We start from the raw sequence: 72089 nt of genomic DNA, 5'->3' as shown, positions 1-72089 counted from the left end.
GGATAGAACTACAATCTGTCATACATAGTGAAGTAAGTCAGAAAGAGAAGGACAAATATTGTATGCTAACTCACATATACGGAATCTAAAAATGGTACTGATGAACTCAGTGACAAGAACAAGGATGCAGATACAGAGAATGGACTGGAGAACTCGAGGTATGGGAGGGGGCGGGGGGTGAAGGGGAAGCTGAGACGAAGCGAGAGAGTAGCACAGACATATATATACTACCAACTGTAAAATAGATAGTCAGTGGGAAGTTGTTGTATAACAAAGGGTGTCCAACTTGAGGATGGAAGATGCCTTAGAGGACTGGGGCGGGGAGGGTGGGGGGGACTCGAGGGGAGGGGAGTCAAGGAAGGGAGGGAATACGGGGATATGTGTATAAAAACAGATGATTGAACCTGGTGTACCCCCCCCAAAAAAATAATCAGGGATATGCAGATTGATACCACAAGGAGACACCACAATATACTCATTAAAATTAGCAAATATCAAAAAGTCTGAAGATACCCTATGTGTGTGTTTATGTGAATGCAAAATATCAGATATTCTTATTTACTGATGGTGGGAAGGTAAATGGGAATCACCACTTTAGAAAACACAGTGATGTTACCCAGTAAGTTGGAAGATATATACCCAGTTATTCCACGTCAGGTTTATCCTCTGGAGATATGTGTGTATATGTACAGGAGAATACGTATAGAAGTATGCTCATAGTAGCATAGTTTGTAATTTCCCCAAACTGGAAACAACCCAAATATCCACTAAGAGTAGAATGGACATATAATAATATATACAGTGAGATACTATACAACAATGAAAATCAATAAACCCAATGCTTACTCATTCTATTCAACATTTATTGAACTTCTTTATTCTAGGAACTGAGCCAAGAAGTCAAAATAAATTAAGACAAACCCTCCTTAGACTAACTCACAGGAAAAAAAACAACAGATAAACTAATACAGTAAACTAACACAGTTCAGTGTGACATTAGTGAAGCACTACACTCAAAAAGAATGCTTTATAGACATCTCACGGCATCTTTCCCTCCCTGTTTCAGCTAAAAAAAATTCTCTTCTCCCCACACTTCTCTTTGAAATTAAAACAGAACCAAGCTGAGGAGATATATAGTATACTGGAAAAAGAAAATGGTAAATTACAACACCAAGAGCAAATTTGAAAGCCTCAAATCTCATGGACTTTCAGAGTAATTTCTAGGTTGTCTCATGATTAGACATAGCCATGCCTCTCTGGAGCAATTGCTTGACGTTTAATCTTATGGGCTCTGTGAATCATGAAACTAATCAGGTCTCTTTTATGAATTGGCTTCTAGATGATTAGAATCAAATTTGTATCCATCCCAGGAGCATAGATGATGCATTTTTATGTCACATTCCTTGACCTCTGTTTTTGCCTTTTCCTTTTCATCTGCTTCTAATGTACCTTATTGTATTCCATTACCTATATTTTATATATAAAGGCAAGAATAAATCCTTTCTGCAACAAGCTAGGGGATGGATGAATGAGTAGTATGGGATAGGATAGGTTAGAGTAGGATAGAAAAGGATATTGTCTCAACCCTCTTCAGGAACAGCAAGCGTTTTGAGGGAGGAGACTATATTAATCACCTTTTCCCCCAAGCATAATGCCCAGCACAGAGTAGGTGTTTGAGTCAGCTTTCTTTAGACTATGTTGCAAGATACACAAGCTTAGAATCACAATCGTTTACAACAACAAATATTTATTTCTTGTTCACCTTATATGTGGTCTGCAGGTCAGGTGGGCTCTGCTAAGCTTGGTACCACCTATTTCTCATTCTGGAATCTAGGCTGAAGGAGAAACCATTACCTAAGACCTCATACTGGGGGCCGGCTTCAGCCATGCCATACGATGGCATTTAAGGCTTCTGTTCAGCCATAGCAAAAGTCATGCCTGCTCATTCCCTTGGCCAAAGCATGCCAGGAGAGGGGAATTGTGACCTGTGAATATTCAATAAACATTTGCTAGGTGAGTGTTGCAATCATTTACAGTGGTAGTTACATGGTGAGATTCCTGTGCCACGAACAATTGCTCTCAGGTAAAGAACACGCCTCCCACCCCCTAGATTTATGTCACAGAATATTAGCTGTGGAAGAGGGATGGTTCCGCACAACCAGAGCAAAGTACGTCCTCTCTCCTCTCATAGTTCAGTGAGCAGCGCCAATGGAACGTGAGACAGGAGGGCTCAGAGGCTGATTAATTCTTAATCTGTTAGAATAAACTTTACTGTGCATAAGCATCACCTAGGGAGCTTGTTAAAGAATACAGATTTCCACTGACATTGAATCTAGGAGACCAGGAGCTTTTGTTTATAAACTCTCCCTGTGTTTCTGAAGCATAGCCTGTTGTGGGAAGCTTGCTCTAGAGCCAGGGAAGCTCTGCCTGGGTTGGAGAAGACTTCTCAGGCCCCGGCACTCTTGAGACTCAGGAAGGAGAGCCTTACTTTTTCCTCTACCACAAGGAGATACGTGGGGAAGAGCCAGGTCCCAACTCCCCTGGCCTCGCCTCTCTTACCTCATAATTGCAGATACGTGATGCTCTGTGTCCATGTCTGTGAACAACCACTCGAATGTTGGGAACGCGTCTGGTTTGCCTTCACATCCCCAGTGCCAACCCAGGAGGTAAAGAGAATAAATGCCTATTGGATAAATTAATCAGTCTCATTACTGATCCTGACCCATCCCAGCAGTAGTTCTCAGACTTTAGCTTGCGCAGAATCAGCTGGGGGACTTTTAACAGATCACCAGCCTCACCCCCAGAGTTCCTGATTCACGAGATCTGGGGAGGGGCTGAAGGGCCGAACACCTGCAACTCTAACAAGCTCCAGGTTAGATAGCTGCTGGCATTGCCAGTGCCGGCCCATATCTGGAGAACCTCTGCACTAGAGTTCTGTTCTTCGGCTTTTTTGTCTACAAAATTAGAAAAACAGAACCTGCTCAAAAGCTTAACAATAGGCTTCAGATTTTCACATCACTTTGCCATGGCTCTAAGTGTCCAATCATACCAGTCCACAAACTTTGATGTGACAAAATCTATCTTTAGTGCCCTATTACTGGATTCATTTTAGTTCAAAAGAGCCCCGAGGGCAGGAATCTTTGGTTCTCGCTGTATCCCAAGAACAGTCTTGGCACATAGATGATTGCCTTAGAAATCTTTGCTGAGTGGATGAACTAGTGATCCTGGCAGCAGCCTCTGGTCTTCACACCTCACCTGGTCAGGTTATGCCCTGCTGCTCCTGCAGCCAGTGATGCTGGTGGGTGTGATTTATGGTATATGCTATATTTTTTTTTTGCCAAGAGGAGTCTCCTCAGCTTGGGGCAAGGTTTTTAGGAGGAAGAGGCTGGCTCTCTGCTCTCAAGAGTCTTGGTGGAAAAACTCTAATTCTCCAGGCTTCTCTTTTTGAAAAAAAAATTAATAAAGTCGCATCTGTTACAAATCAGAAGACTTTGGCTTTTAAATTTATTATTTTGGGGGACTTCCCTGGTGATCCAGTGGTTAACACTTTGCCTTCCAATGAAGGGGGTGTGGGTTTGATCCCTGGTCGGGGAGCTAGGATCCCACATGCCTCGCAGCCAAAAATCAAAACATAAAACAGAAGCAATATTGTAGTAAATTCAATAAAGACTTTAAAAATGGTCCACATCAAAAAAATAGTTTAAAAATTTTTTAAATAAAAATAAATAATTAAGTTTATTGTTTTGGCTTTGAATTTCATGCACCAAATTTGGAACTCAAAGCTGAAAATTTGACACATTTTTCACAATGGACATTTTTTTGTCCTTGCAGAGCAAGAAGCCTAGCATTAGTTTTATAAGTAAATGGCCTTAGACAGGCCTTTTATTTATAGCCTGTCTAAAGGGCTCTACCTAAAAGGAATGAAAGAAGACTGCATCAATTAGTATTTCAAAATAGTATCCATCCACACTTTATTTTGTTTATATCCTATAAACACGTAAGATATCATATGACTTGATCGTCATTTTACATGATTACATTATGTGATCGTATTATATCAGCGTCATAAGCAAACAAAATCCCATCGGACATGCTCCTTTACATACAGAACTCAAATGCCTTTTGAAGATGCGGTAGCATCATCTAGCAGCAGAGGGCATCCATCCATCCTTTGACAGTCTTTACTGGTGGACCCTGGGGGTCTCACAAACTCATTAACAGTGCAAATAGTTCATTTCTACTCAAGGAATTTCTCAGGAGAACATTCTGTCAAGAAGCGCCCCAATCGCAGCCTGCTGTGTGGCAGCTGTAACGTAAGTATTATAAGTAACATTGTTGGAAAGCTAGGTTTGCTTTGACATCAGGAAGAATGAAAACGGGTGACAACAGGACTTGCAAAGGATCATGCCTCAGGGTGCCATCACTCTCCTGCTATCAATTCAGCCGAAAGGAACTCAGTGCCCAGACCAAAAGAATGTGGAGGGAAGTGAGGGAATGAAGGTTTTCTGAAATATGGGCACCCTGGCTGGGTCCTGCTCATCCCCAGGGTGTCCCAACTGCAGGCCTTGGAAGTAGCGGGCAGCGCTGTAAACTGACTTAAGAGGCTGAAGGAAGGGACTATTTATTGCATGTCTGTCACCTACTGAGCACTCTGCAGGCATTATCTTATTTAATCATTAAAACAGTTCAAATGAAAAACCAACGATGCAGGGATTGTGCATTTTGCAGACGAGGAAACTGAAGTTTGCCACTTGCCCAAGATGACACAAAGCAAGATTTGAACCCCGGTTTGTAACTTCAGGCCTGTGCTCTTTCCATGACATCACAGATCTCTGCCTTCAACCATCAAAGAAAGAGAACAGAGCAGCTACGAGAGACGAGTGGCGATCAGGAAAGTGGGCCCTTGTCAGAGGGCACAGCGTGTGCCTGGCTTCTTGCACGATATCGTGCCTGGTTTTCCTTTCCTGAGATGCACGTCAGTGCAGGACCTGGAGTGGGACCCCGGGGTGGGGGGCAGTTGGAGGGAGAACCCGGATTTTGTCATGTGGTGAGCTTCTGCATCAGAGGTGTGAGGAAAAGGCAGATGGTTACGGAGACAGGCCACACAGACGGGGATGAGCCCGCAGAGAGGCTTTCCTTGATGCTTCTTTCAGGGAATTTCTGAGATTGGCTTTAGACCACCCTCCCCCACCAACTCGCCTCCCCAAGTATGTGGATCTTTAAATAAAGCTTAAAATTGTCCATTCTCCAGGAATGGGAATGAGAGGAGGGCAGGGCGTCCTGTTTATATCCAGTTGTAGAGGGGACTTTCCTTTGGCGCTGAAGAAAGCAAACCAAAACAAAATCCATCGGTTTATTTGGAGATCCTCATCCAAGTGAGCAGGGACAGTGTCAGGATAAACACTCTTTAGATTTCATTTGGAAAAACCTACTCTGTCAGTCTCTCCACACTGAGTCCTCTGGTGACCTCCCTCACTTGGCTGGTTTCACAAAGGACCTACCCTTTCATGGCAACAGCCTTGAAAGTGTGTCCAAGCTCGAAAGCAGCCTGTCTGAGAGCTTCCTGAACCTCCTTCCTTGATCTTCACTGTGCACCCCCAGGTCAACCTGGGCAAGGGTAGGAGGGCTCACCTTCGGGCAGGTAGAGAACAGCAGTCTCCAGCTCTGCTCCTGCAGCTCCTTCTTAGAGCTGCTCACTCTGGGAAACGCACCCCTTCTAACAGCAACCTCTGCTCCCACGTGTCTTTTCTATTCCGTTTGCTCCATTTTACATCAGCCTTGCCTGCATCTTTCCATGTTCCCACCTCATCAGTTCAGCTCTGTTTAATCTAGTCCAGAGAGATCTCCCTGTAGACACTGCTAGCATTCCTCCAATATTACCCCAAGCTCCTATTGCTTTTAGTTGTTCCTTTTTTTTTTTCCCTTCATGGGATACCCACCTCTCTTCTCAGGTTTCTTGATGATGAACCCTGCTATGCTTTAAACTATCTGATATAGTCAGTTTCCCTTGAAGTTCAATGTGATAAGGTTCATATTCCCTTTCGCAAGTTTTGGTAACGCAATATGGTAGAAACAGAACAGCTCTGGAATCAAATACATTTATAAATTGGATGAGTTTGAGGAAATTCCATACCTTCCTGAGGCTCCATTTCCTCAACAGCAAAATGAGTGTGTGAATGATTACTTCACATGGTTGTGGGAAAGATTAAAAGAGATAAAGCACCTATCACAGTGCCAGGTAGCCAGATATATAGGGGAAAACTTAAGTCCTTTTCACTTCCTCTTCAAAATATTATATCCACTCCAAAAATGTCCTGGTTCCGTCCCTGAAATCTGTCTTCACCACCCAACAACTCACACCACATTGCTATCGAGTGGGATTCGCAAAGCTAGTTTTTCAGAAGAACTCCCTGCAGGCTTTATGTTCAGGAAGCATAAATTCTTTGATTTATATCTCCCTGGGCCTCCATATCTGAGAATGACGAGGGGAAAATTTCAATGGTCTGTCAATAAAGCATTTTCTACAGAAGAATTCTATTTTAAAATAACAGTTATTGATTTTTAACATGGGTTTAATCAGTGGGATAAAACCGCAAACCACTTTCACATTTGCACTCTCAGATTTCCTCTGCTTGACCCTTAATAACAGCTTATGTAGAGCCCATAGCTGTCCTATCAATTCCAGCTACTTAAAAAAAGCCTTATTTAGTACTTATTTGACTTTTGGTTATTAAAAGGCTTGATCCCATCTAGTATCAAAACTTGATGCTCACAGCCAGTTCATAGCTTCTCCCTTCCACTCGCTACCAGCCCAGGGCTCACCCTTGGCTCAGAACCCTGCAGTGGGCAAGAGCCGATATAATGACTTTTGTCCTTTCTCTACCTAATCTTCCGGCTCCCTCAAATTAGGGAAAGGGAGCAGGATTAGCGGAAGGTGGGCAAAGGCTAAGGTCACTGGTGCTCTCTCTTGGCTAATGCTAGCTGCCTGTCACGCCCTCCCATCTGGCAGGCATACATACAAATGCTGGCTTTGTCATGGCATCTCTTAGGGTTCACTGGAGCCCTCCCCCTGCCCTCACTCCACACCCCCAGGATATTCTCATTTCCTGACATGGACATTGAACTCTTCAGCAGACTTTTAGAGACCTCTTTCTCACTTCAGCGCCAGCCCCAGGCCGTCCACCCCAACCCCTCTCAGGGCAGCAGTTACTCAGCCCAGGAGTCAGCACTTTGAGTAAGGTCCCATAAAGACAGCTCAAGCCTGGTAACCATCAGCAACTGCCATACTTTCTCGGTCCTCGAAGAAGTCTTGCGTCGTTCAACAACACATGGGGAAGGCCTAGCTGGAGTTGGGCTCGGCCATGTGGCTCTGCTGGTAAACTGTGCTTCGCCAGTCATTTACTGGTGAGCTTCCCCTCAAAATCTCCTTTTCCTAAAATGTCTATTCTTTAACCTTGCTTCTTCCAGATCACTGACAGGACAGACAGACAAAGAGGACACAGCCTCTCTTCCTCCTCAGCACACCCTTCTATGTTGTCTTCTGCTCTGCATCCGGTCCTACGGGCGGCTCAATTGTCAACATGGTGAAACCTGCCTCTCCTCATCCTTCTCCACGACACTCATTCTTTTGGACTTCTCAAAATAAGAAATAGATGATCTAATGATGCTCCATCTTTAAAGAAAGAGATTTCTTTAATTTAAAGTGAATTTGATAATCTGGCTTTCATTTGATCTCCTTTAGGGCCCTTACTCATTTTTTCCCTTTTGTGTGTGTCTGGAGACATTTTTCTGATATGCAACAGAATAGTCCTGAAGGGGAGTTATACGAGACTTTCTTCACTCTGATCTTCCACCGTGTAATATCCTTCCTTGGCCATAGCGCTCACCTGCCACCCTCTCCTATTGGGAATCCACCCCGTTTGCTCCTGTGCCCTTAGGCTTCCCTCTTTAGAGGCCTGCAACTTGAATTACATCAGTTCCACTTATAATTCATGATGCTCAAATTTGTATTTAAGTGAACTTTTAATTCTAGAATAGTTTTAGATCTACAGAGACGTTGTGAAGGTAGAACAGAGTTCTCGTATACCCTATTCCTAGTTCCCCTATCATTACCATACATTAGGATGCTGTGTTGGTCACAGTTAATGAACCAATATTGATACACTATTATTAACTGAAGTCCATGTTTTATTCAGATTTCCTTAGTTTTTACCGAATGTTCTTTCTCTGCTCCAGGATCCCACAGTATATTCAATTGCCTTGTCTTCTTAGGTTCTTCTCGGCTGTGACAGTTCCTCAGACTTGCTTTGTTTGTGATGACCTTGACATTTTTAAGGAGTACTGATCAGGGGGTTTCTAGAATATCCCCCAAGTGCAGTCTGTATGATGTTATGATGTTTTTCTCATGATTAGACCATGTGCCACTCTCACCATATCATATCAAGGGTATGAAGGTAAGAAATTACCAAAAAAAAAAAAAAAAAAATCACTGTTGATGTTGTCATTGACAACCTGGCTGAGGTGGTATTTGTCAGGTATCTCCACTGGAAAGTTTCTGTCCCCCCTCTTCCATACAATATTCTTTGGAAGGAAGTCACTATGTAAAGGCTATACTTAAGGAGGGGGGGAGTTATGCTCCAACTCCTTAAGGGCGAGTATCTACATAATTTATTTAGAATTTTTATGCATAAGAGATGTGTCTCTTCTCTTCCATATTTATTTATTCATTCATCAATCACATAAGGACTCATGGATATTTACTTTATACTTTGGGCTATAATCCAACACTACTTTGTTGCTCAAATTGTTCTAGCTTTGCCCATTGGGAGCTCTTTCAGTTGGCTCCTATGTCTCTTTTACATACCCCTGTCATTGTGTGTTTTCTCCATCCTTCCTTCTTTCTTCCCTTCCTTTCCTTCCTTCCTTTCCTTCTTACCTCCCTCCCTCCCTCCCCTCCTTCCTCCCTCCCTTCCTTTCTTTCCTTTTCTGACACTATAAGTTGCTCCAGGCTCATCTTCTATATTCCCTGACATCATGTTCTAATTTGCTCTGTCACTTTTCTCCAGATTCTGTGCCCCTGTCTCACAGTGCTTAACTTAGAATCACAATTCCTATGGTAATTACTTTGTTTTTGAATCAGTACAATGATTTGACATGACAGACTACTCCAGTAATCTTTAATGTTAATGAAACTGCATTTAGAGAAGATAAGAATTAGGTTCATTATGAAGTATTTAATTTATACAGCCAATTATAAACTGTATGCATGACTGGAGAGAAGAGAAGAGAATGGAAAAAGGAGATAAGCCAAAGTAATTTCTATTTCATTTGAAATAGTCAGACACCTACAACGAGATACCTGCCCTCTCCCTGCCTGAACACTCCAACAAAGTGGTGGTTCTGTTTATCTCTGTCCTGAGATCTGGCTGGACAGGAAGTGAGGAAGGCCGAGGTTTCTCCAAAGACACTACAGAATAAACACTCAAGGATTGGTGAGAAAGGAATCATCAAAAATAAGGCTACTGCAAAATTACAGCATGGTTTTTATTTTAAAACATTTGGTCATTAAGCCAGGGAATCTTTGGTCTGACATAATAAAATTTACAGTGGACCACTCCTTATGGTCTCTACCCCAGTCCAAAACCTTCCCACTTAAACCCTAATTTTCATAACATGGCTTAGGATGGTGATGAGCAAAGGCAATGAATGCTCAGTATCATAAAATCTGACGGTGAACAACTGACTGAAAGTTTGAAGAAGGTTGAAAGTATTCCGGCAAGTTAATATAAATGGCAGATTACGGAAATGTTGATTGTCAACATTATATTGCAAGAAAAAACAATAAAAGATTTCCTTAGGAATATTTCCACTTCCTCAGAAATATGTGTAATATTATGCCCCTATTAGAAAGTCCTGTAATCCCTCCACGGGGCCAAGTTTCAAATCAGATATCAGAAAGTTCAGACTCATGTATTAATCAACTTCATTCAAATTACAATTCTTTCTCCTTCCTCCAGCTGAATCATGTTCTAGGGGAGAAAGGCATTACCATTTTTTTCTCTCTTTCTAGCTACTGTCTCAGAGCCTTCTGAGGTTGTAGGGAAGAAAGAAGATTAGGGAAATAGGAAAGTTCCTTCTTACTTGGTGCTGTCTTAGCTGGCCTTACATTTTGAGTCTGAGTGATGTTTAAAGGTGATGCAGTCCTTCACTATGCTTTTGTGGGTTCTTGGACCCCTTTCCCCCTTTCACTGGAAAATTTTCATCTGCACTTTCCTTAATGCCAGTGATAACCCTGTTTCAGCTCACCTTTCTTCTGGGACTCCCATAGTCTGCCTCTAGGTACGCTCCACTGAGGTCCCACCACTCCTGCAGGTAGTCCTATTAGACAGGGCTTAACCCACAATGGATCATGGAAGATTCTCATGCTTCCTTTTCTCTGACAGACTTGGAGTTGAGGCAGCCACCCATTCTTCAGCTGATTTGTCATCACTACCCAGCCTATCACTTATCTTTTGGTCTTAGAGGGAGTGAGTCACCAGTATACTATGTCCTTCTAATTTCAGAGAATTTAGAGTGTGTGTTTGGAGAGGGGTGAACCACCTCTAGGGATGACTAATAGAGCAGCACTATAATCTAAACAAGGTCATGACCATCCCCAGTCTATGAACCTCATCCTCTGATGGGCTAAAGAGCCATGTCCTTATGACAATACTCAGAGGCAAAAAAGAAGAACCTTCTCTCTGTCAGGTCTCCTTCAAGATCGAGAAGGAAAAGTTTCCCAGAAGCTGCCTGTGCAACCTCCCTTCTTGAGTATCATATTCCCAAGCCTCGGGCCATCACTGGCAAGAATTATTACTGTTCTGAGGCTAGTGATGGGACGCACCTCCCAGGAAACAACTGGCCACTCAGAGAAGGGCAGAAACCTGAGCAAAGTCTGGATTCTGTTAGGAAGAAGGAGGAGGGTTGTCAGGTGGGCAACCAGGGTGGTTGCTATGGGCTTGCCTTCCCCTGTTTGTGGAAATGGGGCTGAAGGTTCTGGAGCATCCCTTCTAAGGAATGCCGACCCCAAAGTGACCTTCAGATATGTAAGGTTTCTTTCAAGGCAAATTGAGAAGTCACCATCTTTCAGAGATCTCTGGGAGAGAGATCCACACACTCAGAAAATCTTCTCCCTGGGAAATCTTTTCTGTTTCCTTATTTCTTATAAAAGACTTATATTCTTTTAAATAAGGACAGAGCCTTTAATTTCTTATTTCATTTCATAAATATTGACTGCATTCTATATGAATAGTATCCCCTGGAGCATAACACAGAATTCAATGTTGGTGGGGTTCCCTGGAGTTGCTCATCAAGGAAACCACCAAATACAAGTCTTAATGGGGATATATATTGACTAAGGAAGAACTCTAGGATAAGTGAGTTTTGATCAATATGTATAAAAACATCATACTTGATCCATAATAGCTTTTTTTTTGGCCTCACTGAGCGGCTTATAGGATCTCAGTTCTCTGACCAGGGATCAGACCGGCGTCCCCTGCAATGGAAGTGCGGAGTCCTAACCACTGGACCACGTGGGAATTCTCCACAACAGCTTTGACTGTGGAGAGAAAGTAAAAAGAACAATGGGTCTCTGATGGGGTCACTGCCAGATAGTGCCTTTATGTAATTAGGAAAAGGCACCTCTTCCTCTGGGGTGGCAACCCCACCAGATGGTGCAGATCCCAAGCTTCCCATGACCTGTGGCTCTGGTTATGGAAAGCTTTTGAGGAAAGGGAGTTTCCACCAAGAAAAGGAAAAGGTACTTAAAGGAAGACCAGGGATGCGGAAAGTATTTTGTTTGGAGTTAATCTGTTTCCTTCCATTGTGGAGCTACCACCTCATCATCTAGTTGCATCGAGGTCAGACTTTTGTGAAGTTTGGGGCTTGTACATATTTTTTCACCCATGTGGCTTATCTTAGGACTACATCTTAAGCTTTCTTTTCTTCTCACTTCACATATTCTCCCTGGGATAATTCATCAACTTTCCCAGCTTTGATTCACATGTATCCACTGAGGACTCCCAATCTGTACATCCAGCCAGCCCAGACCTCTCTCCTGGACTCCAGACTTATCTATCCAACTATCTACTGGTGGCTTCACTGGGGGATAGAAAGGCGGTTTTAATGATTTCATTATGTTTTTCTATATTTTCTAAATTGTCTATAATTAGCACGTCTTTCTGTGATAATCCTAAAAATGTTATTAACTGAAGAATAAAATAGCAGATATGAGAAATGTTAGTGACTCTTTACTGTGTCACTGCTCTGTGAGAGCTGCGATGCTAAAGTGTTGTGTTTATTCTGGCATTTAATCTCCTCTACAACTGTAAAAAGTGGGCATTATCATCTTCACGTAACAAGTGAAGAAACTGAGGCTCAAAGAAATCACGATCACACAGCTAACAAATTATAGAGCATGAACTTGAACCTAGAACGGTCTGGCTTCTAAAGCTTTGCTTTTTTGAATGCACGTGCTCTCCCAGCAACAGTGTAGACTCAGTGGGGAAGCAAACAAAAACAAAGCAAAAAGAACACATCGCTAGAACTTGACCTGTATTTCTAGGTGCCCTATAACTATTCTAAACACTTACTGAAACTTCATCAGGTTGTTCGGATTGATCAAGCAACTGTAAAACCCTTTAACAGTTCAAAAAGATGTATCGAGCATCTGCTTTATGTCAGGCATAGTGCGAGGGGTGCGGGTACAAAGATGCCTGAAGCAAAGTACATGTTCTTTGTCATGGGAGGAGGTGCATAAATGGATAGTTGTGATATAATTGAGAAGGGATTAAACTGAGGGAGGCTCTGAGGAAAGACGCCTAGCTCCCTGGTGTCCAGTGACGCTTTCGTAGGCAACAACTGCTGAGCCGAGTCTGGAAAGATGAGCAAGCTAAGCATGTGCATTTGGGAGGCGTCAGCAAACAGGCCACTGTGGAGGCCCGGAGAAGATGCGGAGGCCTAAGGAGGCGATGTGCACAGAGAAGTCGAGCTGTTGAGAAAGGAACTCTGGGGAGAACAAGCGATTCGGACTGGCCAGGAGAACAGGAACTGTGAGTGAGGTCAGTGAGGAAGGGTATGAGAGGAAGGAGAATTGGCAAGAGGTTTTCCCCCAGAACCCATGAGAGTAGAAAATTCCAGGCAAGAGGAAAAAGCCAACGGTGTCAAATGCAGAAGAGAAGTTTAATAACAAGAGAGCGGAAAATTGGATGTTATGACAGTCATGAATGGTCTTTGCCAAAGAGATGTCGTCAGAAGGTGAGGACAAAAGAGAGATTACAGAGGGTGTAAGAGTGATGTAGTTTTAAGTGCTGACATGAAGATTTTTTGGATTGTAATTGAAGTGCCCGACATTAAGCTTTTGATCACAGAGGCATCCGTTTCAAAGACATCCATCTCGGGTAAACACACTGCAAGCCATATGACACAGCTTCTAGCAAACCACCTAGAAAAGGAACCAGGCAATCCCCACCCAGGAGGTATCTCTTTTAGAAGGTCTAAGATAACTAATGGCTTCAGTGACCTCACTTCTCCTTTCCTGCTCCCTAATTCCCACCCCTATGTTTTAACTTTTCCAATAAAGAGTGAGCCTGTGAAACCCTAGACACCCTACCCTTGGACCTTAATAAAGGCAAGCCCCAGGTCCACACTTCCTCCCTCTCTCTCTACCGGAGACCTCACTGTGTGGCCCTGGGTGTGCCACGTACCTTTCGGGATTTGTGGGTAAAGTTCTTCAAAGTTCCCCGATGGTTGTTGCTGAGGTGTGTCCTGAAATCATAAAACGAACCACAAGGGCTGGTCCGGTCGCAGCATTAGTGTGGTCAGGGAAATGTCTATGTGGCTCATCACAAGCAATAGGGTCCCAGGTGAGGGTCTCAGGCATTCCTAGCCCATAGCATCACTCTCAAGAGGTTGAGGCCAACACAAATGAACGCAGGGATCAAGAAGTAGAACAGGCAATGTGAATTAACCCTTTGAGAAGCCTGGTTGTGAAGGGAAGGAAAGACGGGGGCAGTAAAGGGACAATGCAGGCTCAAGGAAAAGAATTTGGGGGACGGGGTTGACACAAATACATTTTTATGGATTATGGTAAACAAGCCAATGATGAGGAAAAGCTTGAAAACATAAACTCCAGGAAGGTAACTGATGGAACAATGGCATTCGGAGAGGAAGGAGGGGTTGCTCTTGTACATGAGTAAGGTGTGTTCTTTGAAGCTAGAGGGAGAAGGCTAGGATGAGCACAGGGACAGTAGAGAAGTTAGTGGGTGGGAACGGGGGCAGCAAATAATCCAAAGAATGAGCGGTCTGGAGGCCACGGACTAGGGAGGGTGCTGGAGGATTGTGGAGGTTGTGACAGACACCAAGGGAAACGAAGGAGAGCAAGGTTGACTCTGGCGAAGACTTCAGATGTGTGACGGCCACAATTTCCAAAGTACTGTGATGTTTTTTCTAGCATGTTTGATTGCCCTGAGGCAGGAGAGTAGAAGATTTGGGGAATGATCTGGGGCTTTCTCAGAAGAAAAGGCAGTCAAGAAAGTTGATGAAGGGACCTCCCTGGCAGTCCAGTGGTTAAGACTTTGCCTTCCAATACAGGGGCTGCGGGTTTGATTACTGGGCGGGGAGCTAAGATCCCACATGCCTCATGGCCAAAAAACCGAAAAAACATAAAACAGAAGCAATATTGTAACAAATTCAATAAAGACTTTAAAAATGGTCCACGTAAAAAAAATCTTTAAAAAAGAAAAAAGAATGTCTATGAGGAAGTGATTCACGCTGTCAATCACTACATCTGGTCTGAGTAGAGACATGAGTGAGACCAGATAGGGCTGAATACCTGTTTCCTCTGTCTATCAGGTGACCTTCCACAGGGAATTTAACCAAGAACCAGGAGCAATGCATCTAGGATTCCCAAACCTTATCACGACGATCACTCTCCCTAAATTGTTAAAGTCCATCAGAAATCTCCCCCAAGGTCGATTTTAATCAATCCTGGCTGCACATTAGAATTACACAAGGAGCTTCTAAAAAAGACAGAATCCAATCACAATGATCCGGGATGAGGCCAGGGTAAAGGTATTTTTTAAAACATCCTAATGATTCTAAAGTATATCCAGATTTTTGAGCCATTGGTTTGGATAGCCAACCTCCAATTGTCCATGTCAAGGGCAAGTTGGGAGAGAACTGCAGGGTCTGGGAAGAACACAGATAACTGAATTCTATAGACAACCCCAAATCTCATTTATGCTAATGGTTTCAGCCTTTCTATTTTTTTAATTAGGTGGTAATTTGTACCAAAATCAACTGTCTTGATTTTCTTTCCTTATTTCTGTCACTCATGATAAGACAGAGGTGCTAATTAACAGTGAAATGGCCTGAAGGCAGCCAAAAGGGAAAGAAAAGTGTGTGGTTCCATAAATGGGATCTTTGTCCCCGTAATAGCAGGGTTAACACGCATATGGTCCTTCCTATGTGCCAGGCATCATTCTAAGAATTCCACATGTAACTCATTTCTTCTCACAGCGACTCGGAGTCACGTTCTTTCATTGCCCATTTTACAGCTGAGGAAACTGTAGCACACAGATGACACTGCAAAGTCATAAAGCTAGCCACTGGTGGGCGTGATGTTGCATGCAGGTTATCTGAGTCCACAGTCCTCTCTTAACCATCACACATAGGTATTCAGGAAGATAATAAACTCATTAAGAAAAGCAGAATATATTAAAGAAAAAAAAAGTCAGAGAACTCTATGGTTATCATTCAGAAAGTCAAGACGTATATTTCTAAATGGATTTTGAATGCTAATTTTTTTTTCTGGCTGTATTGCTGATTCACAATGTGGCAAGAGTTCCTGAGCTAACACTTTAAGGAAATCACTTTTTCAGATGCAAAACTAGTTTTTTTATTAAATAGTTTAATACCTGAAAGGTATACAATTTACCTTAAAGCTAAATCCCTAGGTGGAGTGGCTGATAGATTATTACCATCCTCTTAAAAATATCTGCTTAAATGGACAGATAAATTATAAGTAAATTTTCTAAACTCTCTGCTTATACAGTTTTCCTCAATAATAAGATTTCCATCTTGCCTACCTCATCTGCATGCATTGCACCTATCAGGTAACAGAACCGTCATTCAATTAGGATTTTATTAAACCTTCATCATGTAGTTAATTCTATCTCTTTCAAAATGTCGGAATCTACTGCCTCATGGAAGGCTGTGTATAGTCAGTTTATGAGTAACCTAGGTGTTCATGGTGTGCTTTGCTTTCCATCACATTAATTAAATTACTTATTGTATAAATTATTGCAGAATGTCCCAGATGATGGAGATCAGGCAAATGTCAGGGTGCTCATTAATATTTCCTCAACACTTGCAGGAAGGAAAGCATTGCTATTTGTCTCCGGTCCCCCCTCTCCCAAGTGGTTCTCAGCCTTGGCTGCACATCAGAATTGCATGTAAATCTTTTAAAAATAGGGATGCCTGGGTCCCACCCCCAGAGATTCTGATATCATTGATCTGGGCATTGGAATAAGGAATCTTAAGAGATTTCCAGGTGATTCTAGTGTGTAGCCTGGGTTAGGAATCCATTGCTCAGGAGCTAGCAAGACTGTGGGTAAAAGCAATAAATGAGAAGAGGTGTATCTTCCAAAGCCACCCACAGTTTTTTATACTACGACTCACAAGTCTCTGGGGCTGTCACCCTCTCTCTAGCTTGTAGAAATTTTTTTTTGAAATAGGTATAACCTTAGTATTTTATTTGAATTCAGTTCCTTTGGGTAATTGTACTGTGTGCTTATAAAATGTCTCAGCATTTCACTTGAGTCACTGAGACATCACGTAAACCAATAATTCTTCAGGACCTACTCATGCTTCAGGAACACTGAAGCATTTTAATTGGAAGATTTTGCTTCTGGTCCAGTGGTTCAAAAGTCAGAGAAGCATATTTACAAGCAGACAGGCTGCTGTGAGAGTTCCTGCAGTGAAATGAAGTTACACACCTGTATTTATTTAATAGCACGTATCCATCTTACTTATTATAAGTAAATGTAGCTGATTCAACAGATTTTGAAGAGCAAAAATACATCTTTACCTAAAACAATGACTAAAAGACATGCAGGTCTTCCTTCAACAGTTTCCCACAAACCACCCCGAGAAAGAAAAGGGAATGTAACCAGGAAAATGACACAGCGTCCAGGAAACTGTTTACTGTCATTGAGCATAAGGTCTTTTCATATTTAAACTCCATCCCCCTTTTAACAGCGTGTGACCATGAGCTAATTAGGTAGCCCATCTATGCCTCTGTTTCATCATCTGCAGAATGGGATAATAGTGGTCTGTAACTCATGGGGTGAGGTAGGTTAAGTAAATTTATACATGTAAAATTCTTAGAATAGACTTGGGCATCTGGTAAGCACTCAGTAAATATTAGCTAAAATAATGCTGTTTTTTCAAGGCCCTAGGATTGGAAGCCATCAATTTCACCCAACAATTTAGCTGCCTCTGTGAGAGCAGAGCTCTAGGAAAGGGGGCAGAACTGGCCCTGGTGGACACAAGGGGCAGGAGATTCAAGGATCCCCAGCAGTAGGCTTCTACCTTCTTACTCTAATATTTAAAGGGATCAAAAGAGGCGCCTTGTCCACCTAATGGTTCCAATCACCTGTCTGAAATTTACTTTCCTCAGTCTTCAGAACCGCGAGCTCCATGAAAGCAAGGATAATGTATGTATTACTCACCAATATTCACCCAGTAATTATCCTGGGGTCTGGCACTCAAGAAGTGAGCAACAAAGTGTTGATTAATCTGGAAGTCCCAGTAGGGTAATATATTATCGGCTACTAACACTTCAGCTTAAATCAGAGCATGCACTTTAGTTCTGTCACCTAATGGTTCTCAGGTGTGTACGGATAATGAACAAATTGTGAAGGGGAAGGCTTGCTTGGAGGGTTGCGTGGTCTGATTTAAGCTGGCATCTCTCGCTCTTCTTATAAGGACACCATTCCTGTTGGATGAGGCCCCCAGTCCACTAGGGCCTCATTTAACCTTAATCGCCTTCCTAAAGGCACATCTCCAAATACTGTCCACAATGGGGTTAGGTCTTCAACATATGCATTTGAGGGGGGAGACACAATGCAGCCCGTAACATTAGGTTTGATGTGCCTTGTATGTGAGGGAACAAACTCTCAAGTAGCGATTCTCCAAGTGTGGTCCAACAGCATCAGCATCACCAGGGAAATTTGGAAGTCTGCCCCCATCTAATGAATCAGAAACTCTGAAGATGGGGCCCAGCAAACTTATAACAAGCCCTCCTGGTGATTCTGCTGTAGATTAAAATTTGAACACTGCTATATATGTTAAAGTATCAAAACAAAATTAAATCAGCCCTGCAGCCTAGTGAATGTGATGTGGTGAAAAGAGTTACTTAAAAAAAACTCCTTACAACAAGCCTGGAAGGTAGACAGGGAAGATACTGTGAGCTCTACTTTCGTATGAAGAACCAGGGGCACAGCACTGTCACTGAGTCACCCAAGGCCACCTGTCATCGCAGGTAGAAGCAGCAGTGGGGCTCAGGTCTCCTGATTTACTGTCAAGACAGCCAGTGCTTCCTACCAACATCCTCTGATACATCCAGTTCTACAAATCACAATCTGTAGTCTTTCTATTTTCTCCTTTTTACAAGTTTCGAGTGTTAGTAAACCCCACATCTACATCTATTATCAGCCACATTGTTATTTTTCAAATGAAAGCTTTCTTCTAGCCATGACTACATGATCAAAATAGTCATTAATAAATAGAGCACAAGTTCACTAAAATTAATTTAGCACTGCATGTTTATAGTTGTGAATCAGATGCAGAGAAATTTGAACACACCCTTGGAACACTGTGGACAAAATCAACAAACAAAAATTTATCAAGCCAAAAGTAGTGTTAGCGCTCTGGGCGAAGTTTGAGAAAGCAGAAGAGACCACTGAAGACATTTATTTAGCACTTTAAGGAGATGTATTGAAGTCCAGCCCCTCTCTACCAGGAACATCCTTTGGCTTTCGTTTCCTTCTGAGAAAATCTCCACCTCCATCAGCCTACTCCAGGAAGTCTATGATCTGTGAGAGCTGAATGCGAACCCTGGGGAAATCAACAGTTGGGGAAGCCAAACATTGTCCTGGAAACTGGCAATGGCGAAGAAAATTCTGGAGTCAGAGCATAACAGGAAAACGACTTCCTAACTGCTTCCAAATGCTTCCCATACAGCGCCTTTGAGGCATGCCAGGTTGTGCTGGCTGCATCCATACACAAAACAAACCAAAGCAAACCATAAAATGCACTTTTGTGCCCAGAATTTTTATTGGGATTAAGTGCTCATCCCCTAAATTTCTGCTACTATCTTAGTGACTTGCTGGTTTACTTAAGATAGAATGTCATCTATTGTTACAGTTTAAGTATAGCTTAAGGTGCTGGTTCTTAACCTTTCCTACACATTTGAATCAACTGGGGAGAGGTTAACAATCCAACACCTAGGATGCACCCCCGGCTAATTAAATCTTAGTTCCTGGGGTTTAGTTCCCCAGACATTAGTATTTTGTAAACTTCCTTGGTGATTCCACTGCACAACCAAGGTCCAGAGCCACAGCTCAAAAGTAATATTTACTTTTCTTCATCCCTCTCATGACAATTGCAAAAAAGAAACAAGGAAGGAATTTAATCAAGAAAGAAAAATTAGAAAAATTCACCCCATAAAGAATAAAACAGAACCGAGTGGTAATTATATTATTTTCAGCCCTCACCAGATAAATGCCTGTGTTAAATCCAGATTCTTTATGTCATTGTTTTATTCCCCAGCATCTGGCTAGAATTTAATATAGAAAGAACAAAAGCAAAATTACAGAAATCTTTCTGTAAGATGTGTCTCCTAGCATGGGAAGAGGACACTGATCAATTATACCTTAAGAAGAAAAGTAAGTGGACTTCAATGCAGTTGGGAAGGTTTCTAATAGACACACACACTCTTGACTGGGCTCAAAGTCTTTGTTCTAATTATCAGTCAGGTTTTTTGTTTTGTTTTGTTTTATTTTTTGTTTTGTTTTTTTGTTTTTGAAGTATAGTTGATTTACAATATTGTATTAGTTTCAGGTATACAGCATAGTGATTCAGTTATTATTTTTTTCTGATTATAATCCATTATAGGTTATTACAAGATATTATATATAATTCCCCATGCCATACAGTAAATTTTTGTTGCTTGTTTAGTTTATGTATAGTAGCCTGTATCTGTTACTATAATCTGTCCTTCCCCCTCTCTCTCCCCGTAAGTATTGCAGCAATGTGGAAGGACCTAGAGAACATTATGCTTAGTGAAGTAAGTCAGACTAAGAAAGACAAATACTTTATCACTTACATGTGGAATCTAGAAAATAATACTCATCATCAGTGGTTTTTGATTATTCCTGAGAATACTGGTTTTTCCAGGTTAATGAGGATAAAACACTTGGCTAGTTTTACCCTCTCACTCTTCCAAATCCTCTGAAGAAAGACTGTGTTTCAAAATCTGTAAAAGGTTATGCAGGATAATCCTGGAGGAGGAGAGGATAGAGGGTGACACCACTGCGGAGACCTGAAGGAGATTCCATGAGCTCCTTCTGCTCCTGTACTGGGAAAGGGAATAGGGAGGTGGCAAGTCCCTCCACTCTCTTATAGAGATACTACCGGGTGGCAGAACTTCTCATGGGGTGGACCAGGAATGCTGTGGATGGTATGCTGGCTGCTGAGGCCGTGGTGGTGCCACTGAAGACCCAGTGCTCGAAGGTGGCCCAGAACAGCAGGGCTGCCCACCCTCTGGGACCACGTGGGCTTGGGCACAGTCCAGCAAGGAGTGAGGGAGGCTCTTTTCCAGATGCTGAAACCCTCTGTCCATCTAGACATAAAGGAAGGGGTCTCCATTATACCTGAGATGGAATTTGCTGGTAACCTGGTGGGATGGGGGCTTGAAGAAGATACATGTTGACCTGGGGTTTTAAAAGAGTGTTAAATGTTTACACTCAAAATTGTAGAATAAAATTAATACCAACCATCCTGGTGTTTCACAGACTGACCTAGTCTCAAGATTCAAGGACTATAACCATTAGAACACATGTAAATTCCAGTTCCCAGCCTGAGTCACTCATGTAAAGAGAATGGACTTAACAGCCAGTGCTGCCCACGTTTGGAGCATCACCAGACTTTTCAGGATAGGCCTGAGACACAAAGATTTGTCACCAAAAGTCCAGGAGTACTGTATGTGCTTGAGAGCCATGGTTTCGTTTTTACCTCTCACAGTTTCTCTGGGAATGAGAATGCATAGCTGAGCAGGGAATATGTACATAACCTGAGGCTTCCCCTCTATAAACAGCTTTCACTTATTCATCCAATTTTACTGAGTTTCTACAGAAGGCAAGTTCTGGGGAATGAAACACTGAGGGCTGTCCTGGCTAAAGTGGGATTTAACACAAGCACTTACATCTGCTCTCTCTTTAATTCCCACTAAATGACAGCTGAAGACATGAACCATAACAACAAAGAGGACTGGAACTGAGGAACAGCCCCGAACATGTGGCCACAAGAAAGCAAATGGAGGAGAAGCAGCTGACATTTTGGTCCAGAGATCGCTGGAATCGATGGTAGCAGAAATGGAAACTGAGAAGCAAAGTGATTTTCCCACAGAAGCCCAGAGCAAGTCAGGAACTGGCAGTATCAGCTGCCTCTAAAAGGAAGGGCAAAAGTGAGGCTGAAGACAGCAAGGCTGGTTAAAAAGTATTATATTTAAGAAGCAGCTTGGCCAAAGACCAGAGGTTTACTGTCTGGAGAGGTTGAACCAGAGGTATTCTGGACAGGGGACACAGAGCGCAGCTGATATCGGGTGAGATTACTGTTGTAAAAACAAGAATTAGGTGAAAGTTTAGAAACTTGTAAGACCCCTGCCCAGCCCACATCACCCACAAGCCTTTTAGACCACTGGGAGCCAGGCCCAGGTCCCCTAAACAGGACAATGGAAGACAGTTCTGGGGGGAGAATCTGACCAGCCCAAGGGAAAAGGCATGGGGGTCCCCAATGAAACAGGGCAGCCAGATCACCCTAGAGTGAAGCCCAACAAGGAACAAACCCTGACTTTTCACAAAGAACTTCTAATCAACAACTGGATGCCCTTGGGTCTTCCCTGGTGGTGCAGTGGTGAAGAAGCCACCTGCCAATGCAGGGAACACCGGTTCAGTCCCTGGGCTGGGAAGATCCCACACACCACAGAGCAACTAAGCCTGAGCTCACAACTACTGAGTTTGTGCTCTAGAGCCCTCGAGCCACAACTACTGAGCCCACGTGCCGCAACTACTGAAGCCCTCGTGCCTAGAGCCCGTGCTCCGCAACAAGAGAAGCCATTGCAATGAGAAGCCCATGCACCACAATGAAGAGCAGCCCCCGCTCACCACAACTAGAGAAAACCTGTGCACAGCTATGAAAACCCAATGCAGCTAAAATAAATGAATAAATAAAATAAATTGTTTTCTAAAAAAACAAAGGAACAACTGGATGCCCTCATTCTTAATTAGGACCAGACAGGCAAGGATTGTTGGATGCTTGATGATTAAAGTAAATAAATAGGGAAAAGAAGATACTCAGAAGAAATAGAAACAATACAAGGAGAAGATAATTTAAAAAGAAAGCCTGTCATTAATATCTCAGAGACTTGAGGCTGCACCAGTGAAATAAGAACAGAAGGAAACAGAGAACGAATAAATAAATAAATAAATAAATAAATAAATAAATAAAACGAGAGTGCTCTTAAAAGACTGAGTAGGAGTTTGCTAGATTTAAAGATGGGGATGGCAATTTGAAGCAAAGAAATGTCAAGTGTGAAATCACACAAAAAAAGAGAAACAGCAGGGCATGTTTGGGGAGCCCTTGAAGGGCACGATGTGTGGAGGAATAACAGGAATTGCAACTGTAGAGTGACCAGATCCTTAGGAATGCGTGGGTCAAGGTAAGGAGTTTGCTCTGTATTCAATGATGGGTTCTGAGCAGGAAATGACATGAGTAGAATGACAGCAGTGTAAAAGATGAATTGAAATATGTCCTGAGGAGGAAGGAAGCGTGAGGGAACTAATTAGGAGACCCCTGCAGTAACCCTCCATGAAGAAAATAAAGCAGGGTCAGTTATGAAGGAAAGGAGAGAATGGATTGCCATTAGGAAGAGAAAGGATGGAGGGCTGAAAATGAGAGGGAGGGGACTGTGATGTCTCCTGGGTGACCTTTGACCTAGGTGGACCAGAAGGCAGAGGTGCAATTCATTAAGGGATACAGGAGGAGGACCAGATTGGAAGGGAATACAACTCATGTCGATTTTGAGTGGCTTGCAGGACGTCCAAGTGGAGATGCCCAATAGTCATCTGAGTTTGCAGCTCAGCAGAGGGATGTGGTAAATTCATCATTGCACAGGTGGTAAAATCATCATTGCACAATGTATCCATGTGAGAGAAGTCATCCAGAGAAGACACAGTAAGAAAACCGGAAGGCCAAAGATGGATCCCTGGGGAACACTGACCTTTAGTGAGTAGATGAAGGAACAGGAGTCACAGAAAGATAATGCATGATTCATATACATCCAAAGCTGTGACTCTCTCAAGAAACTGTGATTTCATTACCCCAAATAGCTCTCTGCTAGTCTTAAGAATCCATGGTTTCACTGAGCTTAGGCAGTTTAGGAAAGGAAAAGGAGAATGAAACCTCTCCCCCTGTTGGGTGTACAGACACACATGAAGAAAAAATGACTCCCGGATGTATAGGCAATGAAACTGATGATGGGCATAAGAAACCCAGGAAGAATGCTTTGGGGAGAAGATCGTGAGTCCCATTTTTGATAAAAAACTGGTAGTGCTTAAGGGGGGGACCACAAAGAAAGCTTATCATCTTGATCACGTCATGCAATGAACATGAGTTGTACAGATCACAGCACAGAGTCTTCCAAAGAACTTTTTCTTCCTTTTGTGGCAAGTGTCCCACATGTGGCAAGTGAACTCAGCCTTTGCATGTTTAGAAAACATAGTTAAAGACTTCAATGTGTGCATGTGGGCCAACTGGGTTTGTTGCCTTTTGAAGCAATTCTAGAGGTTTTTATTAAAAAGATCAGGTTGAGTGACTAAGACAGGCAGGCACCATTTCGTCTCCGAGCCATCATCTGTTGGACACCTCTCTTAGGGAGTACAGGTAAAACTCAGAGAAGTTTTAGAAAATTCCACTCCTAGCTCAGAATCTCTATTCTTCTGTCTTGGTAGCAGTGGGTACAGTGGTGCACATGGGGAAAGAAAATAAGAGAACTGAGAAGAAGAGAAAGATTATAAGACCATCCATTATTTCTTGGCATTGTCAGAGCAATCAGAAACAATCTATAAACACACACTAAGTACGATGGGTTGCTGTCAGTAAGGCAAGACATGCAACATGCTCTGCCCTGCAGTTAGACAGTGAATTCTTTTTGAAGGGAAGCTAAAGCAGTTCCTCAAGAACAAGAACAAGGAACTTTGTGTTCCAGACCCTAACCGGCATGTGGTATAAGCTGGGGAACATACTTCTCCCTTGCTCAGAAACCAGACTTCTAAAATAAGGATTGATGATAACATTGACCCTGTTCATAGGAAGGTGGTTAGGATTAACTTAGAAATTATTATACAATTACTTCATAAATATTGTATTAGATCAGAATACCTAATTCCAGGCAACATATCTTTGCAGTTGAAATAAAGTTTTGAACTTCTTAGACTGTTCATCATTGCCATAAAAAGAGAACAGAATGTAAATATATTAGCAAATATGAAAGTCTCTTTGTCCTTAATGAGTTAATTTGGAACAACAGATTACATTGCTCATACAGCCACACAAATCAGCACAATTTCAGTTGGGTTACATGCCAAACCCAGACAGTTTTTAAAAGGACATTTGATGGTTTTCAGCAAATAAATTAACATAAATTTTAGAAAAGTGGGTACAAGAATATTGTAAGAGAATCCTGACAGGAAACAGAATCTAAATCAGATGGTTCAAGGAACTTTCATAAAAATGTGGGCCAAGATAAGGAACTGACAGAAGATGTTGATGCCCCTAGAAATTAGCAAGAATAAATGGTTATCACTCTTGGACCTAGAATGACAGGGAGGATAAGACATTTCAAGAATCCATGGAGTTGAGGAATCCAGATTTTGTGAGAAAACTCTGCCCAAAGCAGGGATGGAACAGGGAAAACACAGCCCAACCTCTCTCTCCCACCACTTATCTTATTCACATCTCATTCAAGATTTTTATTTGATTATAAAATTGCTGCTGATTCAGATCACTAAATCCTAGTGCTTCTGCCTTTGCATGACAATCAGTAGTAGATCACAGACTTATAGAGTTGATGCAGAATTAGGTATTTGGGGAACTAAGTACAAACACAAGGTACAGTATAATCGGGCTAAACTTGAGAAGCAAATATATTCATATTAAACATTAAAAGTCCTAGTCATTGGATTCAGGAACACAAAACAGCTACTCTAAGAAGGAAAATCCAGTTCTAGAGCTGTAACCTGTTGTACCTTCCAACCTCCAGTCTCCTACTGGAGCTGACCACTGGTTGAACCCTAACAGAAGTCAAAGAGTTAGGAGATGCCCATTCATAGGGTCAGCCTCCTAGGACACAGAGGAGAGTGTTGAGAAGGGCACAGAGTGGACCAAAGGGGTGGTAAATGGAGAGTAACCATCATAAATATAACCCCAGTAATTTTTAATACATCCTACCAGCCCAGCTTTAAAAATAAGGTTTGTGTCTTCCTTTTAACTTATATTTATGAGTCACTGAAATATCCTAGTCTTCATTATTCTTATGGCAATGCCAATTGGCAACAAGTTCTATATGGGCCCGGGTTTTAATTGGGGAAATAATTCACTGTAAATAGCAAAAACTTACTGACTTAAATAAGTGGGATTCACCCAGAAGAAGCTTGGAGGCAGGAGGCTGCTAGCATTGTCAGCATGCAGAGACATCAGACCCAGAGTCAGTCATTTTGGGGGGCTTTTACCTTGTGCATTTCACCTCAAGGTTACAAGAAAGCTGCTGCAGCTCCAGACATCATGCCTTCAAGGAAAGAGGAAGGCAGAAAGGAAAAGAGCAATGCCAGTTGCATCTGTCCATTTTTATTGGGAGAGCAAACGCTTTCCTAGAAAGCTCAGCCAAATTCCACCTTTGTTTCATTGGCCACAACTGCAATACACTTCTAAGTGCAAAAGACGCTTTGTAAGCACATGTTTAGGTGAATGTTTCTGCCCTTAATAAAATCCGGCTTCTGGCAGCAAGCAGGAAATGGGGAGATATTTAATAGGCAACTAAAAGTGTCTGCCATAGTTAAATATCATTTATATATTTTATAATTTATTACATTAGCTACTTAAAAGAAGCCCATTAATACTCATTAAACATTAGATAAGAAAAAGATTGGGATTGCCATATATACATTACTAATAAGAAAAAAATATCAAACTGTACACTTTAAATATATGCAGTTTATTCCATGTCAATTGTATCTCAATAAAAGTTCTTTAAAAAAAAAAGAAAAAGCAGTGTTCACTCACTTTTTTGCTTCTCTAGTGAATGAGCCAAAGGGGTAGTAAGCCTGTCATCTGCAAGTTTCATTCATAATCATCCAGTATCCTGTCAACCACCATTAACCCATTTCTTACAGCAGATGGGAGAACTTATTTAAAAGATATATCTCAACTCAAGAACATGATTCCGTCCTTCTTAGGATAATTATTTTGTGTTCTTGAATCCTAGTCATTACTAAGGCTTATATTTAGTACTAATATATTTGCTTCTCAAAAATAGCCCAATTATGCTGTTAATGAATTTATATTTAATTCCCCAATATACCTACTTCCGCATCATCTCTGCAAGACTGTGATCTACTGATTGCTATGCAAAGGCAGCAGCATTAGATTTAGAAATCTGAATCAGTAGAGGTTTTATTATCATTAGAAATATTGAATAAGATATCCTTGGAGGTACCATTTTGATCGGTTACAAAAGATTACATGCCATAGACCAAGAGATATTACACTCTAATTACTGCCTCGTATTCAGTGATCCTACTGCTCGTGTTAATGAGTACCTGCCAAGTAATAGTGATTTAACAGAGAAGGGAGCACAGAAACCACATTTCAGACTTCACTATGGCAGTGATCCATCCCACTTGCACATACCCAGCATGGTGGGTGACCTTGAGTTGCTGTCATTTCAGTGGGTTTTTAATTTTTTAACCATTGTTTTATTCTGCATTGCATCTATTATTCATGTGAATCCTAGGGCAAAGCTAATCTTCCTGCCACATCACCTTGTTGTTCTGTCACACAACCTTGCTGGCCATTTCTGCCCCAAAGCACTCTTGACAGAAGAGTTTGTTATACAATCAGCCTACAATGTAAACCTCGCCCTGCAGGCTTAACTTGGCACTGACTTGCAAAGGGGAAGGAAAATCATATTTTAGATTGCAGAGTTTAAAATCTGAGCAACTCAGGTACATTCAAAACACTGAGACAATGACATTTCAAAGGCAGCCTGATGCACTAAATGATATTCAATTTAGTCATACTGTTTTATGTTTTAGTTAATCAGCATTGTTGACATATAACAGAAAAAGATTCCATGGTCATAGTGAGCCCCAGTAGACTGTAGGCTATAGCTCTTGTGATGCTTTAAAAATTAAAAGTTTGAAATGGAGTTGGATGGTCATGAAAGTCAGTCCTTCATATAAATGGACAAAAAACCCTCAGGCATCACCTGAGATGCTTCCTTAAAACACAGTTAGTAGGACATGCAACCATTTTCCCTTTTTTCTTTATCTCTTCCTCTATTCTGCTGTTGAGAACATGGCTGGGCCTCTCAGCACCATCTCAGATCATGAATGAAGGTCACATCTTAGAGAGGGTGGGATAATGAACTGGAAGGAGCCTGGATCCCTGAGGACCTCAAGGACCAGCTCTGGGCTTTCTATTCCAGGATCCCTGCGTGAAACAGATACAGCTTCTATCTTGTGAGTCTTAATCAATCACTGTCAAACACAATGCTAACAACTACAAGGTCAGATAATAACAATAATGACAGCTAATATTTATTGACCTCTGACTTTGTCACATACCGTGCTGAGCACTTTATTTGCATTATCATCTTCAACCTTCACAACAACCCTATGAGGCAGGTATTATTATTTTACAGAGGAGAAAACTAGAACTTGAGAAAGTTAACTAACTGACTAAGGTGATGCAGCCAGTAAGTAGTAGAAATGGGATTCAAGCCCAGCCATCTGACTCCATCACCCATGCTCAGGACATTAACCACGGTGGGAAATACGAGGGTGAGTCAAAAATTATCTGCACTCTGGATGCAGAACTTACTTTAATTAACTTTTAGAAAAGAAAAATACATCATTTTTCGACATAATCTCCTTGCTTTTCAGCACACTTTGTCCACCTGTCAACAAGCTTTCCTATTCCCTCATTAAAAGTGAATCTTCATCCTCGTAGGGCTGCTTTCAGGGGACCAAACAGCTGAAAGTCCAATGGAGCAAGATCAGGACTATAGGGAGGATGATCTAACACCTCAAAACGAAGTTTCTGCAGAGTATCAACAGTGTGGGCAGAAGTGTGCGGGCGTGCGTTGTCATGTAAGATCACAACGCCCTTGGATAGCAGTCCTCTGAGATTAATCTGAAGTTTAGGCTTCAGTACAAACTTTTTGAGACCTAAGTCTGTCATGGGTTATTTCATAGGCAGAGCCATGACTGATTTGCAAATGATTTGCCACAAAGTCCAGTGTCACGCGTCTATTTGACAGAATCATTTCACATGTACGCTCAATGTTGTCATCAGCCGTGGACATGGATGGCTGTCCGGCTCCTTCTTGATGGCTAACGCTTATGAGACCTTCCTTGAACTTCTCTATCCACTCATACACACTTCTCTGTGACAAAACACGTTCTCCATACTGTGCACAAAGTTTTCAATAAATAACGGCACCAGGTACACCCTCAAACCACAAAAAATGAAGCACTGCACGCTGCTCTTCTTTCACGCAAATCACAAGTGGGGCATCCATTTTTGCTTGCACCGCAGTCACAAATGAACTGATGTAACACATTCACACCTGCACAGCAGTGACTGGGGAGACAGTAGCCTTGAACGGAAAGCACTAATAAGGCAGTGTGGCCAACAGAAATTTTAATATAACCAGAGTGCAGATAATTTTTGACTCACCCTCATATCTTTGTGGCTATGACTCATGGTTCCTCTATACAGTACATCTATCTCATTTCAAGCAATATTTTTGCCTCCGTTTTTGGAATTCCCTTACTTCCAAACACCCTACCTGTTAAACAAATACTTACTTTAATTTAACAGGTTACAATACTCTGTGTTATCCAAAGTTAAGGAAGATGGATGAAATTTATTCTGATGGAGCATACTCATAATTGGCTTGTGCTTTGTAGCAAAAGACATAATTCCATTTTCCTAACTGTTGCACAATGGGGAGAAAAGAAGTAAAAGATAGAGACATCTTGAAGAATGATTCAGTAAGGAAGAATGTTGTCAGAGAATAATCTGCATTCAGTACTATTCCAATGCAATCCTCTACAATGTAATATTTAAAGTACTTTATAGGCCAGCAGCTTAAATCCTTTAAAAAGCAATTGTTATTATCCCTAAATGGAAAATACATTTAATCCATATTTAGGGTGGGTTGGTACTTACGATCATTTTATACAAATGACGTTTTTGTTGACAAATTCTAGGACAAAGAAACCCAGTTTCTATGTAGGTACCAGACTCTTATCTGGACTCTGGGTTTTTAAAGGTAATTATGATTCGGGAATGTCCAAAGAGAAATATGGATGAAGGATGGAAGGAGATTGCAAATTAACCCTTTAACCTTATTCCACATGGCTAGAACCTCACATTAAATACTAGGCTTCACAATTTAAGAGCCATAATTTTGAGACAGAAAGAAGTCAAGAGACCACAGTCCAGTGCTTTAAATTACAGAGGGAAACTGAGGTCCCATAAGGACCTGGTCAAGACTACACAGTGGGAAGAATGACAAGTAGAAGTCAGAACTCCAAACACCTAATTGAGGTTCCATCCACTAGGCCATATGGCTTATGAGAGACACAGAGAGCTTGGAGAGCCTCAGAAAAGGCTGAGGGCTGGAAAATAGGGTGTAGAATGAAAGGTCAGAGGATCTGGGATTAGTTAACTTGAAAGGAAGAGACTGAGGGAATGCTTTAATAATTTCTCAGTGCATAGCATTGACATATACACACTACCAAATGTAAAATAAATAGTTCGTGGGAAGTTCCTGCATGACATAGGGAGATAAACTTGATGATGGGTGATGACTTAGTGGGCCAGGAAAGGGAGGGTGGGAGGGAGTTGCCAGAGGGAGGGGATATAGGGATATATGTATAAATACAGCTGATTCACTTTGGTGTACCTCAAAAATTGGCACAACAGTGTAATGCAATTATATTCTAATAAAGAGCTTAAAAAAATTTCTCAGTGCAAAAAAAAATATTTTTATCTCTCCTAATGAGATAGATAATAAAACTTTTCTCCACAGTGTTGCCCATGGTGTTCTTTCCATTCTAAATGTTGCTTTCCTTTACTCTCCATCTGCCCAAATATAACTTCCCTTCAGTGTCATTAGACAAGACCCAAGTCTTTCTAAACCTTCCCCAGATGAGTCCATTAACATTGAACTTGATCTTCTCAGGTTTCCTCCTTTAGTGCTTATGGCTGGGACCACAAAGGTTGATAAATGCATTGTCATTACAACTAAATGTTTCACTGGTGTGTTTCTCCTTTGGAGAAATCTATCCTAATCCTTCAGCTTGTAATCCTCCTGTCATGTAACCCTTCATGGAATTTCTATCATGGTTAGGACTGACCTCAGAATAGATACTCAATACTTGTAGAATTTAATTAATCGAAGGCATTGTAATTTATGTTAAACTTAAAATATATTTTTCTAATGGGGAATGTTATCATTAAATAGTATATAAAATATACTAATATACTATCTGTTTTTTTCCTTAAAAACAGATTAGATAGATAGATAGATAGATAGATAGATAGATAGATAGATAGATAATATATCTATCTGGAAATTTTAAGGTCTGAAGGCACAATGCACATGGATGAATTACAATCCTTTTTCAGGTCTGCGCCTTATGATTCTGTCATAATCCACTCTGAATTAAAAAATATATATCATGGGTCGCAAATATACTCCACTAAGAGATGGATGTCAAGGTTTTAGCTATCTCTAACACTGATTCAAACCACTGCAAAGCCAAACTGATGAATTGATTGATGAGATATTTGTTATTATTTTTCTGTGGCACAAAAATAAATAAACTGAATGGTTGATTCAATGATCATATGATTAGAATGTTCTAATTCTATTCAAGTAATGAGAATCGTACACTAAAAGACACATATATTGCTCTGATGTTACAAAAGATGATGGATTATAGATGCTTTCACTCTTTATGAATCTATTACCTCTAGCATTTATAGAATATAATTTTTTCACAAATTTTTCTGTAGACCACTTTTTCAATTTTCTTATTTCTACTCATGCATTTACTGAAGTAAGTGACACACTGGAGAAGAGAGGATATCACTAAATAACCTTGGCAGATGAAAAAATGAAAATCCCATATAAGAGACCACCTTGCTGCATATTTTGAAAGATCACTCTTACAGATATTTACTGCTGTTTTAACTAACATCATTCTAATCTCATCCTTCCAAGGCTTTAGTTTCACTATAAAACATATGCATGGGGAATTGCCCTTTTATTAGTATGTAAATCTATTAATATAAGAAACATGATATTTGGGATAATGAATTACCTGATCTTCAGTGGAGCTCACTAAAATGTTGCCTCTCATATTGCCTTCCTAACGGGCGACTGCTTTAAAAAATTAATGGGAGTCATGAATTGAGTTTGTGAAATTTGTAACATCTCCTTTTAGTAACAGCTATAAGTTTCCTTTAGACAAGGTGGTGTTTGGCTCACTCTGGGAGTTTTGTCTTGTCTAATAATGTTAAATATAATATAATTTTAGGATAAGTATGGCTTTTAAATGTCATTTTAAAATGACATTTTAAATGCTTAATGAAAAGCAAGAACCTAAGTGTCACTGTCACTTCTGCGTATTTCAGGATTCTACTTTGCTTGATTTAGGGTCACTTGAAAAATAGCCATACTTGACAGCTGGATTTGAAAGGTGGTAGTGTCTGGAATAGAGAGTTCTCCCAATGCCAAGATGGATCCACAGTGAAGTTAACGAAGCTGACCCTTCAGGGCCTCCCCCTTGCACAGAGCTATGAATGTCACAAGCTATGAATGTCCTAGTGTCCTAGAAAGGACCAGCAAGCCAGGTTCTAATCAGGAAGCATTCCTATATATTCATTTCTGCTAAGTTGCCTAAAGAGATTTCTGAATCTTCAAGCCCTCCATAATTTGTTGTGATTTATTTTCTCATTTTAACTAAGATCCCTTTTATAACTTTACATACGTTTTTTCTTACAGGGACCCCCAAATCATGTGAGTTTCAGGTCCTATAAAACCTAGCTCTGCCCCTGTTTGACAGCAAGAAGGATTTCATTGCAAAGGAAATTTGTTGCAAAGAATCTTTTTAATTGACATTTTCTAACTGAGTTTCATTAGTTTTGCCAAGGCCTGCAAATGTAATTTGTGTGAACGTAGGCAAACAGTCTGCATAAATCATCATTTGGATATCAGGAGTTAATGACACGAACACTAGGCCTCAGGGGCAAATGAGAGCCCTAATTTAGATGCAGCACCACGGACTCTGATAACAATAGTTGGATCAGTGCAACAAAAATGACCAAGAAGATGTTAACTCCCATCTTATTATGAGGTAGGAAACTCCTACAGGGTCTGCATGAGGTTCTGACACATCGAGTAAAAGTCAAGGGAAAAGCCAAAATCTATTCTGTATTGAACAATAATCAGCTTTGAGGTTGCAAAGAACAAAGAGCTTCATTTGGGGTCTTAAGAATTGCAATTCAGGAGACACAGACTCTAGTAAAACTGCTTAGAGAGTTCCTGGAGACTAGAAAGAGTTGGGGGCTTATAAAGGCAAAAGCCACAAGGTTGTTCAAAAATTATGACTGACTCTGATGCAAGAAAGGAAATATTTGTCCTTAAAGGATAGGCTGTCACAAATCATTTTAGAGTAAGGGTCGGATAAGTATCTCAAGTTTCTGGAACACTAGGCAGATGTTCTGGATGCCTACATTAAGATAAGAAGTGGTCCAAGCTCAGATTTCATCTGAGCTGAGAGGTGCTTAAGTCACACTTCTTCAGTGGCCTCCCATTTCTATTTTAGATAGGTCTCTTGTTAACACTGACTCCATTTTGATTTTTCTTTTATATCTGAAACCTCTCAGCAAAAACTGAGTTCAGACACATTGAGAAAATTCAGCAGCCAGTGCGTATCCTGATGAATAACATGGCACAGAGATTCAAGTCAGTAAGAGAAAAAAAAAGGTATCAAAGAATCACAGGGTCCTCTGAACACCATGTATCCTGCTGACTCTACTCTGCTGAGCTAGGGCATCACAACTTGAACATGGGTCCACTTCTGATTCATTGTCAATTATCCTGCAAGAGTTGGGCTAAGAGCACATAAATGCTCAGAACCCAATTAGGAAAAAAATATTTCTCTCACTTTTAATTTCATGACTTATTAATATGTCCTATACACTAGAAAATTCACTAACGATAATAACAAGTTCATGGCAGTCTTCCACTGGAGTTAAGATGGAGTAGACTGTTTATAAAAATAAATTATTTTAAGGTAACTTCTACCCTCTGAATGAAATAAATTTTCAATATTTAAAATAAATCGTTTTCTAATATTCTCCACAAAACTTAAAAAGTCAGAAGACAGTCTCTACCAAGAAAAGAAGTACAGCTGCTCAGCCTAATGGGTAAAGGCATTGGTGGTGGGAGATGAGGGGGTGGGAATGGGTGGTGAGGGGTGGAGACAGGGAGATGAAACAACAAGGTTAAAGCTTGTGAGAAGAGCCATTGACTTTCTCAAGAGAAACTGGCTACTAGCCAACAGCTTAGGACAGCAGTACTCCAAGTATGGGCCAGGGGCCTCTGAGGGTCACTGAGCCACTTTCAGAGTATTTGAAAACTCAAAACCATTTTCATAATAATACTAAGACTTTATTTACCTTTTTCATTGTGTTGTTTTGCATAGATGGTGCAAAAGTAACGATGGGTAAAACTGTTGATGGCTAAACACAAATCAAGGCAGAGGCCCCAAGTTGTAAAAGTATCATGTACTAGTGTAAGGTGAAATCACTGTGCTACTATGATGTACATTGTACTTCACTGCCACTCACTGGTAGGAGAGAAAAAAAAAAGCCAGAGAAGCGTTTCACCTCAAAATCTCCATTATGAAGTAATACAAATTATTAACTTTATTAAATATCAGCCCTTGGGTGTACATCATTTTTTATACTCTGCTTGATGAAATGAGAAGTATGCAAAAAGTACCTCTACTACATACTAAGTATGATGGCTGTCTCAAAGAAAAAGCACTTGGACAGTTTGAGTTGTGAGCTAAACTAGCCACTTTTTTCAGAGAATACCATTTTTACTTCAATCAATGAAGAACCATGTTTATTTAGACTTGGGTATTTGGCAGACATTTTCTCAACAATGAACCAATAAGACTATCACTTCAAGGAAAACAACTGACAGTTTTGTTGCCAGGGATAAAATTCAAGCTTCGCAGTGAAAATTAGAATTTTAGAAAAACTATCTGCCAGTGTAAGCTTGGCAGCTTTCCAATGCTCAAAGACTTTTCTGATGATTAGTAACAGTAACAAATATAATATTTTACATTGTATCATGAAATATGCCAACATTTGAAAGAGCTGCATAATTCAGTGAACTAATATTCCAAATGACCAATGCATCATATTACAAAATATATGGGTAAAATATCCATTCAAAATACAAAATAAACCAATAAATTTTAATGTAACAGAATTTGAAAAGTTCATGGATATGGTTTCAGATTCTACCATGCAACTCACCTTTAAGAAACCAGCATTTGGTGTCACATCTAAGAATAGCCACAAACTATCTGAGAAGGTTATTAAAATACTCCCTTTTCCAAGTATATATCTGGGATTTCTTAAAACATATCAACCAAAACAAGACATTATAACAGCTTGCTAGTGGCTTTAAAATATGTCCACAGATTCTCTGATGATCCTCCCCTCAAAAGGTGTATTCTGAGAGTCAGACTTCTTTTTTATTGGAGTATAGTTGATCTACAATGTTGTGTTAGTTTCAGGTGTACAGCAAAGTGATTCAGTTATACATGTATGCATATCTATTGTTTTTCAGATTGTTTTCCCTTACAGGTTATTACAAAATATTGAGTATAGTTCTCTGTGCTATGTAGTAGGCCCTTGTTGGTTACCTATTTCATATATGTGTATATGTTAATCACAAACTCCTAATTTGTTTCTTCCCCTGCCCCTTCTCCTATGGCAACCATAAGTTTGTTTTCTATGTCTGTGGGTCTATTTCTGCTTTGTATATAAGTTCATTTGTATCATTATTTTAGATTCTACATATAAGTGATATCATATGATATCTGTCTTTCTCACTTCACTTTGTATGATAATCTCTAGGTACATCCATGTTGTTGCAAGTGACATTATTTCATTCTCTTTTATGGCTAAGCAATATTCAATTGTATATATATATACACCACATCTTTTTTTTTTTTTATTTTTTCACTGTGTTGGGTCTTCGTTGCTGCACACAGTTTTCCTCTAGTTGTGGGGAGCGGGGGCTACTCTTCGTTGTGGAGCTCAGGCTTCTCAGTGGGATGGCTTCTCTTGTTGTGGAGCATGGGCTCTAGGCGAGAGGGCCTCAGTAGTTGCAGCATGTGGGCTCAGTAGTTTTGGCTCGCATGCTCTAGCTCACAGACCCAGTAGTTGTGGCTCACGGGCTTTGTTGCTCTGTGACATGTGGGATCTTTCCAGACCAGGGATAAAACCTGTCTCCCCTGCATTGGCAGGCAGATTCTTAACCAGGGAAGTCCCATATACCACATCTTCTTTATCCATTCCTCTGTCAATGAACATTTAGATTGCTTCCATGTCTTGGCTATTCTAAATAGGGTTGCAATGAACATTGGGAGCCGGGGGAGGTGCATGTATCTTTTTGAATTATGGTTTTCTCCAGATATATACCCAGGAGCGGGATTGCTGGGTCATATGGTAGCTCAATTTTTATCTTTTTAAGGAACCTCCATAGTGGCTATACCAACTTACATTCCCACCAACAGTATAAGAGGGTTCCTTTTCTCCACACCCTCCTAGCATTTATTATTTGTAGACTTTTTGATGATGACCATTCTGACTGATGTAAGGTCATACCTGATTGTGGTTTTGATTTGCATTTCTCTAATAATTAGTGATGTTGAGTATCTTTTCATGTGCCTTTTGGCCATCTGTATTTTTTCTTTTCTGACGGTTAGACTCAGTGAGTCATTTCTAGCAAACAGAATGTAGCAAAAGTGACCAATGTGTGACTTACAACAGTTCATAAGGGCATTGTGGTTTTCTCCTTGCTCTCTCTCAGAAAACCTGGGGGAAGCCAGCTGCCGTGTTGTGAGGACACCAAAATATTTGGGAACCTTAGCCTTCAGTGACAGGTCAAAGGATCAAGCTAAATGTCTTCATCTTGACAATGTGAGACAAATATTCCCTTTAGGTAACTTCAAGATTCAACCACTGCCCAATACAGCATCAAGCTTCTTGTGGGTCATGGATCATGTATTACACCAGGAGTTGGCTAAATTCAGCCCACTGTCTGCTTTTATGAATAAAGATTGATTGGAACACAGGCAGGTGTATCTGTTTACATATGGTGTACGGCTGCTGACAATAGCAGAGGTGAAGTTGTCACAAAAACTCTATGGCATACAACCTGAAAAGCTTAAAATAGGTATTATTTGGCCATTTACAGAATAAGTTCGCTTACCCTTGTACTACACTGATGTTCTTCAATTTGCACTGTTTGTGCAGTTTGTACTCATTTTTTTCCAATGAAATTTCAAGGTATGGCTTTTTCTAGTAATCAGAAACTTTCTCCTCTCTCCCTCTTATCCTTGTCTAATCAATACCACAGATGAGTAAGTGACCAATGCCAGAGGGTGATTGGTTAACACTCCAATGCCATTACACTGAGGATTAGTTTTCAATTTATAAATTTTGAGGGTATACAAACATTCAGTCAATAGCAGTAGTCAAGGAATTTTAACACCATATAAATTTGGTTCCCACCATCATCCATTTAACAACATATAATAGTGCTTCTGAAAATGAAATTTTACATCTTCCCTTCTATCTGAACCTGTACTTCCAGTCCACGATAGTATCCTCCCTGACAACGAAATTTTATATTGTATTTTTCTACTCACAAGTGTTTTACTTATCCTCTTCACACATTTCTCTGCAACAAACACATAGAGTTGACCCCTTGAACAATACGGGACTGAACTGCTCAGGTCCACTTATACATGGAGTTTTTCAACAGTAAATTCTACAGCACTACAAGTTCCGGGGTTGCTAGAATCCCAGGGTGTGGACCACAGATATGGAGAAAAAGCGGGTATGGAGGGCCAACTATAAGTTAAACTCAAATGTTTGTGGGATGCCCCTAACCCTCCGTTGTTCAAGGGTCAACTGTCTAGAAACTGAAGTTTTCATGCAAGTTTTATATTTTCTGTGAGCATAAGGCTCTAAGTGTTAAAAATTTTCCTCCAGATTAATTACTATTATAATTATTATTAATGCACAATTGACAAATAATTTTTATATTAAAACTGACCAAAACATAATTTTAAAAAATTTTATAAATAACTATTAAACATAAAAACTAATGTTTTATTGAAAGTTCTTCTCTTAATAAGGTAAATGAGGACACTTTGTCTAACTAATTATTTCATCCATAGGTGAATTTACTTGTTTCTAGATTAAGACCTTTTTTCCTTTTTTTTTTTTCTTTTTGGGGGGTACACCAAGTTCAATCATCTGTTTTTATACACATATCCCCGTATTCCCTCCCTTCCTTGACTCCCCTCCCCTCGAGTCCCCCCCACCCTCCCCGCCCCAGTCCTCTAAGGCATCTTCCATCCTCGAGTTGAACTCCCTTTGTTATACAACAACTTCCCACTGGCTATCTATTTAACAGTTGGTAGTATATATGTGTCTGTGCTACTCTCTCGCTTTAAAACAAACTTTATTTCCCATTCTCTTGTTCTTTCTCTTGGTTTTCCATCGATTATATTCTTGTTTCCCACAGCAAGATTTGGGATCAGTGAGGTATGTGCCTTTCTCAAATGTAGTAGGAGTAGGGGTATTAGAAATTGGGGAGGATCGATTTCATTGATATGACATTGAAGTTTTCCTTAAAACCTTCATTTGTACAAGTCCTCTCTTGGAAAGTCTTCCTGTACCTTACGGGAATCGAGTTTGAAGCCCACTTAAGGGAGGACCCGTGAAATCTCAGAGGGGTAAGAGAGAAGTGAGGACAAGAGTGGATGATGAACGATCATAAGAGATAATGACAATAACTGCAAAGGAAAGAAAAGAACAGAAAAAGGAATAGTAATACATTAAAAAACAGGATGTCATTAGATTTAGTTCACACTTACTCAAGTACCAGCATTCAAAAATCAGGTGGTTCTAAGAGGACATTAAGACATTTAAGAAAGGTATACTGCATATTTTTCGGGAAAGATGGGCTCCCTTCTCCTCCTCCTTCCCCCAAATATGGTATATACGGAGGCAAAATAAATCACATTCTGGGGGAAAAAAAAGAGTGAAAAGCTGTAGGGCCACTGGTTTGGAGAATTGGTTGAAGTGAAGTGGAAGTTCATGGTGAGGTAGGAAAAGAAAAACCAAGAGAAAAAGCAAGAGAATGGAAAATAAAATTTGTTTTAAGAAAAAAAGGAGAGAAAACAAGAAAGGCAAGATGGGAGTGTTTGCACACTGTGGGGAAGACACAGGGGGAAGCACCAGGACCACAGCATGTCCAGGAAGGTCTGTTTTCTCAGACACCTTCATGATGACCATCTACTCCAGTTCAAGTCTATCTTGTTCACGACTGTGGATAAGTTCCTGGCACACAGGAGGTGCTCAAAAAAGATGTGTCGACTAATGGAATGTATTTATGAAGTTTAGACTGCAAGGCACTATTCAGGGAAAGCTTTCTCCACCTATCTGCCTTGACTATCAATGCAAGAAGTGAAAATACAATTACTATATTTATAGTTCTTAGAGCACCACTTCCCAATTTTTGTTACATGTACTTTGTATAGAAATACCCTCTGGGAGTTCTCGAAAAGACATGTTTAACATATGAAAAATATAGCCCACTCTGCAACAGTAGCCCTATTGGGTCTGCTGTTCTTGACTCCCCTTCCCCTGCAGGGCTTGTAGAAATCTCATGCTTTCCTATTCAGCACATATAATACTCTGCTCATATTTATTGTGCTGCAAGAATCAGATCCAATTCTGTTTTCCTCTCTTCTTGACTTTAGAGCACATTTGCTTAAGATGCCTATTTTCCCAGGTTGTTGATTGCTGATTCGTTTTCACCTGGACGTCCGGGGAGGTGGTGCTCACATATCAACTCTCCACTTGACAGTCAACTCCACTCACACAACACAACACACAACACTGCCGATGAGGATTCCTCGGAGTAAAGCCGCAAAATAAGGCAAAGAATGTAGCAGATGTGTTTGGCTCACAACCATTTCAGTAATGATCTATTTTCTTGCAGATGATCAACTCTAGTATTGCTAAACTGTTATACTTCTGGGTTTTTAATTGTTTTTCCACAAGAGCAAGTATATTTTCATCATCTGAAGGCTCATGCCTAAGTAGATTTTCCCAACAGTATTTGAGGGTTGGACTGAGGCAGGGATAGCAAAGCTATTGCCAGACACTGGGAATTTCCAGTGACAGACATTATGGGGTAGAATTCAGCCCAAATATTTCAAACCCCTTTAGCTCCCACTCCTCACCCTCCCTCCCAACCCTATTTCTTGCCAATTCTTTCAAAATTAGCTTTTCTATCCTAACAGCCCAAGATGCCCTTTTGCTGTTATGAAATTGCAAACCGTGTCAAGGCAAACCCATCTCTGAGAAGTACCTAAGAGGCACATTATGAACTGCAAAGCTCCCACGGAGCAATTTAAAATGATGAATATCCTTTTCAAAATTGCACATGGACTTCAGCCAGTCACAAGACAGAGATGTGGAGGATGCATTCAACTCCCCATCTGCTTTCCACATGGCTCATCACTGATTTATAATCCACGGTAAGTCACTTGGCCGCACAAACGGAGCTGATGGGCAAGCTCAGCCCCCAGCAGCCGAGGTGCATAGCCTAAGAAAGAAAAGATGGGTTCCTGACATTAATATTTTTCTCCTACCTGCACCCTGATGTGACTCACTGCTATTCCAAGAAGAGTTCTACCCACTAATCTCAGAAGAAGAGAAGCACCAAACACTGAGGTACATTTTAGACTCTGAGAAAATAAATAAAGCTCTGTAGGGATAACTTCAGACTTCTGCTTTTATTAAAGCAACTTCAGTGCATCTTCTCTCCCTTCAAACATAGCGGCATGTGTAAATTCGTTCCTTCCTGTGTCGAGTCTCATTAACAGAGTCACTTTTTTTTTTCTAGAATGTGTACCACTTACTGACGAGGTGAGACACATAGATATTTCCTTTTGCACAAGCCATGAGAAGGCACTGTATGTTGCAGGAGATAAAATGAAGCCCGTGGTAATGAATGCAAGTAACCCCAAGGCATAACTAATGTAATTTCTGAGCAGAATCTCAAAGTGAGCAGACTGGCCATCTTACTCTGCCACGTAAGCCCAGCCCCATCTCCTATAAGAGCTGAAGGGTAACAGAAATTATGCAAGGTCATCCTTTGGAGCCGGCAGAAGGCAGATTGTGGGGTGAGAATATTTGCTGTCATTTTGGCTGCACTGCCCCCGGCACTCTTCACACTGGCTGCCCACCAGGACCTTCCCTCCTGGGAATGTTCCACTAGACAGTCCCTTAGAGTGTCCCTGGGACCTCTCACTGCCATTTTCTATTATCTACTCCCCACCCTCCCCTCCCTTGTGTCCAATTTTTCTGCCCTATAACCAGCTCATCCCCTAAGTATCAGACCTCTAAGAGTTCAAGTTTAAGAACGAACTCATTTAATTTGCTCAGGTGCTAATGACTAATGCAGAGAGAAACACCTCTGGCTGTTCTTTCTCTCCAGTGAATAGAGCACATTTTAAACAGGGGCTTCTTATAAACTATTATTTTCCAGCCCAGAGGAAGGATTCTCCTGCTGGGACACTTCAAGGAAGATAGGAAAAGAAAGGACATCTTTGGAGAGGCAGGTCAGTGACTTCTGAGATATACTGTTTGACAGCTGTTTGCTGTCTCCTGGTCATAGAATCACTGTAATCTTTGGGACCCTTTGGTCATATGGAATGGTTTTATCTTGGTTACCTCAAATAACAGGCAAGCTATTATAAGGATATACATTGAAATAAGAACCTGGAATTTCAAGGGAACCCATGAATGGCTATGGCTAATCAGTTTCATAGAAATGGAAATATAGTTTGGAAAATGGAAAATAGTTCAAATTCAAGGAAAATCTAGAGCTTGGAGAGCAGGAGTTCATCCATTCCCTCACCATCATGCAGACTCAGTGCCTCTGGCTTCTGCTTCCTTGCAGCTGTCAACCTACCACCTCTACCTCTCCTCTGCATGTGCTTTGATTTCTGCTAGATCACAACTTTTGCTTATTCGTAACTTCTGCTTACTCACAATTTCAGCCTACTCATAGCCCCTGCTATCTGCTATAGCCCCTGGGCGTGTACTTTTAGCTTCTGTTCTGGATTCTCATTGACCCACTCACATATTTCCAGTTTGAATGCCCTAGAAGGAGAGGTTACCCGGATCAGTTAATTAGCATGCTGCTTGTTGAGACAATGCTTTTGTACCAGGCCTCAGCCAAAGCGCTCTTAGTTGCTAAGAATCAGTTTGGCTGGTTTAAGGAAAAAAAAATCATTGGAAGGATATTGGATCAGAGAGAGGCTCAGAAAGTGAACAGAAACAAAGGGAGGCTGAGAAGCCAGAATCACAGCCAAATCATACCTCCAAATTAGCCGAGAGCGGACACTACTGCCATCACTGAACAGGAGGAGCTGTGACTTGTAACTGACACCTGGGCACTGGAAACCAGATCTCACTGCTTGTCCCCCTGCCCCTGCTGGCCCTGGAAACTGGACATTGTTGCAATCACTGCCAGAAAGAGCCCTCTTCATCTCAGTTCCCTTGTATGACCAAGTCCCAATCCCGGGTCTATATTTGATTGGCCAAGTCTAGGTCACCTGTTCTCACCCCAGCTGGTTGGGGGTTGGGTGGTGATGGGAGGGCAGGAAAGAGTATATGTCTTTTCAGGCTCCATCAGTGGGAGATGGGCGCTGCCTCTCACCAAGGCTCAAACAGTAGCTAGATGATGGGCAGCTAAGAAAAAAAATATGGACACCCACCACAAGCAGGTAGAGCCAATGAGCTGTGCTCAGGTGAGCAGAACAGGGCTCCCCACTCAGCAGGGGGCTGTGGGCAGGGAGGGCCTTTTGACTGGCCAGTCCAAGACAATCTCATGACCAAAACAGCACAGGGAATTCTTTCATGTGCACTGTTTGAAGCCTCATAAGGCACACATATTCAAAGTAGGTGTTTATATGTCTGTCTGCCTGGTTTGACTGTAAGCATTTTAGGGCAGAGACTTTGTCTTCTTTATTTTCATCTCCCTAGTGCCTGGGGCACTGCTTGGCATATAGCAGATGCTCCAAAAATGTCTGTCGAATTTAATAGGACTGTGGTCCAGGGATTTTTGCTTAGCATTAGATAACACAAATTTCTCCATGCTTTTGGGAAGACCATGACTTAAGCAAATAAACAAAAAGGACTATTGATTGACACATCATGAAAGAGCAAAGGAAGTAACAATTTTTATGACCCACAGTCTCCTCGGAGTTATCTCAGTTCCTTTACAGGGCACAGATCTCTGAAATTGTGGCAGATGGAAAGTGGGAACTGCTTGAAAGAAGAGAGATGGAGGCATGAGAAAGAGGATGGAGCTTGGGAAGGAATCATCAAAAGCAGGTAGAGATGAAGGAATAAAGGAAACGGAGCAGAGAGTTACTCCAGGGAGTATTAGAAACAGAACATAACTTTCCTGATAACCTAGAAGGAAATTAGAGAACAAAGTAATTCTGAATGCTGCTTTGATGGCAGCAAGGAAGAAAAGATGGAGCTAATATTTTTAAGCACTTATTATATGCAAGACAGTTGCTAGGAATGCTCTGTGTGTGTGTGTGTGTATGTGTGTGTATTTAGCCCTCACAACAACCTAATAATGTGCCCACTATTACTTCCGTTTTATAGATAAGGAAAATGAGGCTTAGAGAAGTTAAGTCATCAGCTTAAGTCACAGAGATAATAAGTGACAGCATCAGAATTTAATGACTCTCCATTTGACTCCAAATTCCACACTTTTTTTAACCATCCATCTCTCTCTGAATAAGACAGGAAAGGTTTGGGGGAAAGACAGGGTGATTATGCTTGCTTGAAGCTGGAACTATGTCTCTAAACTGTGCCTGCAAATTCCCAGGACCTTGAGTGGTGCCTCATGTACTTTTGAAGATTTCCTATGGAAGCAACTTTGACAATTAACATTTTTTTAGACTATTTGTACATGAAATCTTTAAAAATAAAGACAAGGGAAGCTTTGCCTCCCTATCAATTTTGAAATAGTTTGTGGCAATTTGTTACAGCAGCCCTAAGAAACCAAGTTCGGGAAATACCGAGAAAACCCTTACAGATTATTTATTACTTACTTTGTATTGAAATACAATTGGTATATAACAAAGCAATTGTTTCATGGATAGTACCGCTTATGATGAGTCTAAGTAAAAATCCAAGCACCTAATAGAGCAGGTGGCAGATGGATGTGATAAAATTCATGAAAGTGGCATGTGACCAGGTATAGTTTAGGATACAACTGCAAGTGTGTTGCGAGAAGCAGGTCTCAGAATTGCCCTCTGGACAATGCAGCTCATTAGCATCCTGCATTTTAGATCTTATTCAGAAAGATCCACATAGAAAAGATTAACACACACGGTCAGTTCCCCTGGAGAGGGAAAGGGGAGAGATGGAGCCTCTGCTCACTTACCAAGGGGTCCCCAGAGTTAAGCCAGCCACCTCCATCCATCTCTCCCTGGAGAACCACTGAACATGGGCATAGCTACCATGATCCCAGGAGCTGGGCACTGGTAGGTGGCAGTATTTGTGCAAGTTTATATATGGTCACTGAGACTTGAGCAGCGTTTTTTTTTTTTTTTACTGATTTGCATGATTCACTTTCCTGGCCACAGAGGCATGATGTTGGGGTGAATGAAGCAGGGCAGGCTGAGCAGGGACTGGAGGAAAAGGTGGGCACACTAACACCTCCCAGGGCTCAACCCTTCGCAGGCCACAGAGCCACCTGGATTGTTGACTGTCAAAGTGTAAGAGATCTCAGACATCAAATAATCCAAGCCTCTCAGCTTCCAGTTGAAAAACGGGAATCCAGAGTCACTAGATGAAGGTCACAGGGCTGACTGGTAACCAGAAGTTAACCATGTCAGTTAAAGGATCCCTTTCCAGGGTTCTTTTAAGATGTATGACTCTATGCCAGTGACCCAATAGGGAGTTTTATGATTGCCTGTCTCCCTGGCAGTGAGAGCAACTGCAATCCTATTCAACTCATCTGATGATCTGGCAAAGAATTCAGAGGAGAAAGAAGAGAAACGCTAAAGGAGAGATGTCTGAGGCGAGGCTCGTCATAGGATCGGGCGATGGCTCCACGCAGCTCATTGCTATGATGCACTGGGACTCGTGGTTTGGAGTACGGGCTGCGCGGGACTCATAGAAGATATGAGGGGAAGAAACTTGGGAGAAAGTAGATGTTTCTGCCTGCAGAGAGAGGTCCCCGAGTCCCCAAAGAAATTGCGTCCCCTCCCTCAATACACAAACACGCACAAAGTTGAGGGCACCACACCTGCCTTGCCCAGATGGGGCTCCCTGCGCAAACGCCTCCTCCTCCTCCTCCAGGATTTTCCAACACGGGCAAGCTCCTCCCTCTCCCGAGCCGGGCTCGAGTCCTAGCACCAAGCGCCCGCCAGAGCGGCGGTCGGGGGGCGGCGGGGAGTGGGTCCCACTCGCCGCCATTGGCTGTGCGGCTGGGGGCGGAGGGAAGACTCTGGCTGCGCCCGCCGCCCGCCTGTGCGCCCCACATTCCCGCGGACAGCTTCGGCTTCGCGGGAGCGGATCCGCGAGACCCGTGCGCCCGCGAGGAGGTCGGCGCAGCCGGGTCCCTCCCCAAGTGCGGGAGCGGGCGGATGAGATCCGCGCGTCCCGATCGGCAGGTGAGTGAGGGGCTCCCGACGCCGCCCGTGAGCGGTCTCAGGGGAGTGGGCGCCGGAGACGCGCGCGGTGCGGAGCGCTGGGATGGGGCTCGCTCTCTGCCACGGGCACCGTGTCTCCTCGCCTGGGGCGGCCGCGGGTCCCGGAGGCAACGCTCCCTCCTGAGCCTCCTCGCAAACTCTCCCCGGCTCCCAGCGGTTTGGCTCCTTACTCTGGACACCCCGGAATCTGTCCCCTTCGTGCCGGCCACATCCTTACGGCCGGCGAGCAGCCTCCGCTGCCCGGCTCTCCCTTTCTCGAGGTGACTTCTTGGGGCTACAGTAGGACGCAGTGCCCTTGGTCCCGGGATGACCCGCTTCTGTTCCGGACACAGGGAGCCGGGAAGGTCTGCCCTCCCGTCTGACGCTGCAGAGGTTGATTGATTCCCCGGTGCAAGTGCAGATAGTTCTGCACTTTGTGGAGCGTGTCTCTAGGTGCATTCTGGTTATTCTCGCCTCTGTGGTGTGTGCGGTCACGCATGTGTTCCTTTGGCACCTACCTGGATTTTTGGGGTCATCCGTCCCTTGCTGGGGCTAGCCGCGCGCACACTAACCGCCGCTGTGTACCTTACCTTGCTCGCGTGAGTCATTTCACCCGTCTCCGGCGGCTCCAAATCCGGGGAAGTTCTACCTGGCGCGGAACATGCTGGTGTTCCCCAGCTGTGGTTTCCCGAGTTCACGGTTGTAGGAAAACGCACCCGCCAGCTTTCCGTTTTCCCTGATCTGATGAGGCGCTGGAATCCTGCGTTTCCATGCCGAGATGCATGGATCATGGGCAAATGGTTTGAGTTCTAATTGAGGAGGGAGGTGTGTGATGTGCCGCCCGGCGGGGAGCAGAAGGACCCTTTCATTCACAGAAACGTCTTATTAAGTACCAGATCAGGTCAGCGGGCTGCACCTGCTCGCTTTCCACCTCCAGACGCCTGGGGCCCCGTTGGTCCCGGGTTTGGACCAGTGTCAGACTCCAGAGACAGGGTCCGTTTGTTATTGTCCTTCACTTCGCCCGTTAAATTTCGTTGGGAAAATTCTCTGCTAAGGCATTAAGTACTTGGGTGGTGCTTTGCGGAGGATAATGGGATCCGATGGCTGCACGGGGTCTCAAAGCCACTGCATTTGGTTCAGTCCAGACTACAGGTGCAAAGGGCGGGAAATAGGCAGCGATTATGTCCCTGGCAGTCCCGGGCCAACCCAAGGCACCATACCCCAAGATCTTTCTTCTCAGCTGCTTGTCACTTTAGATTTTTCACAGTCATTGTCAGACAATTGCCTATCAAGAGCAAAAGAGGCAAGATAAGTGATACTCTTCTTCAAAGGTTTACCACCTAATGCAGTCTTGCAGCTCAGTGCATCCTCCTTAAAAAAAAAAGTAATATTTAATTAGCCTCCGTGTTTTAGCTTGTTATCTAGCTCCTAGACATGCTTAAATATATTTTGTGACTAAAATGCTTTATTTTGCTAAGTATAAAGGCATTTTGCCCCCACTGTCACCCCCACACTTACACCCTTTATAATCAGTCCGTAGTTGATTGGTAAGTAATTGGCCTTTTGAAGTGTGTGTTAGTGAGACTGTCTTACATTGACACCATCCCCACAGAGCATGTCCCAGTCACCTTCAAATGCTGGGCATTGTGGGGATAGGGAACCATTTGCCAATCCCCGAAGTATTCTGGGAATAGTGAGTTCCAGAAAATGGGTGGGGTATTCCATTCTTGTCTTTGTTTTTGAGGCTTATTATTTACTATTTTGATTCCTCTACATAAGGCAAAGTGCTTTGAAGAGCTCACCACACACGTTCACGGTTCTCATTAAAGAAGCCTCACATAAGGTAAGATCCATTCTGTTCTCCCTGCTGTTGGTTAGTTCAATTCAACAGATTTTACTGAATGTCTACGATGTAAAGAGATAAATAATGGTGTGCTGGTGTGCGACATCAGATTTATCAGAGGGTTTATTTGTAGGCTTCCTGAGTTTTCTTTTTATTTTTCTTTTTTAATGAGGGCAGATGAAGGATGACAGAGCTGATTGGTGAGAATGATTAATCACACTAATCATTAACTAAACTTGGAGTCATACATTTTTTCTAAGAATGATAGATTAACCCATCACAGGCAAAATTCTCTGATCTGGCCTCTACTCTAGATCCAGTCTCAGCCCATTTGATAATATTCCCTCTTTGGGCTTACTCTTCTCCCTGTGCTTGTATTTTAATATCATTTTTTTTTCTTTAAAAAAAAGTTTGTAGAATTTATATTTAAATATTTTTAAGATTTACTTAGTTATTAGGGAAAAGCAAAAAGTAAAATTATGGCTGAATTTTTGTGTTTTGCTCTTTTGGGTTTTTTAAATAGTAATTTAAGAACCTGGAAAATTATGAAAAGCCTTTAACATCAGGCACTGTGTAGGTGCCACTTGCCTGGCTCCTGGCACCCATGAGCCACTCAGTAAACATTTGTAAAATGAAACTAGAAGCCAAAAAAGTAGTGTGGCAGAAGAATGCCATTTTCTTCAAATAGATATATATGGAACATGTGTTATTATATTACTACATTAATACAAAGCATCACAGACAACTTTTATAGACTATTTCATTATTGTACATAATGACAACTAAAAAAATAATAAAGCCTCTAAGTTAGTTAATGGAATCAGGGAACCCAACAGAGAGGAAGCTCAAATTAAGTGCCTGAGTTGGCAGGATTCCTTTTAGCTAACAGATGTACCTAGAGAAATCAAGCCAGAGGCTTAGATGCAGTAGTCCATGATAGCCACATGTGGACCAGCCTTTGAAGCAGAACTGGGGAGTCAATCGGTGCATTCACTGGCCTTTTCAGGGCCAGGGTAGCAGGCTACCAAGCCACATTCTAGGGCCTCGTCACCTCCTGTTCTGATTTGTGGCAGATGTCTCTGTGGTAGATGTCTCTGAGATGCTCAGTCTCATGACACGGAACGCCTCCTTCAAGAGTTCCTAATGAATAGAATCCATGCTCACGCTCACATTACCAGGAAATAGTCATTATTTAGTCTACACTAAGTTTTGGCAACAACAACCACAAAAAAATGGAGATTCTGAGTAGTCAAGGAGCCATATACAATTTAACAGTGTCTCTAAACATGAAATGGCACAATCTAGCCAACACAGTATCAATATTTCAAACCTCTGAATTCATGTCAGGAACAGGATAGACTGTCATTAATATTTGCTGAGTTCCTAACTTTTAAATGATCATTTATTAAGTTGTATTAAGATAGGAGATCAGCCGGTCCAGATTTACGATTTGTATTCTGGGCTGGAACGTTGATGTGGATACTGTTAACAGGCAACAGTGAACAGGTCTGGAAATTGTTAGCCTGTGATAGTTGTTAAAAAGGGTAACTTAAGAAGGTAACAGACCTGAATACAATTTTTGATAGGAGACAAAAGCATAGGTGCATAGGTGGCTATAAGAACCTGTTTTAAACTCAGAAAGACAGGAAGATGAGTTAAACCATAATTAAAATACTAAAGTCATTCATTCAAGGGACATTTAACATATAGATTCCCTCCCCCGGGGTAGCCAAGATAGCACCTTTCCTGATTCACTTGCCACAGTAGTCTAGAACTGATCAGAAGTGCCTGGCAGTCTATCAACTGTTGCCAATTAAGCTGGTTTGGTTCTTACTTGCTTTCAATTTTCCTATGACCAGGATTATAGTAGAGGGATTTACTCTTCTCATTTCTTAAATAGAACATTCAGAACATGCTGTAAAATGCAACTGTAACAGAAAGTACAGTCAAGTCTTATTGGGCAGGTTGACTTACTGGCCTCAGCCTGAGAGTCTTAAACTTTGAAATAAAATGTACGTGTGAACCATTTCAAAGGCTTGTGTTAAGTTTATACATTACAAAAAAGAAGAAAGAGAAAAAGTTCTGGGCTTAAAAATCAGTTATATTTTCACTGTATAAGCTATAATTAAATTTTATTTCTGTTTCTTAATGAAGATACCCATATTGTTTTTCTGATTAAAATTCAATTCATATTCTTTATACCAACATTCAAATACAAACATACACAAAAGAGAATATGATCATACCCATAATATCACCCGCTAACAAATCATATGTTAGCAACTTGGTGCATAACCTCTTATTTCCTTTAGTTTAGTTTAGTCTGGTTTGGTTTGGTTTTTGCATGCCTCTAAAATTGTGGACGCATGTATAATAGCAGTAGCCGTGCTATTAGTATTTTTTTTTTCACAAAAACGGAATCATACTATGCATGAGTCTGAAGCTTGCTTTCTGACTCTGCCATACATCTTTCCATGTTAGAACATATAATCCTTTTGATGACACCAGAATCCTCCATTTGTATGACTCTTCCATCATTTATTTAACTAATCCTTGACTCATGGCTATTTTGGTAGCTCCAGTGTTTACCTACAGAGTACATCTTTGCGCATGCTCATCTTAAATTTGTATGATTTTTTTTCCCATAGGGTAAATTATCAGAATTTATTATTTATATTATTAGCCTATAATGCCATATATTTTGGGTAAAAAAAGCAGTCAAGAACTCATCCAACAAGTAGTAGATATTCCCCACTGTGACCCAGAGTGTCTTCTATATGCCCAACATATTTTTTGCACTTAAGAAAACAATGTTTATTGCTGTTTAACATTTAGAGAGAAAATACACAAGTCATAAGTACATAATTTATGAGGTATGTGTTCAAGTTGAACGCACTCATGTAAATGGAATTCAGGTCAAAAAATAAAATATTTACCGGTACCAGTTCCTTTGTGCCCCTCACATGCCTTGGCAACCAACTGATTATTCTAACAACTCCTCATGAGAAAGTCCTGCCTGAGTTTTTTGACCTTGATTTTCACAAGTCAAGTGCTAGACTATGGGCACTATGCCTTTAAGATTGACAGTGGAATATTGATTGCTGCTTCTCAGACCTTCAAGGACTTCTTGTCAACAAAGTTGGCCTGGTTCAGCTGAATTAGTTTCCAAAATCCTTAATTCTGTCTTCTTATCACTTTATCATCCCTATCAGTTTTGCTCTTATATTTATCCAGTCAATCCTGCTTGGCACATATTTGGATTGATATGATAAATTAACCTCTGCATAACCAGAGAAACTGATTAACTTGTTTTTCATCTGATTTCCTCTTATTGGCCTCCTAGCTCAGCTGAGAATAGATGGATTTAGAGTTGGAAAAGGAGTCCTGGGCTCCCAGTTTGTGGTTTCTGTCGCCAGCTGTCTCCTTCTGCCAAACTTTTTCTTAAGGAGTATAAACAGTGTCCTTCAAATTTTACTTAACTTTTGAAGACCTCAGTTTCTTGATTTTTAAGGAGTTACAGCTTCTTGATTCTATGAAAAACGTTTTCCTTTAATGTTGTGGTTGTTGTTGCTTGTTTGGCTTTTGTTTTGGAATCGTTTGATTTGTTTTTTCATAGAGGAAAGTTAATATTGAGAGTGACCATAGGAGAGAAGGAATGAGATACATAAAAAGTGTTTTAAGTTAGTTCCACAATGAATGAGAAAATATTTGCTTCTTTTGTGCTCATGTGTTTTCATTCCTTGTATTATTTTTCTAAGAAGCTGAGGTCTAGATCAGTTTCCTAGCACAATACTGCTGAGGAGTCACCACTCACATCACCACGGCTATGATCTAGATGAAGTGCTACTCTAAGTACGGTTCACGCACCAGTGCCAGCCCCTGAATTGTTAATTACTCATTCACCATGAGAGATGGAACCTGAGTCGGAATATAAACCAAATGAGGCACTAAGCACAGTTTTTAGTTTAGATGACTTTTTTGGTAGTAAGACCTTCTTGATGAAGGAAGCAGTGCTTTACAAGTTCTTCTTCTTACAAGGACTCATAACCCACATATTCCTGAGGGATCCAAGTGGCTACTTTGAGTAGCTTTGGTCTCTAATGTGGGGCTTTGTTTAAATTGAGAAATTTATAAAAATGTAAACAACTTCTCTTTCTGTGCTGATTTTTTGTTGAAATTGAGGGGTCTTTTTGAGGGGAGGGTGTGTTTATCCTTGAGATAGAGTGACTAACAGCACCATAGCACATGATGTTCCTGAATACAGTGAATTATAATACCCTTCCCTACAATGATCAGCATATTGTCCTCAACCCTTTTAATCTCCACAGATGGGCACAGGGACAAGGGTTATGATTGTAAGATACTTGGTAATTTTCAAAGAATGGGATTATCATAGAGTTTAACCTAACACTAAATAAAAAACAATGCATCCTGTTTCCACGTCTAGTCACATCTTCACTGACTCACAATGGTAAACTCCATTTTGATTTTTATTGTGCTCTTCAGAATACATTCGTTCCAACCACTCAGCTATGTTCACGATAATGTATTTCTGTATTAACAGCAGATTCCTCTATCCTTTCCTCAGTTATTCTGGTGGACGCTTGACAATAAAATCTTTGTTGAGTATTGTTGAGAGACACAATCTCTTGATAAAAGTATGGTCAGAGTTTGCTCTGGAGCCTGGAACTATCAATTTTATTGCCATCACTAAAATATTTATAAATTTAGGGGGTGTTCATCATTTATCTTTACTATTGAATAATTACCCTTTGACTGATCAATATGATATAATACAAGATCATTTGTTCATTTATTCATTCATCCAATAAATATTATTGTACATCCAAAAATAGAACAAATAGGGACTACCTCTCCAAGAAGCTTCAAGTTTCTTCATTTCTTTATCCTTTCATTCCTGCAACCATCCAACAAATACTTATTGAGCGTCTCTCTACCAGAAACTGTGCTGATTCATAGATAGAAAGATGTGTCCTCTATTCTAAGAGTATACAGTCTATCAAAGCAGACCAACAGGTTAACAAGTATAATAAATATAATAAAATGTGAGAAATGCTAGTGTAGAAAGACCCAGAAATTATCATGAGACTGCAGAGGAAGGAACAGAAATTTGCATAGAGAAAGTACACAGGGATTGATATTTTGAGCGATTTACTACTTGAGACAGAGGAGGGAAGGTCTGCATAGAGTCTTAAAGAATAAGAAAATTGGATTCGTGGTGGAGTTAGGGAGAAGACGTGCAAATATAAGAATTAAACATAAGGATGTTTTAAAAAAAACTTTGGGAAATCTAAAGCAGTTTGATATGCCTGGAACACCATTCTTACAGGCAATGAGAAAAATGAGACTGGAAAAGTAGCATGTGGCCATAGAAAAAGGGAGATATAAGATAGATAATATAAGAAAGGTTTGTTAGATTTTTTTACTCAAGATGGTCACTTTAAAAATACGTGCGTTATACTCATGCACATAATGGTAATATTTTATCGCCTTCTTGTACATATTACATTATTAACAAGAAGGTGATGAATGAATAACTGAATGCATCAAGGAATATAGTTTTTCTTAACCAAAGGCATTACCACTGTCCCATTATTTGTATAATGAGTTGTCTTTTCCATGAGGGGTCATGAGTTAGTCTTAATGTCTGTATTGTCTCTCCCTTATTCCCTCTTGAAACCATTTGTTTGTGTTTAAGTGACAGCTGTTGAGGACTGTCCTTATACAGTAGTATCTCATCATGCTCCAGCTTGTCAGGGAATGTTTATGGCTATACCAGTAACTAACTTTTGTTCCTTTAAATCTCACTCTTGTACGAAATTAAAGCTAACCAAAAACATTCTTTACAACCTTCTTTCTCACTGGTGCCAAAAGAGAGTTTTAATATAATACATAACAACTCATGCAGCCCTCTGTTATTCAGAATTTGGCTTCTTTGAAGTCAATTTCTTGAATATGCATTGTAACCTCTGTTGTCATAGTATAATGAGATCTTGTGTCAGTCAGTAGAATGTAGATTATGCAACAGTAAAAAATAAGGTGGTAATCTCAGTGGCTTAAAACAACAGAAGTCTATTTATTTGTCACACTAAATGTTCACACAGCCAGCGAGGGGTGAAGGCACTTACTGTGGTCACCCAGGAACCCAGACTGACAGAAGCTGCCCCGACTCACACAGTTATTGCAGTAGAGGAAAGGGATGTGGCAAATCTCACATGGAGTCTTACATTTTCTACCCAGAAGTGACAGATGTCACTTTCACCCAAATTTTATTGGTAAAAACAAGCCATGTGGCCCACCCTGAATTTACAGGGGATGGAAACATGCAGCCCTACAACATACCTGGACAGAGGGAAGAATGGCAGAAACATGAACACCAAGGACCACAGGTCTGTAATTTATTGTGCTTTTACCTTCAACCTCCCTAGAGAGAAGAAAGGTAATGAACATAAACTTTGGATCCACAGGGATATAGATTTGAATTCCAGTCCTGCCTCTAAGTGGCTGGGTGACCTTGGGCAAGCTTTCAAATTCTCTGAGCCTTAATTTTCTCATCCGGTAAACACAGGTGAGGGATAATAGTAACTACAGTAAAGAGCTGTGAAGATGAAAGAAAATGCACCTGCACCATGTACACACACACACACACACACACACACACACACGCGCGCGCGCGTGCGCGCGCGTGCGCACACACACACACAACTAGTATATGGTTTTACTGAATACATACTGGCTGCTGTCATTCATTTTGTTGTTGTTTTTCCAAACTAGTTTGTCTGGACATTTTTTCTCCTCCACAAGCACCCCGGGTCCACCTTCCCCTGCCTGTCACGTTCCAAAGACCTCTTTCCATTTCACAATGATTGGGGGATGCTCCCACCATCCCCTACCCTCTACTTCCTACCACTCTTCTGGCATGATGTGCCCCTTACACCCCAGTGCACATCACTGAAATAAAAGAGAACGTAGATGTAAGAGCAGTGAGTGATGTGTGAACGTGTGTTTCTGACCAAGGGTATTCCTACAATTGGATAAAAAACACAGGGCACACAACTTTAAAGGGTAAGGTGAAGAGCTCAACACTGCCAAAGTCTGATAAATCTTGTGTAAAAGATACTCATGATTTCCATGAGTAAAACCATATTTACTTATATTTTTTAAAAGAATGTATAACTTTTATATAGGTTGTCAGTGTGGCAGTTTTGTTTTCTACAAATAATTACTCATTATTTTTCAGTTTGACCTCCTTGCATTTTTAAGTTGAAATACATTCTGGGAGAATTTGAACCTACACTTCTTTATTGCGTTATTTATCTTTGACAAATTCTGGTCCTGAGTTGTTATCTCAGATGACAACAGGCTGCTGGGGACTTGATTTCCTCCCACACTTGATAGCCTGCCATATCATTTTGTTCCATGTTACAAGGAACATGTAGACATTCTCTTTGTTAGCCAGACTTTTGAGTTCATTGTGCTGCCTGAGAGAGAGAGAGAGAGAGAGAGGATGCATGAGAGAATATTAAGACAAGCTCTGCTTCTTTGTTCACAGAAAGGATTAGCAGGACCGTGGGAAGTCCCACATGGGAACATGCTTTCCTGATGAAGGACACAATGTCCTCTTTTCTGTCTTCTGCCTTCCCTGGTGAACCTGGAAATCCTGGTAGAAGAGTAATTTCAGAGCCATATTTATCTCCTTATCGGGTTGGTGTTTTATGTAACCTCTGCCTAAAATCTGACTCATCTGGTACTCATCAATTTAGGGAACCTACCTAGAGCCTCAGTCACATGAACGCTGATGACTGGTGAAAAGCACTGTTAAATATCAGTGCTCCATATTTTTTTCATTTGCAGCTGCATTTTGCCACTACTAGATTCATTCTTAAAATTGTTTTTTGGTCCCTGTTTCAAAAGATGCTGGATCCTGGACTCTAGGAGAGTTCATGTGGTTGGGTTTAGCCTCTTGCCACACTAGAGGACTCACCCAAACCAGAGCAATCAGAGAGGTGGTTGCTAGTTTAAGAGTTGTAAGGAGTGGGAGTTCTTTAATCTGCTAACTTGGTGTCTGAAGACTGTTTAACACTTGCTGCCTAAATAAAGTCTCCCATTTGTGCTGAGTTTATTTGCTGCTGTTGTTGCCTGCATGCCCTGTGTGGAACCTGGACCTCATTGGCTACTAGGGGGGATTTGGGGCGGGGGGGGGGCGGTCCTCAGTGAGCTTACCCAGAGTCCACCTGCGTGTTAGTCCTCAATAGAAAATGACTGTCTCTCGGACCTTGAGGGCATTGTACTAAGTGAAATAAGTCAAAGCAAGAAAGACAAATACCACACAATCTCACTTACATGCGGAATCTAAAGAAACAAGAAACAAGCTCATAGATAGAACAGATTGGTGGGGGCAGGGTGTGTGTGAAACGGGTGAAGGTGGTCAAAAGGTACAAATTTCCAGTTATAAAATAAATAAATCATGGAGATAAAACATACAGTAAGATGATTGTAGTTAATAATACTGCATTTTATATTTGAAGTTGCTAAGAGAGTAGTTCTTAAAAGTCCTCATCACAAGAAAAAAAAATGTAACTATGGATGGTGGCAGATGTTGACTTACTGTGGTGATCATTTTGCAATATGCAAATATCAAATCAATATTATGTTGTACACCCCAAACTAATAATACAACATTATGTGTCAATTATTTCTCAGTTTTTTAAAAAAGAAAGAAAACTACTCTCTCTTGACTTAGGATGCCTCCAGAGCCCCTCCCTTTGACTGGGTATTTAAAGTGCAGGAAAGATGTCCTGGCTGCCTCTGAAGATGACTGATGATGTAAGATGAACATAACTGGATCCCATGATCCTGGAGACCCAGACTGAGATTCAAACCAGTGGATGGTGGCAGAATGAAGTCATGAGCAAAGCTGGCTGTCCAGTCACCATTCCTGGTCTTCAGGCAGCATCTCCCACCACCATGCATCCAGTTTCCTGGGTGTATTAAACCTCCTCTAACTCATTCTCTGATGCTTTACCTCCTGTACCTGTGGATTAGAGGGCATGACGGTAGCAGCAAGTATTTGAACTTCTCCAGTGCTCACTGAAGAATTGGCTTAATCACTGTATTTCTTTAGACGCTTCTAACATTTTGGCTGACTTACTGCATATTATACTAAGTATATTTTCTTAATATCCTTGGGGATAAATCATTTTTTCCCCAACTTGTATGTTGAAAAACTCTAATCCTACTGAAAAGTTGCAGGAATAATAACAATGGACACCTATATATCCTTTAAGTGGACAAAACAGCTGTTAATATTTTAACACATGTGCTTTATCTTTTCTTTCTGTATGTATATGTGTGTACTTACTGGCTGAACCATTTGAGGGTTAGTTGCTGATACTGTGACACTTTATAGTTACACACTTTGAATGTGTACTTCCTAATAACAAGAATATTCTCCTATATCACCCTTAGGAAATTTAATAATGATATAATGAAGTTGTCCAGTGTACAGTCTATGTCCAAATTTCCCTGGTTGTCATTATAATGTCCTTTATAACAAAGCTGTTTTTTCTTTTAATTGCTCCAAGACTCTTTCATTCCATTAGAGGATAAATCTTAAAATCTGCATCCTACTTTTTCTTCCCTGATTATTCAGCTGACTACTAAATAATGTAATATGGCCAAAACTGGATGTAGCCAAAACTTCGCCTGCCTAAGCTGCCAATTACTAAGTATTATTCTTTTTAAATACCCATTTCACTGTGGAAAGCATCATTATACTTTGACTGCCAGCCATGGAGGACTGGAAGAATGAGAGAACTTACTTAGCAAAATTCATATGTATGAATTATGCTAAGCACTGGGCTAATATCCAGAAGGGATGGGCAATGTACACACTATGTAATCAACTAAGGTTCTATTTGTAGTTGTATTATGAGGGAAGATGGTTCATTAATTCAAGTAAATGCTATGCCTTGGTTAAAAATGTCATCATGAAAAAAAAAATATTATCATGTAGATGACTCCATGAGCTTGAGTCCCTGCTGGGAAATGCAAGACTTAAAACACTTATACATACTTGTCACATTCCAATCCATTTCTAAGGAATAGGCTATAAAGCATCTTAGTTTAAACAAATACACGACTATAGTTGTCAAAAGAGAGATGTAAATAGGTCTGTTTAATTAATTTGCTAATACCGAAGTTCTTTTCAGAAAACCTATGTCATCATTTTTATTTTTCCAAATTGTACCTGTACATGTGATTTTATAGATAGAGAGTGGTTATTAGCTTTTGGCATATTCTTAAGTGCAAAATTAGAGAAGTGGATACATTAGATAATTTATATTCCTCTCTTCCATATACCTCAGTTATCAAAAGATATTTTAAGTGGAAATTGAGTTTGGGGTTTAAGTTATGGAGTGAATGAAACATTTACTATAGATCCATTCTTATAAGTTGAAAATTTACAAGACAAATGGAAATTTATAAGATAACGTACACAAAACAACAATAGACATTTACAGAAACATATACAAACAGAAAGGTTTTTACTGAACCCATTAGCCTGGATGCCAATGGGAGTCGGAGGAAAATGGAGTAAGGAATGGAGAGAAAGAGGGATCAGTGGTGACAGTTAGCCACAAACGGAGGAGTATGTATTTAAAGAGGAAGGTGACAGAAGAAACAGGAAAAGAAGGAGTGGCATTTGTCAGGAGTGCAACAAGCTCACTTATTTTCTTATTATACTGCATGGCACCAGTGGCCCATGGCTGCCCACTTCTGAGGAATCTGCTTAAATTTACAGTGAACTTCATCAAATGCTTATAGAAAACCCACATTTTCAAGCTCTTCCCCGTTTCATTAGAGCAGCTTTAGAGGCACCCAAAGGCCCTTGGAGCCTGAGAGAGTAGACTTGGTATACCTTGTGGTCTACCTATAAAGGTTTAAAAAACAGATTTATGACAATCGCAAAATTAAGTTTACAAGAACAAAATCTTTCTGAATATCATACTCTATAAGGAGATTGTTAAGAGCATTTCCTGACTGGACAAAAACTATATTTGATACAAATTATTTTAACTGTGGAGACAGAATGAAAGACAATGGAAAAGGAGGAAAGACCATTCTCCAACCAGAGCATGGTTGAATGAGAATTTTCAAAAAGTGTCTATTATAATTAAAAATAAGCCAGCTTCTGTGTATACTAATGCTATAATTTAACCAATTCTAGCTGTTCCAAGAAAGAAAAGTATTTTTTCTTACTACTCTTCTAATATATTGGAAATGATCAGAGCTGAGTGGAGGGAGAGAATTGAACCCCAAAATCCTCATTAAAAATGCTGTAACATCTTGAAAGGTCGATCTTTCTACTTAACCATCTTTCTTCACGCTGATTCATTTCAACCTTGACTATGATCTTCAAGTCATTATTTCTCTGGCTGTTTGTTTTGTTCTTTAAATAAAGTGTTTAGCCCATGGCCTTTTCTCCTGCTCCCTAAAAATTACTTTCATTTTTCTGCTACTTCTTAATCAGTTCATGCTTCCATCAACTTTCAAGTTGCCACTTTTCTCATTTTGATTTAGATTAATTGTGCTAACCAAGATGAGTCCAGTCTCCCCAAAGTGCAGGACAGAGCCCTCCTTGGTCTTTTCTAAACATCATAAAAGAATCATGAAAATACTATGCCTAGAACTGGGTTGATATTTGACCTTTTTATCCAGAAAATTATCCACTTAAACTCTCTTTTTCTAAGGGTGTATCATTTTAAAATAATTATTCTTACTAAGGCAATGATTTTGACATAAAATCTTCACATGAAATATAAATACACCAAAAATTTATTAAGAATAATATTTTGATTTCCCCAGGAAAATACTGCTACATAAATGCAAGGGAACTCATATCTATCAATATAATTACTTTTGAGGCTATATAAGGATAGATGGTCAAAACAGTTACATTCTTATTCCCTTCTGAAATATTTTCTTGTGTGTTTTTTTTTTTTAGCTTTACTCAATCTACACTGTTTTGCATATCAAGAAAGGTATATTCTGAACAGTCTGTGAATTATACCTTATGTGGATAACTGATTTTTAAAGAATTAAGACAAAATAATTAGTCTAACATAAAAGTATTCTGAATATAATTTATTTTGTTGAGGAAATATTTTACTGAGCCCGAGGCTAATCCAGAGTTATAAAAGTCATCACCGTCGTAAAGAGAGATAATAAGAGATTGGACTGAATCCAGAGCCACCTAATGACCTACCCTAGAGATTGACTTTTAAAATAAATCACAGATACCAAGCTGTTACTCTGACATTTCTTTAATTTTTACCAAAGTACTATGAAAAAGTTCTGATTACATTTCCTAATCATTCTTTTGAACCATAGATAAAGAGGACTGTTAATATTAATTTTTTGGCTGCCATTATCCAGTCCAGACCATGAATTCCAGGGCATTACCCAGAATCTTCATCTCTCCACATTTCTTTTCATGAGATGGTCCTCTAACTCCATATTGGATAGTAGATAGACTCAGTTGTTTTTTTTTTTTTTTTCCTTTACTTGGTTTTGTTTTTTTATTGCACTGATATAGGGAATCATAATGAGTCTACTCATTTTCATACAAAATTCTTCTCGCAAAGCATCGTATTGATTAAGTAGGAGCAGTTCTCAAACAGGCAAATATATGGATGGGCTTAATCAGCTCTGAATAAGGTTAGTAGTAGATAATAAACTTTATTTTTGTTATTGCAAGCCCAGGGGTCAGTGTTTGCCATTGACTGCAAGTGAAGATTTACATTTAGAGAAGCGTGGGGGCCAGTACGTACTGTCAGCACCAACCTTCTCTCACCTAGCACGACCTAAATGGCCAGTAGGCAAAGAGAAAGCGTGAAGAGAATAGGTACTCATGCAAATTGTAAAGGAAAGCTCAAGGTCTTGTATAAAACATGCTGTTTTCTAAGTAGAACTAAAAACAGCTGTTCTCAGATGGGATATGTTCCCTTCTAGATTCTGGAAAAGGTAGTTTCTGTGTGCTATAGAGAAAGAGATCCAATGTATCATCTGAAACTATTCATTACATTATACTATTAAATTTTACATTCATAGACCAGAAAAAGCCTTTACCATGTCATGTTAATACTTCATCAAATCATTGCTAATGGCTTGGGAGGACTACCTTTTGGAGAATGACACAGCAGGGCTTAAGAAGGATGAAATGTTGATTTGACATCATAACAGCTAGGGCACTCTTTAAATAATGTCTGCAAGGGAACAAAGCAGCTTGTCCCATTTTCCACAACAACAACCAAAAAACCTTTCAAATAGTTGTTATTCACATAGAAATGTATTTCAATAAAGATCAGAAACTCAGAGATTGCTATGCCAGATTTGAGGTTGACTGTAGGCTGAGTTTTGTAGACGTCAAGGCCCTGGCAGAGGCTCTGCCCACAGGCTGGCCGCCAGGGGTCTGTCAATGCTTAGGTGAGAGAACTCAGAGATGAGGGCCTGTCAGCTCTTCTTCCTTTTACCAAGCAGGAAGGTACACACCAGAGAGCATGCTTTGTTCCTCCAGAACTTTACAGTCCTCATGATCACCCCACAGGAAGAAAAGCTTCTGTTCTTTCAGAGGAGTCAGAGTGGCAGGGCGCTGGGTGACATGGAAGCAGAGACCGCCGCCCCAGGTCTGCCTTACCTGTGTGGTCCCTCCATCTCCCCACCCCACTGGGCTCACAGTGAGATTACGTCCGTTCTTCCTCACTGCAAGGGGCGACTGCTTTTGTGGATTTCTCCCCAGCACAGCTCTTTATTCCAAGAGACAGAGGGAAAGCTAGCTAATCATGAACTGAAACATCTCCACAGATCTTCATTTATAATATTGTGATCTCACTGTCTCATTTTCCTTTCTCAAAAATCACTTTCTGAGAATGACTCAGAAAAAAAGCATCATAATCCCCACGTGGCTTTAGGTGCCACCTGAAATGAGAGTCTGCTGTCGCTGCCCCGAGATAGGTCAAGGCTATGCATTTAAGATGAAGCTGCTTTCTTCTTTCCTTTGAACCTAATCTATTTGGGAGAAAGAGCCCCAAAAGCAGCATCTTGAAATACACTTGTTTGATTTTGTTTCCACAGTACCACCTTCGGCTTCATTCACACAGTCCTAGTGCTTAAACACATACAATTTGGATCATGCTCAGCATTATACATAGACTGTCAAAGCTTTCACCAGAGAGGAAAAAGATTTATCAATTTTTAAAACGTGTATAAGAAAATGAGAACTAATGTCATCAAATTAAAATGATTTCTAACAGTGCATACACTCTATTGTTTCAGAGTAGAAGAGTGAAATGAAATTTGTATACCTGTCATTTTAAGTAAGAAGTATTCTGGAAGTAATATTAAATCTAAAATATTGGGGGGAGGATATTTAGAGAAGATACTTAACTGTGAAACGTCAAATAAGGACACGAGATTTCATCTGTTTATAGCTACCATCTTCCAAGGCCTCTTGGAAGATAAGATGCTTTCCCCAAATCTTAGCCTCATTTGCTATAAACTATTCCATAGACATGTGAGGCTCACAGTGGGCTTTTGTCTATAAGAAGGTGATCTTCAAGATGTGAAAAGTACTCTCGGAATATTTACACTGTGAAGAGATACCTTCGTTTTAGCAAGTGGTCTGGTGGCCTAGTTATGAGCTCTGCCATTGAACACTCTGTACCTCCAAACCTTGACTCCAGAAAATGATACGGTCCTGGGTAGCAAAGGTGGTTTTGGAAAAATCAGCCAGTTCCAGCTGAATCTATGACCTGCACATGTCAGAATTATTGGACTAGCAGAGACCTGGAAGTTCCTCTAGTCTTTCTAGACATTGAGAAAGAACTGTCTACTGGTCCTTTACTTGGATGGTCTTTTATCATTTTTGAAGTATGACTTCAGACACCATATCACATTCTAACTTAGGGCCTTGTGGAGAGGTAGGAAAAATGGGAAAACTGAAATATCAAGACTGAACTGTGAGCTTATTCAAAGTAAGCGGTAGGTAGGAACTAATTACCCGAATCTCATCATTTTCTTTTCCCACCATAGTTGAGGAAACTAACAACACTGTTCAGGCCTGGGTTCTTGTCAGTGCTCTGTCACTGACCAGCTGTGAACCCTAAGTAAATCACAATTTCTTTGCTGATCAGTTTCCTCATCTGCAAAATGGGAATAATAATTCCTGCTCTACCTCCCTTACAAACTAGTTTGTGTGAGGAACAACACAAAACGCACAGCCCCTACCTTCTTGCCCATTCCAGAAAAAGAGGATGTAAAATCATTACTACGAAATGATAGGAAAATTGAGACCGGGTGGTGTAAAGGGTGAGGATGGGCAGAGCTGAAATTCCTGGCTTATCTTTTAATTAGATACATTTCTTTTGTCAATTCAATCAGCTTCCTTGTTCTCAGTTTCCTCAGCTAGACTTGGGAGGTCTTACCAAAACATCCTGAAGATTTCTTTTGATTCAGCCCCTGGGATTCTTTCCTAGTTTTCTTTCCTATACATCATGCTGTCTCTGAGATGCTGCTATTTTCCCTAAAGATGAGTGGCTAGGAGCATTTACATGCTGTATAAAGGCAAGGTATTGCCAGATCAGTGTAACATGTTTGCAGTCCAACTGTGATTCTCCCTCTCTCCCTCTCTCTGTCTCTCTCTCAGGATTTAAGGACTGTAGCTGCCTAATGGAATTAAAATCATCAGGCAAAGTGTAATGACGAGTAGGAGTCAAATTATTTTAGGAAATACTAAGACTGCCCATGGCCTCCTCTGAAGAGTCACTAAGATCATTAGCCTGCGTGACTGCCGACAGGACAGCCCTCTCAGGAGGGTCCCCTCCTTCCTAGGGATCATTAGTACCGCTCAGCCACAGCCACAGCGGCCACTGTCAGCCCCTCAAGGAATCAGCCACTTAATTAGATTTGGGCAACGGAAAGGAAAGGCAAGCTTTCAAGGTAAAATGCAGAGCAGAGTTTAGGGAAAGGGAAAACCAGGGCAGAATGGATGTTTTCACATTAGCGTTTCCCTCCATCTGATGCAAGGAAATTGGGAAATTTACAACAAAAAGATCTAATGCCATGAAGAGCTAGGAAGAGCATCTTTTCTGGATTTGAGAAAAGAGAGTCATCCATCAGGAGGGATCATTCTCCCTCAGGCTGCTTCCCTCGCCCCCACACGGACTAGGCAGAAGCTGGCTGTTACTTCTCCAGTCATGGATGTGAGGGTGTCAGAGACACACGGCACCCACGCCCACGCCCGGAGCCTGCAGAATCACGCTCTGTCCCAGGGCTACCTGCCTGATTCAGTCCACTTTGTTTCCAGTGTTCCTCACAGGGACCCCACAAGGAGGCAGAACATGGCCAAGAGCATTTCTTTCTCTGCACCCATTCACACACACACACACACACACACGCACCCCCCACACTATACACCCCCCCACACACAGACACCACACATACCGCAAACACACACACCACACACACCACCCCTCCCCCCACACGCCCCCACACACAGATACCACACACAGCACACACAGCACACACACAGATTAAACTCATTTTGGCCCAGTCTTAACAATTCACAAAGTGCTTTCCTGTCTATTATCTTGATCCCTGAGTAACACAGTGAGGGGATGGGGCAGGTACTATACCATTTTACAGATGAGAAAACCGAAAATGTAGGCAATTTGCCCAAATTCCCAACGATAAAGGAGAATTTAGGCCTCAAACTTAAGTCTCCTGACAGCAAACCTAGTACTCTATCGATACCATTCAGAGGAAGTCTAACCTTTATTGATCTAAAGGTTTTTTACTCAGTGCCTAAAATATGCAGACCAAAGTACAGAGGTAGACCTGAAAGAAAAGAAGTATGTAGAAAAGCCCCCTGAACTTAAGGAGATATATTTTTATAAACAAGTAAGCAAATTACGAAAAGCAAACTTATATGTGCAGTGATTCTCCAAAGCATACCAAAAGGAAATACTGGTCTGGAATTACGCTCGTGGGCTGGACAGTGCGAGGAATTCATTTTCTGGAGGAGGAGGTTTGGAGCTAACTTTTGGGGTCCTATTCTCAGAGCACGCACTTGGAGCATCTGTTGAAATCTCAGCAGATGGAACACACTAGAAATGTATTTTCCTTTTTATTTTATTTTAGTTCCTTGGAGAAACCTGGCACCTAGGATACTGTGGAGATCAAATAAAAGTGCGTTTTTGCATCATCATTTGTAATAGAAAGACAGAAACATTACTTGTTCCTAGGGAAGTTATTTCATTCTTTTCCCTCCCTGGTGGATTTTATAATTAAGCCTTGCTGAAGTGAAAACTGGAAATGAGATTCAAATGTGACTTTTTCTGAATAATGCACTCAGTTGTTTAGGGTTTTCTATCTTTGTTTTTGCAGTGTCCATGGACACCTGATACCCTGCTGCCTTTGCTTGGAAACTGAGAAATTTTGTTGTGCTGATTTAACCGCCCACAGTGTTTGCTGATGCTATCATGACAAAAAGAATGCTGATTCTGTCCCTTTTAACCCCTGTGTGAAACTGACTTTTCACATACTGTGCATTCTTTGACCTTCCATGAAGATGTCTGAACCTGACTCTTCATCTGTATTCTCGGGGAGTGTGGAGAATGGAACTTTCCTCGAGCTATTTCCCACATCCCTGTCCACATCGGTGGACCCGTCCTCAGGCCACCTGTCAAATGTCTACATCTATGTGTCCATATTCCTCAGCCTGTTAGCCTTCCTGCTTCTGCTTTTAATAATTGCCCTCCAGAGGCTCAAAAATATCATCTCCTCCAGTTCCTCCTACCCGGAGTATCCAAGCGACGCTGGAAGTTCTTTCACCAACTTGGAAGTCTGCAGTATTTCCTCGCAAAGGTCCACTATTTCAAACCTTTCCTCCTGAGGAAAATGGAAGAATCCTTCAATGCTACAGCTGCTTAAGTTTTCCCTCAGGAAGTGTTGCATGAAGCAGGTGCCTCAGGAAAGAAACACCCATTTTATTCTTTCCCATCAAGTAGACCTGGTTTCCTTCTCCTTCAGCCCTGATTTCTTTTTCTGTTCATGGTGCTTTTCATTGTGAATGTAGGAGTTCATGCGGACAGAAATGCATGCAAGGTGCAGAATTCCACCCAGACTCCTTGATGAATCTGGGGCAGGCTTCTTCTCGGTGGATCAGGCCACCCTGCTGGACACCTGAGGCAGAACTCCCCTGCGGCGGCCTGGCAGAGGACGCTGGATCAGGGCTGTGCACTCGCTTCTCTTACAAAACCGTGAAATCAATGGAGCCAGCAGAAACTGGATAAGTGAAGTCTGAGCAGTGTAGAAGATATTTTCCATATTTAAAGATAAACTGGAAACACCAATTTAAAAAAAAAAAAAGGAGTCAATTTAGATTTCATGTATAACATCTCTAAAACCGGAGGCAAAAATATGCTAAATGTTTTCTAAATCACGTTTATTGATGAATTGAGTCATATGAGGGAAAGTTCTGGAAAACTTTAACTTTTAATAGCAAGACAAATATGTATTCTGATGCCGTTTGTAATGTATTTCTGCCTCTTGGGTTTTTTCCTACTTATGTTACAGTCATAATGCCCCTACAAGGTGGAATTCTTTGTGATAATTGCTGTTGCTATTACTAAGAGAAGCACCAGAACAGACACCAGGAAGTTTTTATTTTATATCTGTAATTTCCATCAACAGAATCACACATATGGAAAATACTCACTTAGTTGTATTTTGTACAGTAGTAACTCCTTGCAGTCGTGTGTGTTCCTTGATTCAGTTTCACAGTCTTTATGAGCTTAGTGCAGAATTATAGTAAGACTCCAAGATGCCAGATGTCTATTCACTCACATTAGGTTGCAAAACGTAGAAGACTCAATTGCTAATATCCATGTTATTATATACTCCACGAATGTTACATGTCTCCAATAAGTGGTTGTTGGTTCACATAATACTCTACATTAGGATTCCATGCTGTGGGTTTATATTTAAAATTGTAAAAGCTCTTGTTGGGTAGCTGCTGGAAACTTCGTGATCCTGGGCTGCCATACTGTGGTCAGCCAAGGGCACCTCTGAACTCGGGCTTTGTCCATGAAATGATCCACTCGTGTGAGCACAGACGTGGAATATGGAGGGATTCAAGCGGCCCCTAAAAACCTAACAAAGCAAGCAAACTGCAGCTTCTTAACAGTAAGGATTTTAATTTAATGTTTAAAATAAACAGTCCATGGCGTAAGCACTGAATGCATTCAGTGAAGCCCACTGCATCAACATGCCGCTGTCTGCCCATGACAACTGGATCCTTCTTGTCCAAAACATTTATTAATCTTAAGTGGTGGGCCTTCAACCCACCCTTTGGCTTGGTTGTGTGGCATCTCCATCCAGAACTGGGATGGTATAAAATATCTGCCATTTTCCCAGGGTCTGTCTTTGTCATTCTAAAATGCTGAAAGAGATGCAGATCGGTAGTGAGGATCAGAAGGGTTTTTTTTTAATCCATAAGCCTCACTTAAATCAGACCACATCGAAAGGTTTATATATATCAAAAATGTCCCCAAACTCCATGACCTGCACAGAGTTGCTGCCCTAGAATGTATAATCAGTGAAAATTTTGCCTCTGCTGTCATTTAAAGCATGGCAGTGTGTTAGAGTGTTATTACGCAGCACAAATGCCGGACTAGAAAAACTCGGCTATTTTAGACCATTATCAGCATTCTGTGTGTGTGTGTGTGTGTGTGTGTGTGTGTGTGTGTGTGTGTGTGTGTGTGTCTGTACACAACACATTCTCAGAATATGTGATATATATATTCACACACTCCCAATTAAGAGTTTTGTGAAAGCTGCACAGGGTTACAGAGGCATCTATATTATCGCTTTTGCTCTTTTATTAATCTTGTGCTATTTTGGTTACCAGGGAAGAAAGGACTTGGATGAACTGATTTTAAAAAATAAAGGAGCAAATTTGCCACACAACAGTACAATCTTAGTATGATCTGTTCTAAGGGGTAACTTTATACTCTTTCCTTCTGGAAGAGATCTAAAGCCTTCTAAAAGTAAAATTAATTTTTTTTTTTTAATTTGCAGGCACCCCCCCTTCCCCTCCCCCTCCCCCTGCCATGATGGTTCCAGCTCTCCAGGTTAATTAGAGTCACTGGGAGCAACAGTGAAAGACGTAACTTGTCAGGATAACAGATTGTACAACTTGAGATGAATCTGTGTTAAGAAGTTCGGAAAGGTTGGAAGGCTGGTTTATAAATAAAGTAATCAAGCCCACTGAAAGCCTGGCTCTTCTCTTATTGTCTGTTCTCAGTGAGGTGGTCTGCAAGCTTCTCTCCTAAGGAGGCTTTTTCTCACGTCCTCTCTGAAGCAGGGTCACTAATGAGTGGCCCAAATGTCAGCCTCCTCCCACCTCTGAAGGGTCCCCTTCCTCTGGGGCAGTGAGTCCCACACTTCCCCGGTCAGAAGAATCACCTGGATGGCTAGGAAATATTCAGGTTCTGGGGCCACAGTCCAGACCTCAGGTGTGCAACCAGGGTACTGGTATTTTTAGCAAGGACCCTGAGTGATGCTCGTGGTCAGTGGGACACACTGTGGTAGAGAAAGGGTTGCATATATTGCTCAAGCCCATTTGTGGAGGGATGGGAGGTCTTACCCCTGGATCGCTGCCAAAGTAACTGCTGCTTCTCCCAGCAAAGTGTCCCCTCCCCCTGCACACGGCTCACAGCCCCGCCCACTGGGGGGGGCGGGGGCGGAACCGCAGGCCAGGCTCCTCGGTGGAAAGGTGGAAAGCTGCTGCTATCACATTGGGCTCCGTGGAAGAGGGACGTGAGGAAAGGCACAGCCTTTCTTCCCCACAGCACCTCTTTCACAAGATCATGTGCCTATAACAGACAAGGTTAGAGGGCTGGGGGGTCACCGGTGAGATTTGTCAAATGAGAGAAAATGTTTCACACGGTATCCTAACTAGACTATCCCCACAATCCAAAGGAAAACAGCAGCACATGAATGAACAGCGAATGAAAGGGAAACGTTCTCCAAGAAAAATGCTACTGTCTTGACTGGCTGCCTGAGGTCTGCCTTTGCCCACTAAAGAGGTTCCCACTTTAGACCAATGCCAGGTCCCCCTGTCCTTTAGGAGGCCCTCTAGGATCCGTCCTACTTGGTACAACACACAGAACCCAGGCTTCAGTACTGCATCTCCCTGAGCCTGAGTTACTCAGATAGAACAGGGTGCATGTGGAGGGGGTGGTTCCCGTGGGTGGTTGGGGGGAGGCTGAAGCGTGAGTCTAAGGGGAGTTCTGGGGCTCCCAGGCCAGCTCCCTTCAGTCTCTCCCCCTGAGAGGACAGCTGTGCTTTTTCTTCCTGGTTACCTGGGGGCAACTCTCAGAACCCCACGTGTGTGTGTGTGCACGCACACATGCGCACGCATACATACAGAAACTCACAAGCATACACTCTCTCATACACACAAGTCTTCCAAGAACAAAAAACGATTCTCAGTGTTCAAAGACCACTTGTCAGCTTTCACAATCCACTGACTTCACTATAACCCTGCTTTCAACCGCAAGCAGAGCACACTAGTTCCTCCTTATTCATTCTACGACTTCAAAACCATGCTTAAACATCTCTAGTTTGTAAGAGACAATTCCTAGTAACACTCCCTTTATTACAACAGAGCTCACTGACCCCTATATTCTCCTCACATCTGACTATTCCGAGACCTCATCAAACCATTGCAAGTACTGACTGCTTTTCTTTATCTTAGATCTGATCCATTCTGGGGGGGGGGGGGGGGTGCACCACCCTGAACACTGCAGGGAGACGTCATTATCACCAGGTATTTATTACATAAACAAGTAAGTCCATTGTTACTAGGTATAGCAAATATAATTCCTGCCCTCAGGAGGCCTACAATCTAGTGAAGAAGATACAGAAACAAACAATACGTATAAGTACAATTACAGTTAGCGCTACGGAGAGAATACAATGGTGAAATGACAGACAAGAAGGGAAACTCACTTAAGATATGGTGATCAGGGAGGGCCTTTTTGATGATATCACATGTAAGCACTGAAGTACATTGGGAAGAGTATTTTTTTCAAAAGAAGTAGCATGTACAAAGGCCCTGTGGCAGGAAAGGTCTCCACTCCTGCGAGCAGGAAAGTCAGAGTGCTGAGGTGCAGAGCATGAAGCTGGAGCAGTGGGTAGGGGCAGATTACACAGGGCCTATTAGGTTATAGTAGGAATTTGGGTTTTATTCAGAGAGCAGGGGGAATCCATTGATGGGTTTTAAGCAGAGAAGTTAAATAACTGAATTTATGTTTAAGAAAGATTACGCTAGCTGCTTTGTGGAAAATAGACCAGAGATGGACAAAAAGTTCTATTTGGATCCACCCTGGGTGGGGTATGGGAGTGGGTAGAGAGTTGTTCTCCCTGCTACAAACATCTGTTCATCTTCTAGCCATGGAAACGGTCTTAGCTTAGCATGAGTGTTACCACACAACTCCCTTCCTCCTCCACACGCTCACCTCTCTCCCTCCCTCTCCCCCTCCCTCCTTCTCTCTGTCTCCCTCTCCTTCTCCCCCCACCTCCCCACCTTCTCAGATTCCCCTCCTCTCCTCTCCTCTCTTGTCCCCATTTGGCCCTTGTCTAAAGTCTTCCAATCACTTCAGTCCATGTAACTCTTACTCCAGTATTTTTAACATGATGTGTGACTAATGTTCCAATAAAACTCTAATATTGCAGTAAAGTTGAAGTGTTTAAAATTTTTCTCCTTTGAAAATTCTGTTCCTGAAAAAGCACTCCTGCTTTATCTACTCTCTGGCTTATTCTTTATGATTCTAGCCTCTTGTGAATAGTTGACATTTTGGGGTAGTTTATCTTCAGTGATCTGCCTGCCCTGTTCAACTCACACCATGTGCCACGGAACACACGGTGTAGATTCAGACAGAAGTTGGTTCAAATCCCTAAGCCCTAATTATTACCTCTGTGACCTTAGGCAACGTCTCTGAGCCTCCATGATCTTAATAATGTAAAAGAATAGTAACTTCCTTAAAGGTTATAAAAATTAAGCAGAAATGGTATGTAAACCATACATGGTGAGTAGTATTGTATGTGCAAATGTCAAGCAAACATTGTGTAGAACTTTTGGCTCCTGACGGTTCAAATATCCCCATGTTATCTTGCCTACTATCTGCTCTCCCTACCTTCATGAATTTAATTCCTCTTCCAGTCTTCTTTTTTCACACCCCTAACTTAACCTTTCATTCATTTGGCTCTACCTGTTCTGCTGTCATCTTGTCCCCCACCCACTCCCTCTCTAAGCACCCGTTGTCTCAGTGAAGACACACAAGGCCCCACTGGCTTATTCCAGCTTATCCCCTTCCCAAGGTCTGCGGGAACCGGGGACAGAGTCATGTGTCATACTGCAAGCAATAATGGCAGAGACAGGTCAAGAACAAAGCCTGCTGGGGAGCACCTCTGATTTATGAAGCATCACGAATACGCTGAGGGATTTGGGGTTACAGTCAAACCTGGAATCATCCTAGGAGAGTCAGAGTGGGATGAGATGGTGCCTGGAGATGTCAGGCAACATGGTGCCTCTGCACATTTGCCCAAATCATCCAGTGCTGCCCAGTGAACCAGCACCTCTGGGTTCCCAGTATGTGCTGTTTAGTTGCACAGCATGTTACTGGTTCCCAGACTGTCTTTATGCCCTTATATTTCGAGGAGTCTTTGTACTACTTCTCCCTGGCATTCAAGAATGTACACTTACTGAAGAATTTTTGTACATTGCTACTTCTGGATTACCATATTTCAAAAAAGTATTTTTTATTTATAACAAAATCCACTCAGCCTCAAAGCTGTAGTAACTTTGATAATTCAGAAGCTAATTCAAGATCTCCCAGTGACCCAGAATTATGATTATAAACATCATTTTTAGCTCTACAGGCATAAATGCCAGTCTGGAGGGAGTTCTGGTTAATAAAATGCCAGATTCATTTGTTTACTATAATATCAGTTGTAATAATATTAAAAGTATCTAAACATGCTTACTACTAGCAATGAAAGTAAACTTATTTAGCTCAAGACCGTTATCCAAACAGGAATAATAATAATGACAAATAACATTAATTGCCAACACTTGTATACTCACTATTGCATGTCACTCTTTTAAGCATTTTGTGTATTCACCCCTAACACTCCTTGCAGTAGATACTATTATTATTCCCATTTTACAGATAAGGAAACTGAGGAAGATCACAAAGCTAGTGAGTGACAAAATCAGGTCTCCAACCCAAAAAATCAGGCTCTAAGTTCTGCAGCTTAACTACTGTTCTTTACTCATCTCTTCCTTTCATTCAAAAATCATCATTTTTAATAGAGGTATTTGGGAAAATGTTTATTCACAAGGTGACTGAGGAATAACTATATAACCAAATATGAAA

At 41.2% G+C, this 72089-nt stretch overlaps 1 protein-coding gene across 3 annotated transcripts; it reads left to right on the top strand.

Moving 5' to 3' along the window:
• The first annotated feature begins 45481 nt into the window (after positions 1–45481).
• SERTM1 (serine rich and transmembrane domain containing 1) lies at positions 45482–67907 on the top strand. 3 transcript variants are annotated; one of them, XR_009049033.1, is made up of 4 exons: positions 45482–45704; positions 47502–47565; positions 65032–66831; positions 67726–67907. XR_009049033.1 is itself a non-coding variant. In XM_057707638.1 (3 exons), exon 3 carries the CDS (start codon positions 65210–65212, stop codon positions 65537–65539), a length of 330 nt encoding a protein of 109 aa, XP_057563621.1. In that variant the 5' UTR covers positions 45482–45704; positions 47502–47565; positions 65032–65209; the 3' UTR covers positions 65540–67907. The 3 variants fall into 3 exon arrangements, 2 of the variants coding, with proteins under 2 accessions (XP_057563621.1, XP_057563622.1); XM_057707638.1 differs by having other exon boundaries at positions 65032–67907; XM_057707639.1 differs by lacking the exon at positions 47502–47565 and having other exon boundaries at positions 65032–67907.
• The last annotated feature ends 4182 nt before the right edge of the window (positions 67908–72089 follow it).

This window comes from Hippopotamus amphibius, chromosome 14 (genome assembly GCF_030028045.1).
Source record: "Hippopotamus amphibius kiboko isolate mHipAmp2 chromosome 14, mHipAmp2.hap2, whole genome shotgun sequence".
Lineage (NCBI taxonomy): Eukaryota > Metazoa > Chordata > Mammalia > Artiodactyla > Hippopotamidae > Hippopotamus > Hippopotamus amphibius.
This window is presented reverse-complemented; position numbering and strand designations above follow the sequence as displayed.

What these genes read in the sequence shown, in the direction of transcription:
- SERTM1 (XM_057707639.1), top strand. Translation starts at nt 65,210, where the DNA reads ATGAAGATGTCTGAACCTGACTCTTCATCTGTATTCTCGGGGAGTGTG.